Source organism: Hemiscyllium ocellatum, chromosome 20 (genome assembly GCF_020745735.1).
Source record: "Hemiscyllium ocellatum isolate sHemOce1 chromosome 20, sHemOce1.pat.X.cur, whole genome shotgun sequence".
Classification (NCBI taxonomy): Eukaryota; Metazoa; Chordata; class Chondrichthyes; order Orectolobiformes; family Hemiscylliidae; genus Hemiscyllium; species Hemiscyllium ocellatum.
The window spans coordinates 1,004,587-1,076,675 of NC_083420.1; the positions used below are offsets into that span (position 1 = coordinate 1,004,587).

Here is a 72,089-nt window from a genome sequence, read left to right on the forward strand (position 1 = left end):
TTGACTGATCTTTCAGTGGGAGCATATTTCAGAAACAGTGACCAGAACTCAAATTTTAAGTTAGCTAAGAACAGGATAAGTTAGGACCGTGTGGGAAGGTACTAAGTTGGGGGAGGGCAAATTATGTCAGTATTAGGCAGGTGCTAGGGAGTGTTAATCGAAAAGAACTGTTATCAGGCAAGTCCACATTTGACATTTGGGAATTGTTTAAAGACCTGCTGGGGAGAGTTGAAGACCAGCATGTTCCAGTAAGGAGGAAGGACAATTTTGGCAAGGTAAGGGACCCTTGGATAATGAGGAAGGTTGTGAATTTAGTCAAAAGGAAAAAAGAAGCCTATGTTATGTTTAGGAAGCTAAAATTAGACACAGCCTGTGAGGAATATAAGTAAAGCAGGAAAGTATTCAAGCAGGAAATTAGAAGAGCAAGAAGGGGCCATGAAATGACCTCAGCAGATAGGGTTAAAGATAATCCTAGAGTCTAGATTAAAGTGGTGCTGGAAAAGGGCTTTTGCCCGAAATGTCGATTTTCCTGCTCCTCGGATGCTCCTGGACCTGCTTTGTTTTTCCAGCACCACTCTAACCTCGACTCTGGTTTCCAGCATCTGCAGTCCTCACTTTTGCCTTAAAGATAACCCCAAGATATCCTATAGATAAATCAAATACAAGAGGATAAGTAGGGCGAGGGGGGGTCACTCAAGGATAAAGGAGGGAACTTGCGGTTGAAGGTAGAGGATGTGTTGAGATCCTAAATGAGTACTTTGCATCGGTATTTACCTAGGAGAAGGAGATGGAGGATAGTGAGATTAGTGTGGAGCATGCTAATATGCTAAACCATTTTGAGATCAAGAAAGACATGGTGTTGGATCTCTTGAAGAGCATTAAGATGAATAAGTCTCCAGAACCTCTGAGCAGTGTGGTGCTGGAAAAGCACAGCAGGTTAAACAGCATCTGAGGAGCAAGAGAATCGACGTTTCGGGCAAAAGTCCTTCATCAGATTTCCTGCTTATACCCGAAGCGTCGATTCTCCTGTTCCTCGGATGCTGCCTGACCTGCTGTGCTTTTCCAGCAACACACTCTGTTCTATGATGATTCTATATCTGTGGAATTTGTCGGTCACCCTTCTGATACAGTTACTGAGTGAGATGGTGAATTACTTTAAGTTGATAAATGAAATAATATAAAGTTTTACTATATCAATAAACTATTGATAGATCAATGAAAATTATCAAATGCTATGAGAAAAAGGGAATGTTTCCCATCAGCTTTGATGTGGAGGAGCTGGTGTTGGATTGTGATGGACAAGATTAAATATCACACAACACCAGGTGAGAGTCCATCAGGTTTAATTGGAAGTTCATCAGGTAGCTGGGAGCAGCGATCTGGAAGCTAGCTGGACTATACAATAAACCTGTTGGACCATAGCCTGGTGTGTGATTTTTACCTTTGCCATCTGCTTGACAAAGTTTCCTAATGGTTCTGTGACCGACAGCTGTTACTCCCTCAGCCCCGCCCCCTAACTCAGCCCCGCCCCCTAACTCAGCCCCGCCCCCTCGTTCAGCCCCGCCCCCTAACTCAGCCTCGCCTCTTTACTCAGCCCTGCCCCCTTACTCAGCCCCGCCTCCTCACTAAGCACCGCCCCCTCATTAAGCTCCGCCTTCTTACTCAGCCGCAACCCCTAAACTCAGCACCGCCCCCTCATTCAGCTCCACCTCCTTACTCAGCACCGCCCCCTCATTCACGCTCCGCCTCCTTACTCAGCTCCGCCTCCTTATTCAGACCCGCCCCCTCACTCAGCCCCTCCGCCGCTTCGCCTGCCTTCAGATCCTCTCCGACGTCGGTCCCGCCCCCTCAGTGTCTCCCCCTCCATCCAACCCCACGGACCCGCCCTGCCCTTTGTTGCTGCGTGTGACATCAGGCTGCGCGTTGACGTAGATGGGGGGCGGGGCCTTGGAACGTGTCCATGGTGAGAGGTTGTCGTGCCATAGTGGAGCCGGAGCGGGAGCGGGAGCTGGAGTGTGAGCGGCGGGGGCGGGGTGGCCGGCCCGTGATGGATGTCACGGTGGTGGCTGGATTCCTCCTGCTGTTGGCAGTGGTGGCACTGCTGGTGGTGAGTGTGTGCCACCCGGTGTATTTCCCGGTGTTAGTGCTGAGCCTGTGCCTGGCCGTGCAGGCGCTCAGGTACCCGCCGGTGCCGCCCGAGGTCGCTCAGCAGGTGCTCCGTCCCAATGGCCGCCTGTCGGTGGTCGCTCATCGGGGAGGCGGCTATGATGCCCCGGAGAACACGCTGGGGGCCATCAGGAAGGTGAGTGTCTCACTGACCGCCCGGACTCCCCACCTTCACTTCCAACTCTCCACCACAACTCTCCCTGAGAAACCCCACCCCCACCCCCATCCCCATCCCCAAACCCCCACACACCCCCCCCCACCTCCATCCCCCACCCACACACCCATCCCCCACCCACACACCCCACCCCACAGCCCACACCCCACCCTAAACCCCACACACCCCCCACCCCCACACCACACACACCACACACCCACACACCACACCCCCCCACTCCACACACCACACCCCCCCACTCCACACACCACACCCCCCCACTCCACACACCACACCCCCCACTCCACACACCACACCCCCCCACTCCACACACCACACCCCCCCACTCCACACACCACACCCCCCCACTCCACACACCACACCCCCCCACTCCACACCCCCCCCACACCACACCCCCCCCACACCACACCCCCCACACACCACACCCCCCCACCCCACACCCCCCCCACACCACACCCCCCACACACCACACCCCCCCACCCCACACCCCCCCACCCCCACACCCCCCCACCCCCACACCACACACACCCCCCACCCCCACACCACACCCCCCCCACACCACACACCCCCACTCCACACCCCACACACCCCACAGCCCACACCACGCACACCCCACCCCAAACCCCAACCCCCACACCACACACCCCCCACCCCAAACCCCAACCCCCACACCACACACCCCCCGCCCCAAACCCCCACTCCACAGTCCACACCACCCACAGCCCACACCACCCACACCCATCCCCCCCGCGCACCCATCCCTCCCCCCGCGCACCCATCCCCCCTTCCCCGCCCTCTCCCCACCACCTGCTGTAAATATTTGCTATCAATTCTGTGCCTTACAATTGTGTCCTCCACAATCACCTGATGAAGGAGCGACGCTCTGAAAGCTGGTGCGCTTCCAATTAAACCTGTTGGACTAGAACCTGGTGTTGTGATTTTTTTCACTGTCTATAATGCCACCAATTTTGGTGTTGTCTGCAAACTTACTAATCCTGCCTTCTGTATCTCATCCAAATCATTTATGTAAATGACAACCAAAAGTTGACTCAGAACCAATGCCTGTAAAACCCTCCACCCCATTCAGTCCCCTGCTGTTCAGCCAAGTATGTATCCAATTGGCAAGCTCATCTGAATGCCTAACTTTACGAAATAGTCTGCCATTTGGAACCTTGTCAAAGACTTCACTAAAGTCCAAGTAAACAACATCTACTGCTCTGTCATCATCAATCCTTTTGGTAACTTCCTCAAAAAACTCAAATCAAGTTTGTAAGATATGATTTTCCTCGCACAAAACCATGCTGACTATCCCGAACCAATTTTTGCATCTTTAAATATCTATAAATCCTGTCTTTTATAATCTCCTTCAACAATTTACTTTAACTTTACCAGCTGTACCTTTCACTCACATGGGAGCATCATGCCTCTGAACTCTTCGTAATCACTCTCTTGAAAGCCTCCCACTTGTCAGACATTTCTTTACCTGTGAACAATCTACTTAACTTATTAAAGTTCTTTTCTCATAACAATGAAAAATTCCCTTACTCCAATTAAAATTATTGAATGCCAATCCTTTTCCATAACTGTTTTGAAACTAATAGAATTATGATCGCTAGACCCAAAGTGTTATTCTCGTTTTATTTTAGCTACCTGCCCTGCCTTATTGCCCAAAAGAAGATCAAGTTTTGCTCCTTCTCTTGTTAGGAGCATTCACATCGTGAAGAAGAGAATTTCCTTGAACACGTTTGACAAATTCCTCACCATTCCTTTAATGCTTTGGTAGCCCAGTCAATGTTTGTGGAACTAAAATCCATAGCTACAATCCATTCTAAGGAAGGGTCACTCAACCTAAAACATAAACTGATTTCTCTCAGTAGATGCAGCCAGATCTGCTGAGTCTGTAATAGCAATTTCTATTTTTGTTCCCTATTATTACAACCCTATTATGCTTACATATATCTGAAAGCTCCCTAGATATTTATTTCTCAATTTCTCTCTGACTATTGAGGTGGTGTGCTTTCCTTTCTTATTTCTAATCTCAACCCATATATTTTCAGAAGTTTTTTCAAAAATTCAAATTTTTCAGAAATATTTTCTCCATTTACAGCAGTAATATTTTCTTCAATCAAAACACATTCTCCTCCTTTTTTGCCTCCCTTCCTATCTCTTCTCTAACATCTAAAACCCACAACATTGAGCTGCCAGTCCTGTCCATCCTCTGGCAAAAGTGAGGACTACAGATGCTGGAAATCAGAGTCTCGATTAGAGTGGTGCTGGAAAAGCACAACTGGTCAGGTAGCATCCCAGGAGCAGGGGAATCTTCGTTTCAGACATAAGCCATTGTCTTTTTTCTATGGTTTCAGGAATGTTGTGGGAAAGGGAGTTGAGATGATTGGAGGGGTGTTTGTGGTGCGGTAGCTTGGAGGATGATAAGTAGAGCAAAACCTAGATTATCTGCTGTGAGCCCTTCACTGTTACAAGCAGTGTTAAAATTTTGGTAGATTTGTTCAACTGGTCAGTCACACATGTGTTACTTCAGTTATTTGGTGCTAGTCTTTCCTTGGTTATGTAAACAAGAAACGGTGATGGATGGAGAGTCTTTGAATATTTTTAAAGCAGTGATTGTTTCTTATAGAATCATGCAGCATGAAAACAGACCAATCTGACTAGTCCCATTTACCAGCAGTTAGCCCATATCCCCCTTGACCCTTTCTATCTGTATACACATCCAGATCCCTTTTAAATGTTGTAATAGTACCAGCCTCTGCCACTGGCAGCTCGTTCTGTACATGCACCATCTCGTGTGTGAAAAGGTTATCTTGGCTCCTTTGTAAATCTTTCCCCTCACCTGTTTGCTAGTTTAGGACTCCCTAAACCATAGGAAAAAGACCATGGCTATTCATCCTGGCTTCGTAAGCAGGAGGTTAGGTGGCTAACAGGTTGACAGGAATGTGCATAGAAGGTTACAATCGGGTCAACTGTGATCTTATTAAATGGCAAAATAGGATTGAGAGGCTGAATGGCCTACTCCTGCTTGTTGTTTGTATGTATCTTTCAGTGCTGCTCAATATTGTTATAGAACTGAGAGAAGTCAAAGAGTAATTGACCCATTGTTCCATTTTAAAGAAATATTTAAGGATCTTGAGCCTCCGAAGTGTTTTAACTTAAAACCATTTTGATTATTCTGAATTCAAGATTTACTGCTTTCTTACTCAGGAAATTTTTTTAAAAGTTTTTGTGATTTAACCAAAACCCAACATCACAGAATTGTAATTTTCATCTGTTCCAATGTCAAAAGGCACCCAACCATTGTTCCTGAAAGGAAATGTTACACAGGCTGGCAAACAGCACCATGAAAAATTTGAAATACAAATAAAATTAATGGGTTCTTTTGATTTTTAAATTTCATGTAATCAGTATGTTTCTGGTAGAAACCTTCTGAATCTCCCAGTCTTCAGACATGCAGCGATAACCTGTGTTTGTATAGCACTTTTAATATAGTTAAAAGATCACAAGGTCCTTGTGGACAGAAAATGGCACCTAGCCAAAGGAGATGACAGTTGAACAGATCTTTTTATGTGTGCTAACTGAAAATTTGGTCAGTAATCGAGTTTTAAGGAGTGTCTTGAGAGGTACCACCTTCAGTGGCTTGTTTGGGAGAAACTTGGAAGTGCTTTGTTTACTTTATTACTAAATCTTAATTATTTTACACCTATAAGAAAATATCTACATTGGTTGTTAAGACAGCCACTGAGACTGAGGGCTATGGTATGGGTTTTCAATTGGTTCATAGCAATGAAGCTCTGGAAAATCTCAGATCAGCCTTTGCCTGTGTTGACTTAGTTGATCCTAATTGATGCAGCAGTATAATTCTATGATTACCTTATTCACTGAAGGGAAAAAATACCTGAAGAAGACAGCAAACAGTACTCAATGTGTTTGACTAGTTAGTGAATAAGGAAGAGGATTAGATTTAATTATGTAACTCAGTTAACAACAAGAATGTTAATTTCCATTTATGTTCTTAATTTACACAAACAAACCCCCCAAAGTATGTTATGGATTATGGAGTTGTAATCAAAGAAAATGTACACAGCCAGAGCAAAGGTGACAAAAAGATTGGGGTGGATTTAAATAAAATGAAAACTATTTCTACAATTCCATTTAAAATATTTTTGGGTAAAAAGTTGCTCGAATGCTTATTCTATATTTAAGTCACTGCATTATATCCTCTATTCTATCAAGAGAATGATCAAAATTATCGAGTTTTTCGTGACAACACAATCTGTTATGTAGTGTCAACATTACAATGAGGTGTTCTGTCAAGCCATAGTGCACGTATATAAGTTAATGAATACTTTGAAATGTCCTGTTTTTGCTCCTTGTCTAGGCTGCTGAAAATAATGCTACTGGCGTGGAGCTGGATCTTGAGTTTACTTCAGATGGTTTCCCTATTCTGATGCATGATCGTACTGTGGACCGCACAACTGATGGTATCGGTTCTCTTGATCACTTAACTTTCGAAGACATCCGAAAACTTAATCCGGCAGCCAAGCACAGACTGCAGTATGTAATCAGAATGTACCCCACACTGATTATCGTAGTAAAAGTGCTTTTTCAAATTTATTGCCGTAGAATCTCAAATCAACAAGAACCGCACGACATTCTTTGTGTATTATAATTTCAGAAGTGTTGCAGCCCATTATGCATTGAAAACTGTGCTGCATTTTCTGCAGCTTGATCAATGCATTGTTTGGTTTCTAATTGTATTCTTTGCAGTACCTTTGAATTATAATACTTTGGAGAACTACAGTGGAGTTATCAATGTTTATTTTTGTGGACTCATTCAGTCACAGTCTGATAAGGATGTGAATGTATTGCAATCAATCAGTATCTGCTTTTCAATGACACCATTATAGCTATAGGTCCAAAGGTGTCATCTCACTTTCCAGATAAGGGCTGAGAGAGAACACCTCAATAAGGCTTTCACTCACCTGGGCTTGACATTGTGTGCAGCATAGTTGAATGAAATTTAGACTTGCCTTAAACAGCATCTAGGATCCTTTGAGTGTTCTGGGAGCCTCCTAAGACTGATTCGAGAGCACTATGCTTACAGCTGAGTCACAACACATTTAAAATGCAATTGTCAGATAAAGCTGTCTCAATCTAATCATTGCATCAAAACATAACATTTTACATTCTTGGAGCCTGATTTTAGTGTCTCTGTTTCTTGCTTCTTCCATGATTGTCTTATGTTACATGAAAATGTATAATAATTGTATTCCTGTTTGCTACTCAGTTGTAAGACTAACTATAAAGTGCTATATAAATAGACCAAGTGATAAGTCTGAGTAACAGCAGAGATTTTATTTTTAAACCAAATAATTTAGAAAGAACAAAACAATGGATACTCTAAATCAGAAACAAAAATGGAAATTGCTGGAAAAGCTCAGCAGGCCTGGCAGTCTGTATAAGGGTCACTTGACCCAATATGTTAACTCTGATTTCTCTCCGTAAGTTTTGGTTTCTGTTTTTAAATTATTTGGTTTAAAAAATAAATCAGAAATAAAATTCTGCTACTACTCACAGACTTATCAATTGATCTATTCGTAAACCAATTTCTGTTTTTGTTTCTAATTTTAAAATACCCTTTATTCATTAATTAATTTTAACTGTTTTTCATTGTTTCTTGTTCACGCTTTCATTGTTCAGTTGTGCTGGAAATTACAATCATACAATGTTTAAAAATCATTGCAAATATTAATGCTATTTTCAAAAAAATTGAATTTTTACAATTTTTTCTCTAATTGAACTTAATTTCAATAGTTGTCTTCAGTATCTAAAATGATTTACATTTCTGTTCTATGTAGCAAAAACTTTCCAAATGAGAAAGTCCCAACCTTGGAGGAAGCTATTGTTGAAAGTCTCAAAAACAACATGACCATTTACTTTGATGTCAAAGGTCATGCAATTCAGGTACAATATTTTTTGACTCCTCACACAAACCAGGTATTGAATGAACAATGCCATTGAATATGTGAGGAGCAATGTCAGTTTGATTTAAGATGACCTTGTCCTTGTTAATGCCAATATTAAGTATATTCTGGAGCACCACAAAGTAAATAAGTCTGAACTAAAACATGTGTTTTTAAGTGGATGTTGATAAAGTAATTTATAAGACCACTGTCTTTGTGCCGAACTGTTTCAAAGAACACTTTTACCTTGAAATGTTTTGCAACAAAGGTGTGAAATGCAATTCACGCGTTCATGTGTATCATTTTTTAAATGAATTCCTCTCTTTGAGTTTCACATGACATTGGCACTTTCTAGATGTAGGTTTGCTCGCTGAGCTGGAAGGTTCATTTTCAGACATTTTGTCAACATATTCTGTATCATCTTCAGTGAGCCTCTGGATGAAGCATCGGTGGTGTAGCCCGCTTTCTATTTGTGTTTGGGTTTCCTTGGATTGGTGATGTCACTTCTCATCTCAGAAATGACTGCCAGACTACTCAGACCCCTTGGCATCATGGTAGCCCACAAACCTACCAACACACTAAAACAGCAGCTAATGAACATGAAAGACCCTATATAGACAACAAGCAAAACTAATGTCATTTACAAAATACCTTGCAAGAACTGTGACAAACAGGCAGAAAGCTAGCCACCAGGATACATGAGCATCAATTAGCCACAAAAAGACATGACCCACTCTCACTAGTATCTCACATACAGATGAGAAAGGACACCACTTCGACTGGGACGACACATCCATCCTAGGATAAGCCAAATGGAGTCATGAATGAGAATTCCTAGAAGCGTGGCATTCCAATTGGAACTCTATCAACAAACACATTGTCTTGGATCCCATCTACCACCCCCTAACAAAAAGAATAGGAAATGACATCACCACAGGAAATGACATCACCAATCCAAGAAAACCTAAACACAAATAGAATGCGGGCTATGCCACCTGTCCTTCATCCAGAGGCTCACTTCAGATGTTACCTAGTACCTGAAAATAAACCTTCCAGCTCAGTGAGCAAACCTATGTCCAAAACTTCAACCTGAGCTACAAATCTTCTCAAAAATTGACACTTCCTGTTTAAAAAAATTCACTTCACCCGAATTTTCTGAGACATTCATTCAACCTTTCTTCCACTTTCCTGTTCAAAGTCACCTCTTACATATATTTTTATTTATTCATGGGATATAAAAATCACTTGAACCACCGCAGTCTCTTTCTTTCCGCCTCCACTCAACAAGTTCTCCTCATCCCCGTACCAACTATACCACACCCTTTCATTGCATTTTCTTTGCTGTTCAATTCCATATGATTGTATTTGTGTCATTCCAATCCCAGTGAAGCAAGCGTTTTTAAGGATAATATAAGGGCTGAGTGATTGTTACTAAGGAAAGGCTCCGAGGGGAGTGTTGAAAGTTGACCTAATGGAAATCTGTAAGATTGTGAAAGAGTTGTTGGAGTAGACAGAAAGAAAATGGGTTGTTTATGGAAAAAAATCTAAAACTTGAGGTTATAAATAGAAAGTAGTCACAATTAGATCCAGTGAGAAATTCTTGAGAGATGCCATTATGCCAAGGGTATGGTACTGCATACAAAAGGAGTTGTTCAGATGATACCATAGTCATGTTTAAGATGATGAGAAGCACAAGGAAGAGAGAGAAATAGATGGAAATGCTGATCAGTTGTGATGAAGATTGTTGATATGAACATGTGTCACTGTTGTCTATTTGGATGCGTTGACAAATTGCTGTGTTTGGCTCATGTGCTGGCTTTCCTTTCCATGCGCTTTCGTTTCAAAAATTTCTATTATCGACCTCCCCCTCCATCTTTCTAGTTTATGGGTCATGTCTCAGTGAAATAATTTGTGTTAGCCTCTGTAAACAATGTTGAAGAGGTTCAGCTGCAATTCGTTATCACATATGTCAATCTTGTGACTGCTTCTCTGACATCAAATTAAGAATGACTCTTAGATTTCTGAAGCCGAGCAGCAAGTAGCTCAAAATTAAAAACAGGAAGTGCTGAAGAAATTCAGGTCTGGCACAATCACAGTTGAGAGTTGCAATATGGCACCTCCTCAAAAGTGAAGAGAATTGAAGAAAGTTATGGATTTTATACCATTGAGAAAGCTGGAAGCCATGATATGGAGGTGCTGGTGTTGGACCGAGTTGGACAAAATCAAAAGTCGCGTGACACCAGGTTACAGATCAAAGGATTTATTTGAAAACAGTAGCTTTCAGAGCACTGCTCCTCCGTCAGGTGCTAGCATGATGGAGTAAAGCTCCGAAAGCTAATATTTTCAAGTAAATCCCTTGGACTGTAGCCTGGTGTCATGTGATTTTTGAGAGAGATGGAGAGGAGCAAGTGGAACAAAGGGAATATCAGAGAATGGTTAGACGGTGAGGGAAATCCTAGAACAAAAGGTAGAGAGATGATTATGGTCATAGAGGAGGTTAGCAGCCCTTCGTGACCGATGGGTACCAGGGTGGCTGGAAGGTATCAGTATGGATAATGGTATTTTGATTTAGTAGTGTAAGTTTATGTTCACCTTTTAAAATGTGTTTGTTCTTGGTTTTGTGCCAAGCAAAGGGCTTTTTAAAAATATATTCCTTTTTTGTTTTAGTTTTGAACCCCATCGAAAATCCAGAGGGGGCCTTTATTTAAACCCCACACTGTTCCTGTCCTCAGTGTACTTGATGGGATCAGTAAGAGGAAATTTTATTTTTAGTTAAAATGAGAGAGGCACTTTTCCTATGGATTTTGAAACCTTTCTTGGGATCATTTGATGGGATGTAGCAGAGAGCTTTTTTTAAAGTTTCCTTTGCTTTTGAACAGCCAGGGAAGGTCCCAGAGAGTAGTTGGTGGGGGCGGAATCAAGAGGGGGCTTTTTTTTGTTTGTTCATTGATTTTCGGCTGTCCAGAGTGAAAGGTACTCTCTTTCAGAGTCTAGGAAATTTTCTTTCTGGTTAGATAGGAAACTTTACTCTGTATTTTACCAGTGCTGTCCCCACCCCAAGAGTGTCTCATAGGGGTGGTTTTGGGCTGGGGGAAGGGTGTGGTGTCCTCACATTTTTTGTTTCTATTCTCTCTCTTAAAAGACTAGAGGAGGCTAAAGCATGAATATAGTGTGAATGTTAATAGCAGAATAAAAGTCAGCTTGAACTGAAAGCAGAAAGATGAAAACAAGATATGGACTCTGTCTGTCATAGTGGAGAACAGATGACTTGTTCTGAAGGTATTATCCTCAATGTTGAGTCCAGAAGTTGCTTAAGCAGAAAATGAGGTGTTATTTCTCAAACTCTGTTAGGATTTTTGGAACATTGCAGCAGGCCTAGAACAGAAATGTGAGCATGAGAGAAGGATGATGTATTGAAATAGCAAGTGACTGTTGACAGAGGTGTTTACAAGATAGCCATCTGATCTGTGTTAGACCTCCTTGTGTGCAGGAGGCTGCATTGCAAACAAAGAACTTTGGAAGTTAGATGGGAAGAAGCTGTGGCAGAAAGATCTCTAGAGGCCATGTGGTCATTAACAGTTCTTGAAATAATGGCTTTATGTTTGGTTGTGGGTTCATGGTCAGAGGGAAATGGAGCGAAGTGTCAGAGTTGGCGCTCATTCTCCATGAGCTAAGAATGTAGAAGCCCTTCTTGAGCCATTCAGTGAGTGAACCAGATTATGAAAAGCTCACTTTGACCCTACTCTGGAATATTTTCAATTCTACCATTCCTACATTAGTACCTTTGCTTTTTTAATTCACTCGTGGGACATGGGTGTCACTGGTTGGGCCAGCATTTATTGCTGCCTTGAACTGTTACAGTCCATGTGCTGTAGGTAGACCCACAAAGGTGCTCAGGAGGAAATTCCAGGATTTTGAAATTTCCAAGACAGCGAGTAGGTGGAAAGATAACTTGTAGATGGTTGTGTTACCATGTATTCATGGGTTTTGAAGATGCCTAAGGATTTTTGATTAATTTCTCCAGTGCATCTTGTGGATACAACAAAATTAAAATCCTTATCCATCAGATTGTCATTTCTCAATTCTCGATTGTCTTTCCTGTCAACTTCCATTTTGAATCAGCGCTTTAATCCTGATTTGTCCAAATGGGGCACATGTAATCTCTCCTGCACAAGATCCTGGTTGCTGATTGCTATACTCATTGACCTGAGTACTCTTATTACACTTAAAATTATTGATCATCTTAAACTCTCCACTGATCTTACCTCCACCTCATGTCTGCAGCATCCTGTGGTTTTCCAGGTCTTTCTGCATTCTTCTTTCAAACCTGACCTTCTGTCGATCACTCTTTCATTTCATGATAAGCGAACTTCTGGTTACAGTAGGCCTCCTCTCGGGATCTCTGTCCCGAATGTTTGTGTCTTGGTTTCCCTTCCCTACTTAGAGTGTGATTGTGGTGAGCATTGAGAAGTTTCCATTTTTTAGTTAGATATTTAGATATTTATCAAATGACTTTTAATATGGTGACATGTGCAAAGGCAGTATATGGCCATATTAATATTATAATTGGTTTGTTCTAGATTCTCAGCAATGCTCACTGGGAAGATCACCAGTATATTGACATCAAAGATACTTGCAAACATCCAGAATGCATTTCCATCTATATCAGTGATTTGCATATTCTGATATCTTTATTCCAATGATTTTTTTTCTATCTCTTTTCAGTTACTTGTTTCTTTTTCTTTTTATGTGGATCTACAGTAAATATAATCACATCAGTTGGTTGTTGATTAATCTATGTTTATTGGACAATGCTGTGCACAAATTGGTTGCTGCAGTTGCTCACCTAACAACAGCTCTATCTTAAAAGTATTTCATTATCAAGCAGTCTTTTGGAGGATGCAGAATAGATTTATGGGAATGATACCAGGAATGTGATACTTGAATGATGTGGAAAGATTAGTGAAGCTAGGGCATATTTAAGGTTAAGGGGAGATTTAACTGAGCAAGTTATAGACTAAGGAAAAACAGTTTCCAATTTAAAGTAATTTAAAGTAAAGAACCAAAGGCAAGCTGAGGAGATGTTATTTACTACTCTAGGTTATAATCTGGAATGTACTGTGTGAAAAAAGCTCTGCATGCAGATGTGTCAAATTTCATTGAGTAATTGAATTAATATTTGAAAGTCAATAAAAATGCATGACTTTGGAAAAGGACAGCTGAGTTGGCCTGAGTTTGGATAATTCTTTCACAAAGCTGATGTGGCTCCAATTAACCAAATGGTGTCAGTTAATTTTTGGTTCTTCTGTGATTTGGAGTAGCGAAACAGGAGTAGGACAATTCGTCCCTTGAGTCTGTTTTGCTATGCAGTCTGCTGATCATTGGCTCACTCCATCCATCTGCCATGGCTTTCTATCATTTCATTTCCTTGTCTTACAAAACCTGAAATGACAGCTTAATATGAGATAATGCTGCATCTCTCTCTCTCTCTCTCTCTGTGTGTGTGAAGAAGTATTTCCAACATTTTCTAGAAATGACATTTCACTTTAGAATGACTTTGCTTTTAATTAAACTCTTATTTTCAGCTCCTCAGCTGGAAAAAATGCAGCACTGGAGACTGCAAAATAAGATAAAAGCCTGTGGTGTTAGCAAAGTACCAGCATGAATAGAAGATTGGCTGATTAGCAGGAGGCAGAAAGTAGGGATAAAGGGTTCTTCAGGAAGGCCACCGATAGCTAGTGTTTTCCACCGGTTTTGTAACTGCAACTATTCACGCTGTATGTGAATCTGGACAAAGGAATTGAGGGCATTGTTGATACGTTTGCAGATGATACAAAGATGGAGGGATAGGTAATGTTGAGGAAGGGAGGCTGCAGAAGGATTAGGACAGGCCACCAGTGTGGGCAGAGACGTAACTGGAATGCAGAGTGGTTGTGCACTTTGGTAGGAAGAATACAACTATTTTCTAAACGGGGAATGGCTTTGGAAATCTGAAGCACAAAGGGTTTTGGGAGTCCTGCTACAGGATTCCAGTATGGTTAACATGCAAGTTCACATGGCAGGAAGGCAAATGCAATGTTAGCAATCGTTTTGAAAGGGCGAGAAGATAAGCATGAGTTTGTACTGCTGAGGTTGTGTAAGGTTCTAATCAGACGGCATTGGGAACATTATGAGCCGTTTTGAGCCCCATATCTAAGGAAGGTTGTGTTGGCCTTGGAGGGGTTCCGGAAGAGGTTTACAAGAATGATCCCAAGGGTGAAGGGATTATCATATAGGGAGCAGTTGAGGACTCTGGTTCTGTATCTGATGGAAGTTAGAAGTTGGGCCGTGTATGGGGTCGAGGGGAAGGGGGAGGTCAGACTAATTGAAATGTGCACAATGCTGGTTGGAGTGGGTATGAAGAAGGTGATTCCATGGTGCTATACAAATGGTACTGCGCATAGAGGCCCATTTGGGCCATCTTGTTCACTCTGACCCAAAGGCAGCCTGGTGCCCTTTCTAATCCCGTCTTCCTGCTCACAGCCTATAACCCTGAAGCTCACAGCACTGAAGGTGCAGATCCAGGGACTTTTAAAACTAATGTCGGTCTCTGCCTCCGCCACCAAATCAGATAACGAATTCCAGATACCCACCACCCTCGGTGAAAACGCTTTTCATTATGTCCCCTCTAATCCTTTTGCCATTTAGCTTGAATCTATGGCCCTTAGTTTTTGAACAGTTTTGTCTCTCTTACAGATAGGTTCTGCCTTTCTATAATCTATTTCTACACTTCCTAATTACGTAAACCTCAATCATGTCACCCTCAGCCTTCTCTGTTCCAAGAAAAACAACCCCACCTCTCCAGTCTCTCCTCGTAGCTACAATTCTCCAACCCTGCCAAAATGTAGGTCAATCTGGAGCAGTTATCTCCTTCCTGTAATGTGGTGTCAACAACAGTACACTATACTCTTGTTGTGATCTCACCAGCGTCTTGTACAGTTTCATCATTATATCCCTACTTTTGTATTTTATGCTTCTGCCAATGAAGAGGCATTCTATATGTTTTCTTTAAAACCTTACCTACCTATATTGCTAGCTTTAGTGACCTATGTACTTGCATGCTGAGGTCTCTCCCTTTATCTACCCCCTGAGTATATTTCCATTTTTTTTGTGTATTCTCTTTTACTTTTTGACCTCCCAAATGCATTACCCCACACTCAGCTGAGTCGAATTCCATCTATCACTTGCCTGCCTACTCCACCAAGTCCATCTATATCATTATTTTTGGAATTTACAGCTATCCTCTACTTTATTCACGGTACAGACAGAAGTAGGTCCTGAGATGCTGGAGATCAGAGTCAAGATTAGAGAGGTGCTGGAAAAGCGCAGCAGGTCAGGCAGCATCCGAGAAGCAAGAAAAGTCAATATTTTGGGCAAAGCCTTTCATCAGGAATGAGGAATGATTATTCACTATACAGTTAATTATTGTGTTATCTGCAAGTTTGCCAATTGTACCCTCCATACTCGAGTCCAAGTCATTGATGTACAACCCAAATAGCAGGGGTCCCACCAATGAGCCCTGTGGAAACAGGTTTACAATCGTAAGGACAATTTGACACATTACCCTGTATCTCAGGGGCTTTTACTTTGTTGATCATTCTGCCATGTGGGACCTTGTCAAACGTCTTACTCAAATCCACGCAGATAACATCTACGGTACTATCCTCATCGATCCTCTTTATTACGTCCTCAAAATATTGAATCAATTCTGTAAGACATGACTTTCCTTTAAAAAAGAAATGCTGACTATCCCTGACTAGTCCATGCCTTTCGAAGTGACAGTTTATCCAGTCTCTTGGGATTGATTCTAACAATTTGCCCACCACCCAAGTCAGACTAACTGTCTTATAATTATTTGGCATTTCCTTCATATTGTTTTTAAACACTGTAAGCATGTTTGCATTCCTCTAGTTCTCTCGCATCTCAACGGTTCTAGTGAAGATTAGAAAATAATCCTTACAGCATCTGCTGTTTCCTCCCTAACATTCTTTAACGTTCTGCAGATCAGTTCATCTGGCCCTGTCGACTTATCCACTTTTAAGAATTTTAGCTGCTCTAACACTCCCCCTCTCATGATCATTTTGTCCAATATTTCACACTGCTCCTTTTAGGTACATATACACATATTGAGATATCCGTATCAACGCTTTCTTTTGTGAATAGAGATTAAAAAATTAATTTAAAATTCTTCCCATATCCTCTGCACCTTCATGCAAATTCCCTTCATCTTTGTTTTTCCTTAACTGTCCTTTTGCTGTTTATATATTGGTAAAACATCATTGGGTTTTCCTTTATCTTGCTTGCTAATTTTTTTCCACCCCCTCTCTTTGATTTTCTTGTGTTTTTTTTTAAACTTGATTCCTGTACTTTCTGTACTCCCTCAGGCTATCTGCAGTGTTGACATTTTGTGACTATTAAACTTGCTTTTTCTATTTAATCTTCCCCTGTATTTTTCTAGTCATCCTTTGGAAATTTGGCAGTACCATTTTTATATTTGGAGGGGGCATGTGTGTTTTATGCTCTAAAGGTCTAACATTTTCGTGTCTCCCACTGGTTTAATACTGAATTATCCTTCAGCTGTTCTGTCCAGTTCACCTCAGCCAAATCACTTCTTAGTTTTGTAAAACTTGTCTTTCCCCAGTTTAAAACTGATTTATATCTGTCCTTTACCACAGTAATAATAAATCTAACCAAATTATGGTCACTGATCCTGACATGGTCACCCACTTAACTATCTTCCTTTCCCAAAACTAAATCCAGAGTTATGTGTCCTCTCTTTGAGCAGGATGTGGAGGCACCGGTGTTGGACTGGGGTAGAAAAAGTCAGCAGTCTCATGACATCAAGTTATAGCCCAATAGTTTTATTTGAAATCACAAGCTTTCAGAGCACTGCTCCTTTGTCAGGTAAATTGGAGAGAAGCACACAAACATCGAATCTCTGCCTATAAATTCCATGCCTTTGTTTTTCTCTACTTCACCTGCTGAAGGAACAGTGCTCTGAAAGTCTATGATTTCAAATAAACCTGTTGGACTATAACTTGGTGTTGTGTAACTTTTGACTTTCTTTTTTGGCACGTCATCTACTGTTTTGAAAAAAAATTCCTGGACACACTATGTGGATTTTTCACCCTCCATGCCCCTTAGTGTTTGAAATCCAGTAGATATTGAAATATTAAGTCACCTACTATTATTTCCCTCTCGTTCCTATAGGCAGAAATTTGTCTACATGTGTTTTTCTATCTCTTTCTCACTATTTTGGGGGTCTATACTATACTTACAGTATTGTGACTGCTTTTATTTCCTAAACTTAACCCATCAAGCCTCATTTCCTAACCCACCTAGGAGACTGTGAGTTTTGCAGATGCTGGAGATCAGAGTTGTGTGTATTGCTGGAAAGGCACAGCAGGTCAGGCAGCATCCGAGGAGCAGGAAAATCGAGCCCTTCATCAGGACAGGTCACCTCCGATGAAGGGCTCCGGCGCAAAACCTCGATTTTCCTGCTCCTCGGATGCTGCCTGACCTGCTGTGCTTTTCCAGCAACACTCTTAACTGTTAATCCATCTACGGGTAAAAAATGAGGTCTGCAGATGCTGGAGATCACAGTTGAAAATGCGTTGCTGGTTAAAGCACAGCAGGTCAGGCAGCATCCAAGGAATAGGAAATTCGACGTTTCGGGCATAAGCCCTTCATCAGGAATGAGGAGAGGGTGGCAGGCAGGTTAAGATAAAAGGTAGGGAGGAGGGACTTGGGGGAGGGGCGATGGAGATGTGATAGGTGGAAGGAGGTCAAGGTGAGGGTGATAGGCCGGAGTGGGGTGGGGGCGGAGAGGTTAGGAAGAATCCTGAGCTGGGGTAGGGCTGATTGCAGGGACTGTAGGTAGCAACGCATGGCTGCAAGAGTGGAGCGGAGGATCCGGAGGGAGGTTTGATGCTGGAGGCTTCGGATTTGTTGTAGGTACAGGTTGTCCTGGTTGGGTCCAAATTTTGTTGATTGGAGTGTAGTTCGGAGTCCGTGTGGGATCAGTCGGTTCCGTAGGCAGGTGCTGAGGAAGGAGATGTGGCTGTGGTAACGAGTCTGTTTGAGAACGTGGCTGAAGAGTTTCTGTGCAGAGGAGATGACCTGGGGGGTGCAGTGAGAGAGACTCACTGAAATCCTTGTAGAGGGAGGAAGAGAGCTTCTTCAAGGAAGGCATCCTTGCAAGAGGATTCGCAGAAGGTTAAAATCTTCGGGTAAAAAATGAGGTCTGCAGATGCTGGAGATCACAGTTGAAAATGTGTTGCTGGTTAAAGCACAGCAGGTCAGGCAGCTTCCGGCACCTTTCCCTGCAACCGCAGGAAATGTAAAACTTGCGCCCACACCTCCTCCCTCACATCCCTCCAAGGCCCCAAGGGATCCTTCCATATCCGCCACAAGTTCACCTGTACCTCCACACACATCATCTATTGCATCTGCTGCACCCGATGTGGCCTCCTCTACATTGGGGAGACGGGCCGCTTACTTGCGGAACGCTTCAGAGAACACCTCAGAGACGCCCAGACCAACCAACCCAACCACCCCATGGCTCAACACTTTAACTCTCCCTCCCACTCCACCGAGGACATGCAGGTCCTTGGACTCCTCCATTGCCAGACCATAACAACATGACGGTTGGAGGAAGAACACCTCATCTTCCGCTTGGGAACCCTCCAACCACAAGGGATGAACTCGGATTTCTCCAGTTTCCTCATTTCCCCTCCCCCCACCTTGTCTCAGTCGGTTCCCTCAACTCAGCACCGCCCTCCTAACCTGCAATCTTCTTCCTAACCTCTCCGCCCCCACCCCACTCCGGCCTATCACCCTCACCTTGACCTCCTTCCACCTATCACATCTCCATCGCCCCTCCTCCCTACCTTTTATCTTAACCTGCCTGCCACCCTCTCCTCATTCCTGATGAAGGGCTTATGCCCGAAACGTCGAATTTCCTATTCCTTGGATGCTGCCTGACCTGCTGTGCTTTAGCCAGCAACACATTTTCAACTGTTAATCCATCTAGTATATCATCCTTTCTCACAACAGTAGTTGATTCTTTAACCAATACTGCAATACCCCCCTTTTTCTTTGTCACCCACTCTATCCTGCTTGAAAATTCAATGTCCAGGGATATGTTCTGTGTTCTATAAAGAGCTGCCAGTTGTTCCCCTCTTTTAGCCTAGTTTCCATTATAGCAATGATATTGTGCGTCTAAGCGTCTGTCTGTGCACTTAATTCATCTGTCTTGTTTGTAATTACCCTTGCATTGAGATATAGGCTGCTCAACCCTGTCAATTTCCTTTAGACACTTTTTAATTGTCATTTCTTTTGGCTGTCAAAGTTGCTGACTACATCACTAACTAATGTTCTACCTCCTATTTTCTGATCTGAATCTGACCCAGCTAAGCATGCACTTGGGTTCCCAACCCCAGCCATCCAATAAAGCCTCACCAATGGAAGTACCCGTGAGGGTATTTGACCCAGATCTGCCCATGAGGCTTGTACAGGCCCCTCCTTCCCAGAAATGGGTGGCACAGTGGTTAGCACTGCTGCCTCACAGCGCCAGAGGCCTGGGTTCAATTCCCGCCTCAGGTGACTGACTGTGTGGAGTTTGCACATTCTCCCCGTGTCTGCGTGGGTTTCCTCCGGGTGCTCCGGTTTCCTCCCACAGTCCAAAGATGTGCAGGTTAGGTGAATTGGCTATGATAAATTGCCTGTAGTGTTAGGTAGGGGGTAAATGTAGGAGTATGGGTGGGTTGTGCTTCGGCGGGTCGATGTGGACTTGTTGGGCCGAAGGGCCTGTTTCCACACTGTAATGTAATCTAATCTAATCAAATGGTCCCAGTGCCTCCGGAACCTAAACCATTCTCTGCTACATCATTTCTGATCTATCATTCATCTAATCTTTCCTTTTATTTCTGTTCTCATTAACATGTGACAGTGAGAGAAATCCTGACATTACTGTATTTGAGGTCCTGCATTTTAATCTCCTATATTTGCTTTCAGGTCCTCACCACTTTGTTTACCTATGCTGTTGGTATCTTATGTATGCCAGGACCACTTTGTAGAATGTCCTGAAACTGCTGTACATCTCTCTGCCTCTATGACTATGACTGTATGCTCCATGACATCCCTGACCTGATACCACGGAGGCGACATACTATTGTGGATTATACTATTGTGGATTCATGTCTGTGTCTACAAAAGTACTTGACTGTACCCCTTAGTATTGAATCCCTTATCACTTTGACATGCTGCTCATTTCTCCCCCTCCTGTTTCTGTGCAGCAGAACCACCATGGTGCCATGACCTAACTGACGCTGCTTTGCCCTGAGAGATCATCCCTCCCACAAAAGTATCAAAAGTGGTATCTGTTTGATAGGCGAATGACCACAGGTGACTCCGGCACTTGCTGAGCTGTTGTCATCTGATGGTTGCCCATTCCGTTTCTGTACCTTGCTGAACATGTTATCCATGACATTCTCAGCATTGCAGTAAGTCCACTTGCAACTCCAGCTCCAAAAAACAATAAGTCAGTAGCTGCAGTTCGACACACTTGTTGCACACTGGAGGCATCTCATATTTCCCACATTGTCCAAGAAGAGGACACACCACATGGCTGAGGTCTCCTGTCATGATGTCTCTATAAATTAAGCTAGTTACTCCCTTTTTAAGAAAATGTGATTAAGCTAGCGACTTTCCTTCGTTTTAAGCACTTATAATTGAAGATCCACTTGTAGGAGAGCCTCAGCATCCGAGTGAAGGGATGACCTTTTAAAATTGAGATGAGGGGGAATTTTCAGCCAGAGGGTGGTGAATGTGTGGAGCTCATGAAATAGAGGCTGTAAAGGATAAATTATTGAGTGTATTTAAGACAGACATGGGTTCTTGACTAGTAAGGGGATCAAGGCTTACAGGAAAAAGACCGGCAAATGGGGTTGAGAAACATCAGCCATTGTCAACTGGGGGAGCAGACTCAAGTGGATCAAATGGCCTAATTATTCTCCAGTATTCTATGGGTCTTTTGGGAAAGGTTATTCTCTCTCTCCATTATGTTCCTTTGAAAATTCTGATCATCGGTTAATTTTTCATATTGCTGGAATTGCAAGTATAGTTGATGTGATCTCTTCTCATAAACTAACACTGGGAGCCTTGGTAATGTTTTGGTGAATCTGCACCCAAACTGCCCATGGTATTCCCAGTGTGGTCTAAACCGGGCTTGGAAATAGTTATGATGTTTACCACTGTTTGCACTCTAACATTTTAAAACTATGAAACAGCTTTTTCTGTGGTTTTATTTGTATTTGATTGTGATCTGTCTACATAAGCCCCTGCATCTCTTTCAATTCTCACCATTTGTAACTTTTCTTCATGGAATTAACTGTGACTATGAAGTTCTAAGGAATGTTCTGAGATGCAAAAAATGTGAAAAGTGCTGTATTAATGAAAGTTCAATTGTTTTTTTTCTCAGTTCATCCTTACAACCAAACTTTCTGACACCCATCCTAATCTCTCCCTCTAGGGTTCGACATTCAACCCCTTACCTATTCTTATAGCTCTCATCTCCAAAGCACCTTGGAACATTTTCTGTGTTAAAGGCGATATAAGGATTTGGCTTAAGCACTGAAGACGGGGGAAGAAAGCTTCAAATGGATACAGGAAGTTCTGTTTTTCAGATGTTCTGAATATTTTGTTCTGTCATCAGTCCTGATCAAATGTCCTTCAGTTGCAGCTTGTGGACATTCACGGTCAGGCACAAAAATAGTGGAATGATCTCACAGACATTAATAACATATATAGGTGGCTAAATTTTTTTTGATTCACTTGTGGGATGTGGGGATTGCTAGCTGGGCCAATATTTATTGGCTGTCCCTAGTTGCCTTTGAGAATGTGTGGTGGTGAGCTGTGTTTTGAACTGCCGCAGTCCATATGCAGTAAGTAGACCCACAGTGCTGTAAGGGAAGAAATTCCAGGATTTCTGACCCAGCAACAGTGAAGTTATGCTGATATACTTCCAAGTCAGGATGTTGAGTGGCTTGGAGGGGAGCTTGCAGGTCATGGTTTATCCAATGTATCTACTGCCGCTGTCCTCTTGGATGGTGGTAATCATAGGGATTGCAAGATGCTTTGGGTGGTAGAGGGAATGGATGTTTTTCGATGTGGTGCCAATCAAGTGGGCTGCTTTGTCCTGGATGGTGTCTGCCTTTGAGATGGGTGCAGCTCCACCAAACCAGGCAAGTGGGGAGTATTCCATCACACTCCTGACTTATACCTTGTAGGTGGTGGACAGGCTTTAAGGAGTCAGGTGAGTTATTTGCAGGATTCCTAGCCTTAACCTGCTCTTGTAGGCACTACATTTATGTAGTTGATTCAGTTCAGTTTCTAGTCAATGATAATCCCCCAGGATGTTGGAAATGGAGCTTTCAGTGATGCCAACACCACTGAATGTTAAGGGTTGATGGTGCGATTATCTCTTACTGGAGATGGTCGTTGTGTAGTGCAAATGTTACTTGTCACTTCTCAGCCTAAACCTGGGTATTGTCCAGGTCTTGCTGCATTTGAACATGGACTGCTTCAGTATCTGAGGAGTTGTGAATGGTTCTCTACATCCCCACTTCTGAATTTACGATGGAGGAAAGGTCATTGATGAAACATCTGAGAATGGTTGGGCCTAGAATACTACCCTGTCGGACTCCTGCAGAGATGTCTGGAGCTGAGATGACTGACCTCCAGCAACCAAGACCATCTTCCAATGTGTCAGGTATGACTGCAACCAGTGGAGAGTTTCTCCCCTGATTCCCATTGATTATAGTGTTGCAAGGGTTCCTTGGTGCTATTCTCGGTCACATGCTGCCTTGATGCCCAGACATTAATTACACCATTTATCACTAGTGCTGTCTTACTTATGTATAAGCTTTGGGTAAAAAATATATCTGGCATGCATTTTAGATTTTAACCTGTTTGTTTTTCAGGCCTCTGCAGCTCTGAAAAAGATGTACCAGGAATATCCTGAACTGTACACCAAAAGCATTGTGTGTTCCTTTGATCCACTAGTCATTTTCAAGGTATTAAAAGCTTAAACTACATCAAGGGTGCGTGGTTTTTGTTCTGTAATTCTGTTTGGAGGTTGTATAGTATTAAGGAAAATTTTATGTAATATATTTGAACAGAATTGCTTTGTTTTAGATTTTATATCTGAGATAAAACAAAATGTTTAATTTCATATTCATTTCATTCTTGTACCACTGAAGATGAAACAAGTTGACAAGAATGTAGCAACTGCTCTCACACATCGACCTTGGAGGCTAAGTTTCTACGGGAACGGTAAACCAAAATTTCACGACTATCGACAATACTGGTACATGTTGCTGGATATCATTTTGGACTGGTCCCTTCATGCTTTTTTATGGAAATTCTTTGGTATTTCTGCATTTTTAATGCAGAAAAATTTCATATCAATGTAAGTATTACAAGCCTTACTCTGGTTCTTAAAAATTCTTTGGTTCATTGAGTATGAGTGCCATTCATTATCTCCAGAGATTCTGAAATCAAGTTCAGTTATAATGGAATTAAAGTCTCTTTAATAATGCTGTGCAACCCACTGAGCAAAAAGTTGGGTGAAGGTTTTAACTTGATTCTTAAAACATCAAACCAGTCTTAATTCAGAAAATATAAATGTTAAACTGGTTATTTGGTTTAAGGAGTGGCTAAGTAGGTGATAGAAAATTTGAAGAGGTGGATAAGAAGTCTCTTCTGAAGTTGGGAAGAAGGGTCATTGGAGCAGAGTGAGAGGAGCTTTACTTTGGCTGTGCTACTTATGTTGTGAAAACCTGATCCTGGCACTAAGGGCCAGAAAGAGAGTCTGGGGATGATGTTTGGACAGGAAGCCGAGATATGTTGGTTTGCCAGAGGTAACTCGTGTTCCTGCTGGCCTGAAATCATTCCAGTAAAGGCACTTAACCTTGGGGATCTGTTTCATCTTTCTTCCCTTTACCTATCGGATTCTCAAGGCAGACTTTGAGTTTAGAAGTAATATTGGTGTAAAACTGATAGCAGCCTACTTAAGGAAGGGCTTGCCTCTGGAGAACAGGGTCATTGCCTTACTAACTTGTTTTTCAAATTGGAAGTGGGTAACCGTCCCCAACCTTCTAATGGAGAGGGGTAAATTTTGCTTCCCTATACCTGATTTCTTATTGTCTCGATGAAAACATTTAGTCTGTTGCATTGAGATACATAAGTACCTTCAAAAAGAGGGAAGCAAATGTTGTTTTGAGTATTCTGCATGAAAGTTCTCTCCTGTGATGCTGTTGCTGTGATGTTCATTTTTTAACTGTTCGATGATAGGGAATATCTGCAGCAAATACTTTACTTTTGTATTTTAAGATTATAGTCCATGTATACACAGTGATCTCAGCTGTCTCTTTCCCCACCGCCGCTCCCTTCTGTGAACTAAGTCTTGCCTATCACTCAGACTCCCAGACAGCACAGGCTAAAGCCATTCTACCAATCATATCTGCTCTGATCAGCTAATATCTGACTGCACTAATCCCATATTCCAGCTCTTCATCTATAGCTCAGGAGGCTATGGCAATGCAAGTGAATTCTAAATAACTAGTTAAATCCTCAATATTTCCTGACTCAACCACCATTTCAGGAAGTGAATTCTAGATTCCCACCACCTCCTTTTGGGTGGGAACATTATTCTTCATTCCACTCTCCGCCTTCTACCACCTAGCTTAAATCTATGCCTTCTGGTTAATGACCCTTCCCCTCATTGGAAAGAGTGCCTTCCTGCTCAGCCAAGCTGTGCCCCTCATAATCGTACACACCTCCATCAGGTCCACCTCAACCGTTGATTCTCTAAAGAAAACACTCCCAGCTACCCACTGTTTCCTTGTAGTTCAGACCCTCCAGTCCAGGCAGCAGCAGGCTGTGGAATTTCATCTGTCACCTTAAAGGGAGATGGCTTAGTAAGAATGTCACTGAGTCAGCATTCCAGAGCTAATGGTTTAAATCCCATCATGGATGATGGTGACGTTTAATTTAATTTTCCAAAAACTGGAATTATAAAACTGGCCTAATGCTGATCTTGTAACCACTGCTGATTCAGGTTCTCTAATGACCTTTGGGGAGTGAAATCTGTCTTACTCAATCTGGCCTACCTGTGACTGCAGACTAACAGCAATGTGTTTGACTCTGAACTGCCCTCAGGTTAATTAGAGATCAGCAATAAATGGTGACCAATTTCTACAAATGAATGGAAATGTCAAGGCCATTTGGCCCACTGTTGTGGCTTTGGACTGTGTGAAAAACACTAATTCAGACACTTGAGTGATCTGCTTCTTGCACTTTAGTGCAAACACCTATCCTTGATAGTGGTCTCAGTGAAGAAGCCATGATGTGGAGGTGCCAGTGTTGGACTGAGGTGGACAAAGTTAAAAATCACACACCACGTTATAGTCCAACAGGTTTGTTTGCAAGTACTAGCTTCTAGAGCGCTGCTCTTTCATCAGGTAACTAGTGGGGCAGGATCATTTGACACAGAATTTATAGCAAAAGATCCCACTAGTAACCTGATGTAGGAGCAGCGCTCTGAAAGCTAGTACTTCCAAATAAACCTGTTGGACTATAACCTGGTGTTGTGATTTTTAACTCTGTAAAGAAGGCTAGCAGCTTGGACGCTATCCATTTGAGTTTTGGCTTTAGGTGACAAGAATCCCTGCTGCAAATGTGTTGCTGGTCAAAGCACAGCAGGCCAGGCAGCATCTCAGGAATAGAGAATTCTCAAGAATCCCTGTACCATTAACGGGTCAATCTGTCCAGAACAAGGAAACATTGATCAGTTACCAGCAGTGTTGTCAATTATTGTACTTGCGTATTGGATTACTAAAGATGTTGCACAGTCAATTCTGTTTCAATGTAACAACGTGACAACTTCAAGTTAATCTGAGTCCAAGGACACCGTGTTTACTTTGCTCTGGATGGTCGTTTAACAATTGGAAAGTGTAGGTTTGTGCACTTAGCAGAATATCCTTATGGGTACTTTAGCAGTGCATCTCATCTAAAATGAAGAATAACATTTCATCTTGCTCATGAATGCTGGTTATACCAGCATGATTTCACCTTTGAATCTGCAGAACTTTAGTATCTTCTGTTTCTCTGTGCAACTAAATTCTGACTAGAGAGACTAAAGACTCTACAGCCTGATCTTCCAGGTAAAGCTGTTTTATTAGCTTCATAATGGAAATTCCCTGCATAGTAGTGGATATATCTATTCAGGACTAGCTTGCAGTCTGATAGCTAGCTGAATGTATGAGATGCGCAGGCTTTTCTGGTTTAGTAGTTCTTGGTAGGAAAAATTAATCAGACACTTGGTAGAGCAAATGTGATCCACATTGGTGATGTTTCCATCATTGAAGAGAAAAAAAAGGAAAAAAAAAGATTTCCTGGCATTCAAAGCTTTTGAAGATGTTGGTGCATCCAATATGGAAAATTGACATAACTGTCCCTTATATCTTTCAATCAAAACTCCAAGCTTTTGTCCTGACCCATGTGAAGATGTCATTCGTTGTAGTTTTCTGAATGGATAGGCCTAACATTTGACATTTCATGAGGTAGAGTTTTGTGCAGGTTAGATCTGGGTGGTGCACTTCAATTAGCTTTTGCTTGTTCACATTGGATATAATGGATCCTTAACATTGGTTTGGACATTTTTATTTTGGGCAGGACCGAAGGGAAAGTGTAGCCTGAAAATCCTTATCCAGTCCCATGGCTGCCATCTATTTGGTCAGTTACTCAGTACTCGATTAGATGATTTACTTTTCATAGCTGAAAAATGAGATGATGTAAGATAGTGAGGGGAGTAAGTGATCCAAGGAGTAATAGGAGATTTTGGAAGGGAAACCTGGAATGTGATCTTGTACTTTGGATTCAACTGTGGATTCAACTGCTTTGGATTTCAGTCTTCGTTGTCAGTATCTGGTTCATTGTCATCTACAAAGAAGTTGTTTGCTGCCACTAATGTCACCTGCTGTTTGTTATTGTCTTGTGCCTGTTTACTGTGTGAGAATGAGAGTATACTGAAGAAAAGGGACTTCATCTCCTGATGTATTAAGTAAGCAGTTGAGGAAGTTGCTGGCTGTCCGTGATGTAATGTTGATTGTGTAGGTTAATCTTCAGTTTACACTATTTCACCAATGTCATATTTCTGATTTACTGTCCCATCTTCAATGGCCTGAGGCTCATAGCAGATGAGATCTCCTGTGTTGTCTATGCCTTCTCTGGTCAGTTGTTCTTGTCAGGCGTGATTTACAGTTTCTCCTGAAAGCTGATTACATAAATGACAACATTTGAGGGTTTGGTCTCATGTAGCATTGGACATCCAGTATAACAGATCTGGTGGTGTCACTCTATTAAAGTGAGGGGAATGTCGATTAAAGCTCATTCTAAGTTATTCTAATTAGACTAAATGCAACACACAATGGAAGAAACAAAGCCAAATAACCCCACAACTCGTGGAATGCTGCAGAGGATTTAAACAATGACTTGTCAGAGTCTTAATAATATTGCCCAAGAAAGAGAAGTAATTGTGCTCTAATTGAGCTCATCAGGTCATTGAACACTTTCCATGCATTGCTTTGTAGTTACAGGGATGAGACAATGGATTTCGTTGCTCATTGGATGCTGCCTGAACTGCTGTGCTCTTCCAGCACCACTGATCCAGAAAATGGTAACACACAGTGCCAATGCCACTTACTTACCTATATCTCTACATTTTCTTTGTGCAGCTTTCTGACGTTTTTCTCTCATGGGCACACAAGTTTTCTTCTTTTCTCTGCATTTTATCCAGGAATGTTTCAAGTTTGGCCTCCTGTTTTCTATCCACTTGGTATTGTTTGCTTCCTTCTTTGGATCTTTCTGCCTGCTGTTCCATAAACAGCCATAAAATCTCTTGAGACATTTAAGAGATGTATAGACTTGTCAAACATCTACCACTTGCTTACAATTTCAACAACTTTCTGTTCACGGTTAAATCAAATGTTGATTTTTAAAGGCTTCATATGAAGCTTTCTTCACCTGTCTTGGATGAATTGCCGTGTTACACAGAAACAGCACCTGAGGTTTTGAATTGCATGCTGGAAGGATCAGACCTGTGGACTCAACTAGCCACATAAACTTTGGACTGTTGGACTCTGAAATGTGCTTGGAACCAACTAGTAACACCTCCTCTTAAATTTGTTTCTTCAAATTCTCCTGACCTCTGTGGTTATTCTTGACTTCTGAAAGCTAATTATTTTTAAGTGCCTTGGCTTATTAAAATATTATTTCATAGATTGTGATGTCAGTCACCTCTCACCAAGCTGAAATTTCATCTCAAATTATCACATAATTTCTTTGCATATTATGGTAAATTTGGTTTTAAAATTAACGTTTTTAAAAGATTCTTGAATCTCTGTTCATTCAGGTCAGCTAGGGACAATGGGTAGTCAACAGTGAGACTTTGAGATCAGTATTAAAATATTTATTTTTTAAGATTAGGTCAGCTTTAGCTTTAGCTTTAATGGAATACCAGTTCATATTAACCAGTTCATGTATCTGGCCCTGTGGCAGCAAGATGTTATACTTAGGCCTAATCTGCAAAAAACAGACTCATGTGCATTATCGAGTGTTGAGAAGAATTGTAGCTCAGGTTAAGGTTCTGGATGTAGGTTTGCTCGCTGAGCTGGAAGATTCATTTTCAGATGTTTTGTCACCATACTAGGTAACATCATCAGTGAGCCTCCGGATGAAGCACTGATGATATGGCCTGCTTTTTATTTGTGTTTTGGTTTACTTGGGGGGGGTGGTGTCATTTCCTGTTCTTTTTCTTAGGGGGTGGTAAATGGGATCCAAGTCAATGTGTTTCTTGATAGAGTTCCGATTGGAGTGCCACGCTTCTAGGAATTCTCGCACGTGTCTCTGTTTGGCTCATCCTAGGATGAATGTGTTGTCCCAGTTGAAGTGATGTCCTTCTTCATCTGTATGTAAAGATATAGTGAGAGTGGGTCATGTCTTTTCGTGGGTAGTTGATGTTCATGTATCCTGGTGGTTAGTTTTCTGCCTGTTTATCCAATGTAGTGCTTGTTACAGTTCTTGTTACAGTTCTTGCAAAGTATTGTGTAAATGATGTTAGTTTTGCTTGTTGTCTGTATCGGGTCTTTCAAGTTCATTAGCTGCTGTTTTAGTGTGTTGGTGCGTCTTTGGGCTAGCTACCATGATGCCAAGAGGTCTGAGTAGTCTGGCAGTCATTTCCAAGATGTCTTTGATGTAGGGGAGAGTGGCGAGGGTTTCTGGACATGTTTTGTCTGCGTATTGGGGTTTGTTGCTGAGAAATTGGCAGACTGTGCTTGTTGGGTACCCGTTCTTTTTGAATACACTGTATAGGTGATTTTCCTCTGCTCTTCAAAGTTCCTCTGTGCTGAACTGTGTGGTGGTTTGTTGAAATAATGTTCTAATGCAGCTTCATGTTTTGAACTTTGCTTATGAATTATCAAAACAAAGTTAAAATTAGCATTTTTAATCTTTTCAGTTAATTTAATGAATTAATATTCATGTGATAGCTGAGAAAAGAGGGATTTGCTCAAAAAATCACCAGAATGATCTCAAACCCAAGGGTTAAATGTAAAGATGAGTTGCATGATAAGAGCTAGCATTTCTTCAATAGATTACCTGGAAATCAAGAAATTCATTAGAGGGAAGTCCAGGGCAAAGGAACAAATGCTGTGGTATTCGGTGATGCTGTCAGCAAACGCCTTGTCCATCCTGAAAAACAGGCTGCTGACCTAGGAGTCTATTGGAATTTTTTGAGATTAATCAATTATTTTCATTGAGAGTATTCATGTGGGTAAATTGAGTTAGATTAACAATGATTTTCTCGTACTGCAGAACAAATTTGCATGAGTCTGATGTCTATCTTTGTTGAACTGTATGCAAACAGATTTGAAACCTTTTGTTGACTTAAATATATACTTTGTCAAAAGTTCCTTGATCATTCCGTGTATATCATTTTGAGGCCAACTTAGTAAATTATGTGAGAGGCATTAATCAATTCAGATACTTCCACACTTTCTCTTTCATAGTTTCATAGTTGCAGAGCAGTTTGACACTTGTTTTATGATTTGGTTGTGTTTAACCACTGGTCAAATTTCTTTGCCAAAGGAAATGAACGCCCTGCCCCATTCTACCCACTCACTCCCCATACACAGTATTTCACATATTGTCTGTGCACTTGTGTGGTAGTGACATTAAAAATATGGTGTAGAATGCATCTGATATCTTGCCAGAACTGCAAGATATACTTGTTCGTTTTAGCACTTTTAAGGTAATAAAACTTCCCAAAATGCTTCCAAAAAAATGTGGCTGCAAGTACATTGGAACTAGGAGCAAGTATGGTCAGAGTCTTACAACACAGAGACAGGTCCTTTGGTCCAAACTGACCAAAATGTCCATCCACACTAACCCCATTTGGTCCATAACCTCCTAAACCTTTACTATCCACGTATTTGTCCAAATGCCTTTTAAATGTTGTTAATGTACCCGTCTCAACCACTTCCGCTTGCAGCTCATTCCATATGCGTACCACTCTCTGTGTAAAAACGTTGCCCCTCAGGTTCCCTTTTATTCTTTCCCCTGGAACCTGAAACTGATGCCCTATAGTCCTTGTTTCCCCAACCCTGGGAAAAAGACTGATTGTATTCACTCTATGTATGCCTTTGATCTCATATATCTCTCTCAGCCCCCCCCCCCCACTCCCCTCAGTCTCCTAAGATCAAAAGGAAGAAAAAATCCTCGCCTGTCCAACCTCTCCCTGTAACTCAGACCCTTGAATCTAGACAACATCCTTGTACGTTTTTTTCTGTACTCTTTCCAGTTTAATAATATCCTTCCAAAACAAGGTGACCCAAGTGGAACACAATACTCCAAGTGCGGCCTCACCAACGTCCTGTACAACTGTAATGTTACTTCCCATCTTCTATATTCTGTGCGCTGACTGATGAAGGCCAGTATGCCAAAAGCAGCCTTCACTGCCCTGTCTACCTGTGACTTCACTTTCAGAGAATTGTGAACTTGACCTTCAAGATCCCTCTGTCTCTCTACACCCCTTGAGGTCCTACTATTCACCATGAAACTCTGATCTTGATTTGATTTTCCAAAATACAACACCTCACACGTATATTAAACTCCATTTGCCAGTTTTTGGCCCACTTCCCCAGCTGATCAAGGTCCGGCTACAATTTCTGATAACCTTCCTCACTGTCTTCAAGAACGCTTATTTTAGTGTCCACAACAAGCTTATTAATCATGTCTTGTACATTCTCATCCAAATCATTGATATATATAACAAACCGCAATGGGCCCAGCACTAACTCCTGAGGCACTCCACTAGATAGTCAGAGATGTACAGCATGGAAACAGACCCTTTGGTCCAACCCGTCCATGCTGACCAGATATCCCAACCCAATCTAGTCCCACCTACCAGCACCCGGCCCATATCCCTCCAAACCCTTCCTATTCATACACCCATCCAAATGCCTCTTAAATGTTGCAATTGTACCAGCCTCCACCACATCCTCTGGCAGCTCATTCCATACACGTATCATCCTCTGCGTGAAAAAGTTGCCCCTTAGGTCTCTTTTATATAGAACGTAGAAAAATACAGCGCAGTACAGGCCCTTCGTCCCTCGATGTTGTGCCGATCCAAGCCTACCTAACCTACACTAACCCACTTTCCTCCATGTGTCTATCCAATGCCCGTTTAAATGCCCATAAAGAGGGAGAGTCCACCACTGTTACTGGCAGGGCATTCCATGAACTCACGACTCACTGAGTAAAGAATCTACCCCTAACATCTGTCCTATACCTACCACCCCTTACTTTAAAGCTATGCCCCTCGTAATAGCTGACTCCATACGTGGAAAAAGGTTCTCATGGTCAACCCTATCTAAACCTCTAATCATCTTGTACACCTCCATCAAGTCACCCTTAAACTTTCTTTTCTCCATTGAAAACAGCCCAAAGTGCCTCAGCCTTTCCTCATACGATCTTCCTACCATACCAGGCAACATCCTGGTAAACCTCCTCTGCACCCGTTCCAGTGCCTCCACATTCTTCCTATGGTATGGCGACCAAAACTGCACACAATACTCCAGATGCGGCCGCACCGGAGTCTTATACAACTGCAACATGACCTCAGGACTCCAAAACTCAATTCCTCTACCAATAAAAGTCAGTACGCCATATGCCGCCTTCACAGCACTATTTACCTGGGTAACTTTCAGAGATCTGTGTACATGGACACCAGGATCCCTCTGCTCATCCACACTACCAAGTATCCGACCATTAGCCCAGTACTCCATCTTCTTGTTATTCATACCAAAGTGAATCACTTCACACTTAGCTACATTGACCTCCATTTGCCACCTTTCTGCCCAGCTCTGCAGCTTATCTATATCCCGCTGTAACCTGCCACATCCTTCCTCAGTGTCAACAATTCCACCGACTTTCGTATCATCCGCAAACTTGCTCACCCAACCTTTTAGCCCCTTCTCCAGGTCATTTATAAAAATGACAAACAGCAATGGTCACAAAACAGATCCTTGCGGAACACCGCTAGTAACTGCACTCCAAGATAAACCTTTACCATGAACTACTACCCTCTGTCTTCTTCCAGCCAGCCAATTCCTAATCCAAACCTCCAACTCCCCCTCAATGCCATACCTCCGTATTTTTTGCAGTAGCCTACCATGGGGAACCTTATCAAACGCCTTACTAAAATCCATATACACCACATCTACTGCTTTACCCTCGTCTACCTCCTTAGTCACCTTCCCAAAGAATTCAATAAGGTTTGTGAGGCACGACCTGCCCTTCACAAAACCGTGCTGACTATCCTTGATCACATTATTCCTTTCCAGATGTTCATAAATCCTATCCCTTACAATTCTCTAAGACTTTGCCCACAACAGAGGTAAGACTCACCGGCCTATAGTTACTAGGGTTATCCCTACTCCCCTTCTTGAACAAGGGAACCACATTTGCTATCCTCCAGTCTTCTGGCACTATTCCTGTAGACAACGAGGACATAAAAATCAAGGCCAATGGCTCTGCAACCTCCTCCCTTGCTTCCCAGAGAATCCTAGGATAAATGCCATCAGGCCCAGGGCACTTATCTATTTTCGCCCTTTCCAGAATTTCCAACACGTCTTCCCTACATACCTCAAAGCCATCCATTCTAATTAATTGTGACTCAATATTCACATCGGCAACAATGTCCTGTTCCTGAGTGAATACTGACGAAAAGTATTCATTCAGTGTCTCCCCAATCTCTTCAGCCTCCACACGCAACTTGCCACTACTATCCTTGACGGGACCTATTCCTACCCTAGTCATCCTTTTATTCCTGTCATACCTATAGAAAGCCTTTGGGTTTTCCCTAATCCTACCATGTCCCCTCCTTGCTGCTCTTAGCTCTCTCTTTAGATCCTTCCTGGCTACCTATAACACTCAATCGCCCCAATTGAACCTTCACACCTCATCTTTACATAGGCCGCCCTCTTCCCTTTAACAAGGGATTCCAATTCCTTATTAAACCACGGTTCCCTCACACGACTCCTTGCTCCCTGCCTGACCAATACATACTTATCAAGGACACTCAATAGTTGCTCCTTGAACAAGCTCCACATATCAATTGTGTCCTTCCCTTAAAGCCTACTTTTCCAAGCCACGCATCCTAAGTCATGCCTCACCACTTCATAATTTCCCTGCCCCCAGCTATATCTTTCCCCTCTCACCCTAACTACGCCCTTTAGTCCTGGACTCCCCAACCCCAGGGAAAAGACTTTGTCTATTTATTCTATCCATGCTCCTCATAATTTTGAAAACCTCTATAAGGTCATCCCTCAGCCTCAGACGCTCCAGGAAAAACAGCCCCAGCCTGTTCAGCCTCTCTCTATAGCTCAAATCCTCCAACCCTGGCAACATCCTTGTAAATCTTTTCTGAACCCTTTCAGGTTTCACAACATCTTTCTGATAGGAAGGAGACCAGAATTGCATGCGATATTCCAAAAGTGGCCTGACCAATGTCCTGTACAGCCGCAACATGACCTCCCAACTCCTGTACTCAATACTCCAACGAATAAAGGAAAGCATACCAAATGCCGCCTTCACTATCCTATCTACCTGCGACTCCACTTTCAAGGAGCTATGAACCTGCATGCCAAGGTCTCTTTGTTCAGCAACACTCCCTAGGACCTTACCATTAAATGTATAAATTCTGCTAAGATTTGCTTTCCCAAAATGCAGCACCTCGCATTTATCTGAATTAAACTACATCTGCTACTTCTCAGTCCATTGGCCCATCTGGTCCAGATCCTGTTGTAATCTGAGGTGTAACCCTCTTCGCTGTCCACTACACCTCCAATTTTGGTGTCATCTGCAAACTTACTAACTGTACCTCTTATGCTCGCATCCACATCATTTATGTAAATGACAGAAAGTAGAGGGTCCAGCACCGATCCTTGTGGCACTCCACTGGTCACAGGCCTCCAGTCTGAAAAACAACCCTCCACCACCACCCTCTGTCTTCTACCTTTGAACCAGTTCTGTATCCAAATGGCTAGTTCTCCCTGTATTCCATGAGATCTAACCTTGCTAATCAGTCTCCCATGGGAAACCTTGTCGAATGCCTTCCTGAAGTCCATGTAGATCACATCTACTGCTCTGCCCTCATCAATCCTCTTTGTTACTTCAAAAACCTCAATCAAGTTTGTGAGACTTGATTTCCCATGCGCAAAGCCATGTTGACAATCCCGAATCAGTACTTGCCTTTCCAAAAACATGTACATCCTGTCCCTCAGGATTCCCTCCAACAACTTGCCCACCACCGAGGTCAGGCTCACCGGTCTATAGTTCCCTAGCTTGTCTTTACCACCCTTCTTAAACAGTGGCACCACGTTTGCCAACCTCCAGTCTTCCGGCACCTCATCTGTGACTATCGATGATACAAATATCTAAGCAAGAGGCCCAGCAATCACTACTTTAGCTTCCCACAGAGTTCTTAGGTACACCTAATCAGGTCCTGGGGATTTATCCACTTTTAACCATATCAAGACATCCAGCACTTCGTCCTCTGTAATCTGGACATTTTGCAAGATGTCACCATCTATTTCCCTACTAGGAGAAAGTGAGGACTGCAGATGCTGGAGTACCAGAGTTGAAAAATGTGGTGCTGGAAAAACACAGCAGGCCAGGCAGCATCCGAGGAGCAGGAGAATCGACATTTCAGGCATAAGCCCTTCTTCAGGATTCCTGTTGGGAGGGGAGTCTATAATACAATCCCAATAAGGTGATCATCCCTTTCTTATTTCTCAATTCCACTCAAATAACCTCCTTGGATGTATTTCCGGGAATATTCCCCCCTCAGCACAGCTGTAATAATATCCCTTATCAAAAATGCTACTCCCCCTCCTCTCTCGCTTCCCTTTCTATCCTTCCTGTAGCATTTGTACCCTGGAACATTAAGCTGCCAGTCCTGCCCATCCCTGAGCCATGTCTCTGTAATTGCTATGATATCCCAGTCCCATGTTCCTAACCATGCCCGGAGTTCATCTGCCTTCCCTGTTAGGCCTCTTGCATTGAAATAAATGCAGTTTAATTTATTAGTCCTACCTTGTCCCTGCCTGCCCTGACTGTTTGACTCACTTCTGTTCTCAGCTGTACCAGTCTCAGATTGATCTCTTCCCTCACTATCTCCCTGGGCTCCCCCCCCCCCCCCCCCCCCCCCCCCCCCAAAAATACTCACTACTGCAGCCTTTTTCTTGGACAGACTTAAAACAACAATTAACTTATCTGATTCCCGGCCTCCAGTTCAACAAACATCCTTTCACTATTACCCGCTGCTTCCTACCATCAAGTTAATTGTGTCTCCAATTTGCCAGCTTGCCCTGGATTCCATGCGGTCTTACCTTCCACAGTGGCCTACCACGTGGAACCTTATCAAAGGCCTTACTGAAATCCATATAGACTACATCAACCGCCCTGCCCTTGTTAATCTTCCTGGTCACTTTATCAAAGAACTGTAACAAAGTTGTGAGGCATGATCTTTCTCTCACAAAGCAATGCTGACTAATCAAACTCTGTATTTCCTAATGCATGTATATCTTGAGCCTCAGAATCTCCTCAAGTCACTTACCTCCCATAGAGGTTAAGCTTACTGGTCTATAAATCCTGGACTTTTCTTTGCAGCCCATCTTCAATAGTGGCACAACATTCACTCCCCTCCAGTCTTGTCTTGTTTGAGCCAGTTCTGCCATTCGATATGATCATGGCTGGTAATGGTCTCAGAATCATTCTCTTGTCCATACTCCATCATACATGATTGTCTTGTCTATCAAAAATCTAGCAAACTCATCCTGGAATAAATTTAATGATGGAGCATTTTTTTTTAGGGAAGAGAGTTCCATACACTACCCTCAGAAAAATTCTCTATCTATGCCTTTAAAGGGAGAACTCTTAGTTTTAAACTCAGTTCCAGCCAACAAGAGTAGAGAACTGGAGAGAAGGGTCTTTTGGCACAGTGGTAGTGTCTCTACATCTGGACCAGGAGACCTCGGTTCAAGCCTTGAGGCACATGATAACATCTCTGAATAGATTGGTTATGAAATATCTAGAACTGTGGAGGAGGAGGAAGACCCTGGAAAAATGTTTAGGGAAAGTGAAATAAATACATTTTGCTGTTTTTAAAAAGTGGTATCAATTTGAATAACTCTCCAATTTTGATTTCTGTAGGGACTACATTCGGTTCTGGGCTGAAAGAGGGGTTGAAGTGGTTGCCTGGACTGTAAATTATTCAGATGAGAAGCGATACTATGAAAAGATTCTCCATTGTATTTACATTACTGACAGCCTTATTGAAAAATGTTCACCTGCTTCCTAATTTATCTCCTGAGATATCTGTATAAACTCACATATGTAGTGCTACTGAACTAAATGTATGAATGGTGTCCTGTATTAAACAAGGTGTACCAATCTCTTTGAATTTTTTTTGTATTTTGATATTCAGGAAGGAAAATAGGTTTTGATTTGGTAAACTCCATTAACAATGTAAATAATTATAATTAAAAGAGCAGCATAATGTTAGCATCAAATATGTGCAGCAAAATGCTAAAGTGATGTACCTGTCAAGATTTGCTAGGGAATACAGTGTTCCTTCCTAGTTTCTGAAGATACTGTCTTGTTTATTTATGGATGAAAACATGTTCAGATGCTGCAAATGTTAAGTATATGTAAAATAAATGCACAAAAGTTGAAGTCATTCTTTGTTTTCACTCTGCTCATCATTGGCTTACATTTGACTTCCCAGACTCCAGGATTATTCTCTACATTATGATGCTGCTGCTGTACTCTGCCACTCACATACTGTAAGGTAATACTTACACTATGTGTCCCTGCACACCAGCTTCTACTTTCTCAGCTTTATTTTGACCTGGATCCTCTGCAAACATCCTGCTTCTCCTTGAGTGAATTCTGGTTCTTTTACCCTACATAGCAACCTTTTCGTTCCAGTGTCTAATCTGCTTCTGAGTACATAACGCTGGTTCAAAGAATCATTTCACTTTGTGCTGATCTGGACTAAATCTGTTGCTACTGTTCTTTCCCGTTATGGTTTCACTTTTGCTGCCACTTTTCCCATGCTCTTCATTATCGTTCGCTGCATTTATCTCTCTGTCAATCTACTTGATTCCTTGGTATGCACTACAAAGGCAACTCTCACCTTCTCTGCACTCTGGATCAACCTTTGTAACTCATTGTTAACTTACTCTGTCAGAAGTCACACAACACTAGGGATATAGTCCAACAGGTTTATTTAAAATCACAAGCCCTTGGGATGTAGCCCCATCATCTGATGAAGGAGCTACATGCTGAAAGTTTGTGATTTCAACTAAACCTATTGGACTATATATACCTGGTGTTGTGTGACTTCTGACTTTGTCCATCCCAGCCCAACACTGGCACCTCCATCTTAATTTACTACAATTGATCTATTCTCTCTTTAGCTCCAAAGTCTTTTACAAATGCACTTTCAAGCACTTAGATTACTTACTTACAGTGTGGAAACAGGCCCTTCGGCCCAACAAGTCCACACCAACCCGCCGAAGTGCAATCCACCCATACCCCTACATTTACACCTTACCTAACACTATGGGCAATTTAGCATGGCCAATTCACCTGACCCGCACATCTTTGTGACTGTGGGGGGAAACCGGAGCACCCGGAGGAAACTCCACACAGTCAGTCGCCTGAGTCGGGAATTGAACCCGGGTCTCAGGTGCTGTGAGGCAGCAATGCTAACCGCTGTGCCACCGTGCCGCCCACAATCAATGGCCGTCCATTTCTGACATATCTGTGGCCATTGATCTACTCAATTACTTGATGCACTCAATGTTTGATGAGCTTGTCAGCAGTAAAACCTTCACTTTGCAACCATTCTCTTGTAAAAATTTCCCTATCCATTACCTCTTCAAATCCAAAGGACAGAGTTGATCTTATACTTGCTGTACAACTCTACCATTTGTTGCCAGATTTAGCTGGACCACACCAATATCTGTCAGGTCCTTTGGTACCAAAGCTGCTGTTTGCACCATATTTTTCTGTAAAGTAAAGATAATTCAGTTATTTTCTGTGTCATTAACTGCCTCCTTAAACCATGCCTGACTTTTCATTTCCTCCTTCCCTCGTCTGTACCATCAAGTGCAAGGCAGTCATGGATTTATTTTTGTCACTAAGATTCACTTTCTCTGTCAGCTTTACTGCATTACTCCCTTTCTCCAAAACCAGGAAACTAAGGTTCCCCTTTGTTCCAGTCCTGAACCTACTCTTTGACTTGTTTCTGTTCTATTTCTGCTCAAACTAGTTCAGAGCTCTGTATGAAATCTGCATCCTGCCCTCTCAACCATACTTGTCTTTAGCTGATAGCCATCCCGTTTTCCAAGCTACTTAATATGTTCCTGTATCAAACACTGACCTCTTTCTTTAAAAAAAATGCCAACATCAATCCACCGTTAAACCCTTGCTGCTACCCTTCCCCATCCTGTATGGACTATTTGCAGGCTTTGACACAACTGCCTACACCATCCTCCTGTAATGACTGACTTCTGTTTAATGAACGGTCCTGCCTTTCTCTGCCCTTTCCTAGCCAGGTTACGTCCCATTGCCAGAATTCTAGTTTTCATCATAAGCTGCCCCAAGTGACTGTTTCCGATTTGATGCTGGGGTGGGCATGCACTGCTGACACCAGCTCCACCTTGCCACCACCTCTCAGTCCATCCATTGCCTTTGTGTTCTCACCTCCGTTAACCAACATCCAGCTTCGATCACCAGAAGGCATACATTTTAGATTTTCTTCTTGAAGCTTCCACATCTGTCTTAAGACCCTGTTTCCACCTTCTTTAATCCTCTGTTTATTTTGTGCCAAATTTTGTCTGACTAGAGTTCTGAAGCACCTTCTGATGTTTTACTATGTTAAAGGTACTGAATAAACACAATCGACTTTTATAAAGTGATTCATAAGACATAATACAGAACTGAGTAATAATGAAACCACTCTAAAGTCCTGAAGTATGTTTGAGGCCAACTGTTAAAAGAATGATGCTCCAATAACTTTTTTGAAAGTTGATGGGAAATTACAAAACACATCTATTGTGTGCATGAATCAAGAAACTGCTGTTAATCTTAATTCAATTATTTTCTTAGTTGCCCATTTCCTACAAACCTATGCACTCAGTAAAAGAGTGTTGATGATTTCTGCCACTTCAGAGCAGTCTTTGTATCCAGAGGTATTAGCATCATTTATCTCAACATTAGCAAAACCAAATCAGAAGGAAGAGTTGGAATTGGAATCTGATGTGAAAAGACATGATCAATTTTAATCTAGCAGACTTGCAAGTTGTGGGAATTCAAAATAACTGTGACTATCAAACTTTGCTTAAATTGTATGGACCGTCGTAATTGTGCTATCATTGTTTTAAATGTTATTTCATCTGCAGTTAGTGAGTTCTCTATGCGAAGTTTGAGGGAATCCCTGTTTCAAGTCCTGTTATGTCAGTTATAGTCTCTACTTGATTATTTTGTCACTATCTATTTCACCAAGTAAAAGTGGCTTAGTGAAAATTGTTAATTTGTAAGACCAGGAGTAGCCGCCTTGCACAGGAAGCTGCAGGTTTCCCACCTACAAGTTGACCTTTGGTGCTGCTTAGTGTCTGAACATCATCTCCTGGAAACTGCTTTCACCTGTTTCTGTGGGCAACTAATTGTTGAGTTGAGTTATAATACCCTAACCTCCATCTTAAGCCACCAAAGGGATCTTGCATTATCTGCCCAAAACCTGCTTAGCTACTAAAATCAATTGCTTCCTTGGTCATGTGCTGTTCCCCAGTTTTATGTTTCAAACCGATACAAGTGTGTTTCGCATTACTTTAAATAGCTTAACTATAAAACCACATTTCTCAAAGCTATTCTTCTATATTCTGACCAAAAAGGAAAAAAGTGAATATGTGCAGTTGTTGTAATGGAGTCATAAGCTTTGAAAATGGTATATATAGCATTATTAATTGTACACAAGTTTATTCATATGCCCTTTCATTTGTATGTCAGAACAGTTTTGATGTAGGTTTGCTCACTGAGTTGGAAGATTCATTTTCAGACATTTTGTCACCATACTAGGTAACATCATCAGTGGGCCTCCGGATGAAGCATTGCTGATTATTCATGCTTTCAATTTATATCTTTGGGTTGGTAATGTCATTTTCTATGGAGATGTCATCTTTTCTTGGGGGTGGTGAATTGGATCCAAGTCAATGTGTTTTTTGATAGTTACCCAGAAGGTGGTGGCACCTGGAATACATTGCCAGCAGAGGTAGTAGAGGCTAGCATGCTAGATTCATTTAAGATGTGTCTGGACTGATGCATGAGTAGGTGGGGAGCAGAGGGATACAGATGCTTAGGAATTGGGCGACCGGTTTAGACAGTAGATTTGGATCGGCTCAGGCTTGGAGGGCCGAAGGGCCTGTTCTTGGGCTGTAAACTTTCTTTTTTCCAGTTGGAATGCCATGCTTCTAGGAATTCTTGTGCATGTCCCTGTTTGACTTGTCCTGGGATGGATGTGTTGTCCCAGTCGAAGTGGTGTTCTTCCTCATCTGTATGTAAAGATACTAGTGAGAGAAGGTCATGTCTTCTTGTGGCTAGTTGATGTTCATGTAGTTGGACTACATTGGACAGCACTTTCTTGTGTTGTTAAGATCTCAGGGTTTAGTTTTAAACTAAAATTATTTTTGAAAAAAGCACAAAACATGTTTTCTTTGCTGAAAAAATGCGTGTTGGTTTCTGAGCAATCTAGCTCTCTGATTACTTCTGTACATTATGTAATTGTACAAAGTAATACCTTATGAAGTGTATTATTGGGGGTATTTAATCTATTATTTTATGGACTATGTAATAAAAATGTTCACTAATTGTTTCTGCACTTTCAATAAATGGAAAGTTTATGCTGACTTTATTGAATGTGGTTTGTTTTTTAAGAAAAAAAATTTATATATGCCTTGCAATTAACTCAAAAGGGGTTATATAATGCATTAAAATTTCAGGAAGGCAAATATAGACTGACTTCTATGAACCTTAAAAAATTGAGATATTCATTAGTGATTAAACTGTATTGTTGCCTGAGCTGACACACTAAAAATCAGAAACCACCACCACCACACACCATCCTTCGCCCCAGTAGGTATTGTTCTCTCCCATAGTCTTGCCTGGAACTCCATATTACAAATAGATTTCTGGCACTGCTCCAGGGTTGAAACAGCTTTTATAAGTTCACCTCTGTGCAGTGCAAAAATGTAAATTAGCATTCTTATCTTACTTGTATGCAGTCTTTATGGTAAACCACACCATCCACTTTTGAAGTCTGCACTGAAGTTGATATGGTGGGTGTGTCCTCATCTGTTTCCAATCTTGTAGTAAAAAATGAGGTCTGCAGATGCTGGAGATCACAGCTGCAAATGTGTTGCTGGTCAAAGCACAGCAGGTTAGGCAGCATCTCAGGAATAGAGAATTCGACGTTTCGAGCATAAGCCCTTCATCAGGAATAAGAGAGAGAGCCAAGCAGGCTGAGATAAAAGGTAGGGAGGAGGGACTAGGGGGAGGGGCAATGGAGGTGGGATAGGTGGAAGGAGGTCAAGGTGAGGGTGATAGGCCGGAGTGGGGTGGGGGCGGAGAGGTCAGGAAGAGGATTGCAGGTTAGGAGGGCGGTGCTGAGTTGAGGGAACCGACAGACAAGGTGGGGGGAGGGGAAATGAGGAAGCTGGAGAAATCTGAATTCATACCTTGTGGTTGGAGGGTTCCCAGGCGGAAGATGAGGCGCTCCTCCTCCAGCCGTCGTGTAGTTGTGCTCTGCCGGTGGAGGAGTCCAAGGACCTGCATGTCCTCGGTGGAGTGGGAGGGGGAGTTAAAGTGTTGAGCCACGGGGTGATTGGGTTGGTTGGTTCGGGCGGCCCAGAGGTGTTACACCTCCTCCCACCCTGCCCCCTGTATACACCTCCTCCCACCCTGCCCCCTGTAAAAACGCCATCCCATATTCCCAATTCCTTCGTCTCCGCCGCATCTGCTCCCAGGAGGACCAATTCCAACACCGCACAGCCCAGATGGCCTCCTTCTTCAAGGACCGCAGATTCCCCCCAGACGTGATCGACGATGCCCTCCACCGCATCTCCTCCACTTCCCGCTCCTCCGCCCTTGAGCCCCGCTCCTCCAACCGCCACCAAGACAGAACCCCACTGGTTCTCACCTACCACCCCACCAACCTGCGCATACAACGTATTATCCGCCGCCATTTCCGCCACCTCCAAACGGACCCCACCACCAAGGATATATTTCCCTCCCCTCCCCTATCAGCGTTCCGCAAGGACCACTCCCTTCGTGACTCCCTTGTCAGATCCACACCCCCCACCAACCCAACCTCCACCCCCGGCACCTTCCCCTGCAACCGCAGGAAATGTAAAACTTGCGCCCACACCTCCACACTCACTTCCCTCCAAGGCCCCAAGGGATCCTTCCATATCCGCCACAAGTTCACCTGTACCTCCACACACATCATCTATTGCATCCGCTGCACCCGATGTGGCCTCCTCTATATTGGTGAGACAGGACGCTTACTTGCGGAACGCTTCAGAGAACACCTCTGGGCCGCCCGAACCAACCAACCCAATCACCCCGTGGCTCAACACTTTAACTCCCCCTCCCACTCCACCGAGGACATGCAGGTCCTTGGACTCCTCCACCGGCAGAGCACAACTACACGACGGCTGGAGGAGGAGCGCCTCATCTTCCGCCTGGGAACCCTCCAACCACAAGGTATGAATTCAGATTTCTCCAGCTTCCTCATTTCCCCTCCCCCCACCTTGTCTCAGTCGGTTCCCTCAACTCAGCACCGCCCTCCTAACCTGCAATCCTCTTCCTGACCTCTCCGCCCCCACCCCACTCCGGCCTATCACCCTCACCTTGACCTCCTTCCACCTATCCCACCTCCATTGCCCCTCCCCCTAGTCCCTCCTCCCTACCTTTTATCTCAGCCTGCTTGGCTCTCTCTCTTATTCCTGATGAAGGGCTTATGCTCGAAACGTCGAATTCTCTATTCCTGAGATGCTGCCTAACCTGCTGTGCTTTGACCAGCAACACATTTGCAGCTGTTTCCAATCTTGTATCTATTATAGTTTCCCTTCCCCCTCCTGCACTGTTAAATCTGGTTTCAGCGAGGATCTATCTGCATGGAGCTGCTTGACATTGTTGGCGTTCCCTCAGTTTGAAGAAATTGTTGACTTGCACGGTAGTTTCTTCCATGTGCGTTCATGTGACCAATCAGGCTGATTTTCAATCTGCAGATCATGGAGTAGTCTGTCCACAGTGTGGTGGCATCTGCCTCATCACTACGGACACAAACATGATGCATATCTGTGGTCACCGTATTGAACAATAGGTAACAAGCATCTTCAAGTCATTGTTGTACTTCAAGGAATATTTCTATGCATCTTTGTAATGTTTCCTTTGTTGCCATCTGGAAATCTGACCATTTGAGAGTTGAGAAGATAGGACCTGGACATAATGTCCGATTCATTCTAACTGGTCTTGTAGAAGCCTCATTTATGATTGCTCTTTGAGATAAAGCCACTGTTTAGTAAAATGTGAATTATATGGATAGCCGCTTGGTTGCTGTTGGACTGGAATCTGAAAGTGCCTGTTCAGATCTTCCACTCATGATAGCTGCAGTTATATCATGAAGTTGCAGGATTATAATTACATTTCTTGGATAAGCAAATTCGAGAACACCCCACAGAACCTTGTGATTTACTGAGTCAAATGTTTTGGTCAGGTCAATAAATGCAACGTAGCATTCTTGGTTTGGTTGCATTTCCCTTAGTTTTGATTGACAGCAAAGACCATGTCAAATGTTCCTCCTAAACACTGAAAGCCATAGGAAGCAGACGATTCAGGAGAATTAGATTAGAAAACAGGCCCTTTGGCCCAACAAGTCCATACCGATAGTCTGGAGAGCAACCCACCCTCTTACATTTACTCCTTCACCTAACAGTACAGGCAATTTAGCTTGGCCAATTCACCATTTTGGACTGTGGGAGGAAACCGGAGCAAACCCACGCAGGCATGGAGAGAATATGCAAACTCCACACAGACAGTTGTCTGAGGTAGGAATCGAACCCGGGTCTTTGACACTGTGAGGCAGCAGTGCTAACCACTGTGCCGCTGTGCCGCCCAGCTGAGAATGTAGACTCAGGACCGCCCAGCCCAGGCAGCTTTTGCATTCCATGCAACAGCCAATAAAGGCAAGTATCCCATTTGCAGCCGTAACTACATAATCAATCTGCCGTACTTTTAGTGATCTGTGGATATGCATACCAAGGTCACTCTGATCTTCAGTACCTTCCAGGGCCCAGCAATCTATCGTGTTTTCCCTTGGCTTCCCCAAGTCCACGACTGCACACCTTTTCTGTGTTGAATTCCATTTGCCACTGCTCCGTTTACCTGTCTGGTCCATTGATAACCTTCTGCAGTTTACACCGTTTCTCACTTTACCACACTAACAATTTTCATGTCATCCACGAATTACTTATTCATACTAACTAAATTTAGATCCACATTCTGATTCTAATGTAACCAGGGCAGCCAGTAGAACATAGAACATTACAGCGCAGTACAGGCCCTTCGGCCTTTGATGTTGTGCTGACCTGTGAAACCAATCTGAAGCCCATCTAACCTACAGTACTCCATGATCATCCATATGTTTATCTCGTGACCATTTAAATGCCCTTAAAGTTGGCGAGTCTACTACTTTTGCAGGCAAGGTATTCCTGTCTTACTACTGAGTAAAGAACCTTACCTCTGACAGCTGTCCTGTATCTATCACCCATCAGTTTAAAGCTATGTCCCCTCATGCTAGCCATCACCATCTGAGGAAAAAGGCTCTCACTGTCCACCCTATATAATTCTCTGATTATCTTGTATATCTCTATTAAGTCACCTCTCAACACCTTGTCTCTATCGAAAGCAGCCTCAAGTCTCTAAGTCTTATAAGACTTTCCCTCAATACCAGGCAACATCTTGATAAAGCTCCTCTGCACCCTTCCCAGTGCTTCCACATCATTCCTATAATGCAGTGAGCAGAACTGTACGCAATACTCCCAAGTGTGGTCGCACCAGCTGCAGCATAACCTCATGGCTCTGAAACTCAATCCCTCTACCAATAAAACCGAACACAGCGTAGGCCAATCAACCCTATCAACCTGGCTAGGAACTTTCAGGGATTTATGTATATGGACATAGACACAAGAATATTGCCATTGGCCCAGTACACTCTATTCCTATTATTCCTTCCAAAGTGAATTACCTCAAACTTTCCTGCATTAAACTCCATTTGACATCTCTCATCCTGGCTCTGCAGCTTATCTATGTCCCTCTGTAACTGCCAACATCCTTCCACACTGTCCACAACTCCCCTGACCTTAGTAAATTTGCAGATGACACTAATTCATCTTTCTATACCCTCATCTAGGTTATTTATAAAAATGACAAACAACAGTGGCCCCAAAACAGATCCTAATGGTACACCACTAGTAACTGAACTTCAGGGTGAACATTTCCCATCAACTGCCACCTGTCGTCTTTCAGTTAGCTAATTTCTGATCCAAACCACTAAATCATTCTCAATCCCATGCCTCCGTATTTTGTTCAATAGCCTGCCATGGAGAATCTATTCAAACGCTTTACTGAAATCTATCTACACCGCATCAACTGTTTACCCTTATCCACCTGTTTGTTCACCTTCTCAAAGAATTCAATAAGGTTTGTGAGGCACGACCTACCCTTCACCAAACCATGTTGACTATCCATAATCAAATTTATTTCTTTCTAGATTATTATAAATCCTATCTCTTATGATCCCTTCCAACACTTTACCCATAACCAAAGTAAGGCTCACTGGTCTATAATTTCCAGAGTTGTCTCCACTCCCCTTCTTGAACAAGGGAACAACATTTGCTATCCTCCAGACTTCTGGCACTAATCCTGTAGACAACGACGACACAAAGATCAAAGCCAAAGGCTCTGCAGTCTCTTCCCTGGCTTCCCAGAGAATCCTAAGATAAATCCCATCGAACCTAGAATTGCTAACACCACCTTCTTATGAACCTCAATCCTGTCTAGTCTAACAGTCTGTATCTCAGTATTCTCAACAATATTGTCTTTTTCCAGTTTAAATACTGATGACAAATATTCATTTAGCACCTCTTCGGATTCCATGCAAAAATTCCCACTACTGTCCTTGACTGGCCCTAATCTTACTCTAGTCATTCTTTTATTCCTGACATACATATAGAAAGCTTTAGGGTTATCCTTGATCCTTCCTGCCAAAGAAGTCTCATGTCCTCTCCTGGCTCCTCTTAGCTCACTCTTTAGGTTCTTCCTGGCTAACTTGTAACTCTCAAGTGCCCAAACTGAACCTTCACGCCTCCTCTTTACATAAGCCTCCTTCTTCTTCGTCTTGACGAGAAATGCAACTTCTTTCGTAAGCCATGGTTCCCTCACTCGACCACGTCCTCCCTGCCCGACAGGGACACACTTATCAAGGACACGCAGTAGCTGTTTCTTGAATAAACTCCACATTTCTATTATGCCCATTCCTTCCCCATCCTATGCATCCTAAATCTTGCCTAATCGCATCATAATTGCCTTTCTCCCAGCTATAGCTCTTGCCCTGCGATATATGCCTAGCCCTTTCTGTCGCTAAAGTAAACGTAACTGAATTGTGGCCACTGTCACCAAAGTGCTCATCTACCTCCAAAGCTAATACCAGGCTGGGTTCAAATCCAATGTGGCCTTGCCCCTTGTTGACCTACCTGCATACTGTGTCAGGAAACCCTCCTGCAACACATTGTACAAAAACTGACCAATCTAAAGTACTTGAACTATAATGTTTACAGTCAACATTTGGAAAGTTAAAGACCCCATAACAACTACCCAATTACTTTTGCTCCTATCTAAAATCACCTTTGCAATCCTTTCTTCTACATCTCTGGAACTTTTCAGAGGCCGATAGAAAATTTCCAATAGGGTGACCTCTCCTTTCCTGTTTCTAACCTCAGCCCATACTACCTCAGCAGACGAGTCCTCATCAAACATCCTTTTTGCCACCTTAATATTGCTCTTGACTAACAATGCCACACCTCCCCCCTCTTGTACCACCTTCCCTGATCTTACTGAAAAACCTGCAACAACCATTCCTGTCCCTGTTCTACCCATGTCTCCGAAATGGCCACAACATCAAAGTCCCAGGTACCAACCCATGCTGCAAGTTCACCCACCTTATTCTGGATGCTCCTGGTGTTGAAGTAGACATACTTTAAACCACCTTCCTGTGTGCCAGTACACTCTCATGACATTGAAACCTTATTCATGATCTCACTACTCTCAACCTCCTGTATACTGGAGCTACAATTCAGGTTCCCATCCCCCGACTGAATTAGTTTAAACCCTCTCAAACAGCATTTGCAATTCCTCAGCCCCCCCCCCCACCCCTCCCCAGGATATTGGTACCCGTTTGGTTCCAGTGCAGACCATCCCATTTGTAGAGGTCCCACCTACCCCAGAATAAACCCCAATTATCTAGGAATCCAAAACCCTTCCTCCTGCATCATCCCTGTAGCCACTTGTTCAACTCCTCTCTCTCTCTCTATTCCTCGCCTCACTAGCATGTGGCACGGGTAACAAACCAGAGATAACAACACTTCCACCCTAGCTCCGTGAATTTCTGCCTTACGTCCCCATCCCTTTTTCCACCTATCTCTGGTGCCTATGTAGACCACGACTTGGGGCTGCTCCCCCTCCCCCTTAAGGATTCCAAAAACATGATCCGAGGCATCATGGACCCTGGCACATGGGAGGCAACACACCAACCATGAGTCTCTCTCATTCCCACGGAATCTCCTATCTGCCCCCCTAACTATAGAGTCCCCAAAGACTAACGCTCTGCTCCCCTTCCCCCTTCCCTTCTGAGCAACAAGGACAGACACTGTGCCAGAGACCTATGCCCCATGGCTTACCCCTGGTAAGTAGTCCCCCACCAACAGTGTCCAAAACAGAATACCCGTTGTTGAAGGGAACGGCCACAGGCAATCCTTGAACTGCCTGCCTGTTCCATTTCCGTCCTCTGACTGTAACCTATCTACCTTTTTTCCTGTACCTGAGGTGTGACAACCTCTCTGTAACTCCTCTCAGTTACCCCCTCAGCCTCCTGAATGATCCACATTTCATCTGGCTGCAGTTCCCTAACATGGTTTCTGAGGAGCTGAAGTTGGGTGCACTTTTCACAGATGAAGTCAGTCGGGATACTAGTGGTGACCCTTACCTCCCACATTCTACAGGAGGAGCACTCATCTGCCCTAACATCCATTCCCACGGTTCTGAAATCCCAAACAGACTAAGTAAAAAAAAAGTAACCTCACCAAATCGGACCTTTGTTTTGGTTAGAAGAGGATGATGGGTGGGAGACACTACCTAAGTAGTATTTCGGGTAAAGCAACTGCCCAAATATATTACCTCACTTACTCAGCAATTCCGTGTCTGCTCCTGCTCAGCTTGTGCTCCACCTATTCATGAGGTAAGTCCAATAAATCCATGTCTTGATTGCAATGTGCTTTACTTCAATGGTTCTGTGTGTTGCTTTTCTTGTTGGTTATAGGGGAAATGGAGGTGTTTATTTTCCGGTCCCTGTTTCTTTGTAGCTTTCTTCTGACTGTTAACAGTTAGTGTGTCATGTGTTTGTTAATTTGTAAAGTGTTGAATAAAAAAAGTCTATGTCTTTGCAAGTGCAGATGTAGTTTGTCCCTCAGAATTCTTACTCATATCTTTCCCAGCCATTGAGTGTAGTCTGACTGGTCTGACATTTTCTGGCTCCATTCCTGATGAAGGGCTTTTGTCCAAAACGTCGATTCTCCTGCTCCTCGGATGCTCCTGACCTGCTGCGCTTTTCCCGCACCACACTGATCTAGACACTGACATTTTATGACCTATTTATGCTTTACAAATGAAACAGTCTTAGCAGTCCTCCAATCTTCTGGCAATTCGCCTCTAGTCAGAGAGGATTTGAAAATTACTACCTGGGCCCCTGCTATCTCTTTCCTTGCCTCCCTCAGTACAGACCTTAACCAGGTTTACAGACATAAGATTGCTAAACCAGATAGTACCCCCTCTCTATGCTAATTTCTTCTAATATTTCAGACTCCTCCACCCTGATCCTCCTTTTCCATTGTGAAGACTTGAACAAAGTATTCAGTGAGGACTGTGCCCACATTTTCCAGGTCCATATGCAAAATGCCTTAATGACTACTGCCTAGTGGGTCTGACCTCCATTATCATGTAGTGCCTCGCGAGGCTGGTCATGGCCCACATCAACTCCAGTCTCCCAGCCTGCCCCAATCCCCTACCAATTTGCCTCCCGACGTAACAGATCCACAGCAGATACCATTTCCCTATCCCTGCGCTCATCCGTGGAACATTTGGACAACAAGGACATCTACGTCCAACTCCTGCTCATTGACTATAGCTCCGCCTTCAACACCATAATACCCTCCAGACTGATTTCAAAACTCCAAGACCTAGGTCTTGGCTCTGCAATCAGTGAAGACAGGAAACATCATCTCCTCCACAATCACCTTCAACACTGGAGCCCCCCACTGAACTCCCTGTACAACCACAATTTTGTTGGCAAATTCCAAACAAGTGTCATCTACAAGTTTGCTGATGACACCACCACGGTAGAATGGATATCTAACAACAATGAGTCAGAATACAGAAAGGAGATAGAGGGCTTGGTGACATGATGCAGTGAGAATAACGTCTCTCTCAATGTCGGCAAAATAAAAGAACTGATCATTGACTTCAGAAAGAAAGAAGGAGGACATGCCCCCATTTACATCAACGGAGCTACGGTTGGGAGGGTTGAAAGTGTCAAGTTCCTAGGACTGACAATAACCAGCATCCTTTCCTGGACTTCCCACATAGATACAACAGTCAAGATGACACAACAATATTTTTTCCTTAGGCAACTTAGGAGATTTGGCCAGTCCAACTTTTACAATGCATCATTCAGAGTGTAATGTCAGGGTGCATAATGGCCTGTTATGGCAACTGCTGTGCCCAGGACCATAAGAAACTACAGAAGGTGGTATGCACAGCCCAGACCATCACAGAAGCCAGCCTCCCATCCATGGACGCCATTTACACGGCTCACTGCCATGGAAAGGCTGCCAACATCATCAAAGACCTCGCCCACTCTGGTAATGCTCTCCTACAACCTCTTCCATCAGGCAGAAGATTGAGAAGTTTGAACACGCACCAACAGGTTCAGGAACAGCTTCATTCCTGCCATTATTAGACTGATGAGTGGACTGTCTAGTCTCAAATAACACTGACCTTGTTTTGCCCCCCTCCTGTGAGTGTAACCTTGCATACCTCACTGTCTCAGCACCCTGTGATCTATATGACCTTGCTTACTATGACCTGCCTGTACTGCTTGCAAACAAAGCTCTTCACGGTACTTAGGTATACGTGACTACAATTAATCAAATCAAACATTACTCCTATGGTTGCTAATTAGCTCTGTGCTTTCCCTAGTTATTGTCATGCTCTTCTTATAATTTAAAAAGCCCTTTAAATTTTCCTTTATTTTACCTGCCAAGACTTTCTCCTGCATTGATTCCTCAGTATCTGCTACAAAATGTTTTTTCTTAATCCTAACCTTACTGTCCTTTGATATCTGGGGTTCTCTGGTCATTTTCTCATCATTTGTCTTTACTGGAACACACTTGCCCTGTAGTTTCGATATTTCCTCCTTCAAGGCCTCTCACTGCTCTGACAGTTTTATTTACAGGTATCTGTTTTCAGTCCCTTTAGGCCAAATTGTATCTTTGTAAAGTTAGCTTTTTCACAGGTTAAAACATTTATAACCAGTTCATCCTCAACATTCTCCCAAACTATCCTAAACGTAGCTGAGTTCTCATCACTATCTCAAATGCTACCCTAGTGATACACCTTCATTCTGCCCAGATTGAATGGTCCAGCACTGACCCATCCTTACTTGGTCCTTCTCTGTGCTGAAAATGTGTTACTGGAAAAGCGCAGCAGGTCAGGCAGCATCCAAGGAATAGGAAATTCAACGTTTCAGGCATAAGCCCTTCATCAGGGCTTATGCCAGAAACGTCGAATTTCCTGCTCCTTGGATGCTGCCTGACCTGCTGTGCTTTTCCAGCAACACATTTTCAGCTCTGATCTCCAGCATCTGCAGACCTCACTTTCTCCTCCTTCTAAGTGCTGGCCAAAAACGTTCTCCTGGATATAAGTTAAAAAGTTTCCTCCCTCCCTGCATTGCACACAGAAGTATCCTAGTTTATGGATAGTTCACATCCATGCTATTAGTGCCTTATTATTCCTGCACTTCTCTGAAATTTGTTTACACATTTGATATCTACCTCCCCCTGACTGACTGGGAGCGTTTACCTGTACATCCTCATTTGATAATCCTTCTGAGACATCATTCTTCCTCAATGTCATAACTGATACCTTGAGCAATATCGCAAAAGCTCTCCTCCTTTTAATCTCCCTCTGTATTTTGTCTGAATACTATATAATCAGGAAGACTGAGCTGCCAATCCTGCTCATCTTTCAGTCAAGTATTGGTCATAGCTATGAAATCATGCTATCACAGGCCTATCTGTGATTTTGGGTGATCGGTCTTGTTTTTCAGGTTTTTTGCATTAGAACATAGAGTCATAGAGATGTACAGCATGGAAACAGACCCTTTGGTCCAACCCGTCCATGCTGACCAGATATCCCAACCCAATCTAGTCCCACCTGCCAGCACCCGTCCCATATCCCTCCAAACCCTTCCTATTCATATACCCATCCAAATGCCTCTTAAATGTTGCAATTGTACCAGCCTCCACCACATCCTCTGGCACCTCATTCCATACACGTACCACCCTCTGTGTGAAAAAGTTGCCCCTTAAGTCTCTTTTATATCTTTCCCTTCTCACCCTAAACCTACGCCCTTTAGTTCTGGACTCCCCCCACCCCAGGGAAAAGACTTTGTATATTTATCCTATTGATGCCCCTCATGATTTTATAAACCTCTATAAGACTACCCCTCAGCCTCCAGGGAAAACAGCCCCAGCCTGTTCAGCCTCTCCCTATCGCTCAAACCCTCCAATCCTGGCAACATCCTTGTAAATCTTTTCTGAACATTTACAGGTTTCACAACATCTTTCCGATAGGATGGAGACCAGAATTGCATGTAATATTGCAACAGTGACCTAACTAATGTTCTGTTCAGCCGCAACATGACCTCCCAACTCTTGTACTCAATACTTTGACCAATAAAGGAAAGCGTACCAAATGCCTTCTTCACTATCCAATCTACCTGTGACTCTACTTTCAAGGAGCTATGAACCTGCACTCCAAGGTCTCTTTGTTCAGCAACACTCCCTAAGACCTTACCATTAAGTGTATAAGTCCTGCTTTGATTTACTTTCCCAAAATACAGCATCTCGCATTTATCTGAATTAAACTCCATCTGCTATTTCTCATCCCATTGGCCTATCTGATCAAGATCCTGTCGTAATCTGAGGTAACCTTCGCTGTCCACTACACCTTCAATTTAGGTGTCATCTGCAAACTTACTAACTATATCTCTTATGCTCATATCCAAATCATTTACATAAATGATGAAAAGTAGTGGACCCAGCACTGATCCTTGGGGTACTCCACTGGTCACAGGCCTCCAGTCTGAAAAACAACCCTCCACCATCACTCTCTGTCTTCTACCTCTATGAACGCATTCCATTTAGCCGTGCTAGATGCACTTCTTTCTTATCTAGTCTGTATTTCCCCAGCATTCCAGACTCACTCACATTTTAGTCTCTTAACTCCATTTCAGCTTCTCTCACTCTGAACTACTTGTCAGGATTTGGCTCCCTGCCGATCTAGTTTAAATCCAACCCAACAGCATTAGCAAACCTCCCTGTGAGAAGGCTGGTGCTGTTCTGTTCATATATATTATCGAAAAAAGAAATCCTGTTCAGGGATGTTTTGTCACACCCTTGGAGCAGGTGGGATTTGAGCCCATTTCTCCTGACACTACCACTACCCTACAAGAGCCCTCTATTCTGATGTAACCTGTCTGGCTTGGACAGGTCCCACCTTCCCCAGTGCCTCTGGAATCTAAAGCTATCCCTCCTGCATCAAGTCTCCAATGTCAGAATTTTCTTTACAATGGGCAACAGGAAAATAGCTCAATTTCTTCAGCTCTCTTCTTGAAATTATTTAGAATTGTTGCATTCCTGAAATCAGCAAGGGTGTGGTGGGAGTTATTTTCCTTACAAAAAGCAGGGTGAGTGTGTGGAGACCTGATGTGAATCAAAACCCCAGCGGCGTTGAAGACCTTCTGGATTTTCAAGGGATTTGAGACGTCTGCTATACATTGTCTACATTTCCGTTGGTTAGAGAAGGATGGATAATACTCTTGTTCTGGACACTTTGAGCTTGATGCCAGGTTTGAGGTCTTTGCCAGCCAAAACTCTTACTATTGTTGAAAATTTTTTTGTGTGCAATAACATTTCATATTTCATTGTGTAAAATCCCTTTGCATTTCTTGAGCCAAAGTGAATAGATTAACAGTAAGGAAAGCAAAACAGACAAATATTTGTTAATGAGGTGAGGTGGAGTGTCCCAGTCCCGGTGAGTCACACCGACTGGTTCGCTACCAGTCATGACCTGGAACTGGATGATCAGACACCACCTACTAACAAGAGAATGATGCTACGAGGTTTCTGGCACGTGAGCTTGCGTTGGAACTGCAGGCAGGTTGAGGTGGAATTTGAACACTTGAAGGGCAGCACAAATGGAAAGAATTAGTGATGAATATGGCCTTGGGAAAAACAGCTGCTGTGTGCTACTGTCTGGAGCACAATGTGAACTAATTGTTGAGACAAAAGAAGTTTGGAACGGCTAATAGGCAGCTTTCTTTGTGCCTCTAAATTCTCTCAAATATGAAAACCCAAATCTACTGAGGTACAGCAAATCCACACAGAACCTTATTTGTGCTTTTCTAAATGTTAGCCAACGTAAAAGGCACTACAGAGTCAGGTTTGTAGTGAGTCAGATATCTGGAATTTTATTAACAACTGATATGACTGTTCTAACATCTCAGATCCTACATCTTACAAGTACCGTTTAGATTATAGGCTGACTTAGATTATTTAATGTAAACTTGACTAACTGGTTGACTGACTGGCAAACTGCTGACCTCTTGCTTAACTGCTGACTAAATATACAGAGAGTAAAATGGAAGCCTCTTATGGTGTAATTGAACTGGTTTAAAGATTTATTGTCTTTCTGAGATTGATGTAAAAATACAACATTCACCTTTTTGCCTTTAAAGAATAGGAAACCTACTCTGATAACGATGTACTAGAATGTATATCAATATGTTATGTTTATGCTGTTTGGATAATGTCACTATGATATTACCAGATCACGGGACTGCTCTCTCACTAGAAAACGATAACTGGTGGTGGTTTATTCTGCAAGTCAGCACACCTCATGTGAGACTGGAGGAAGGTTAAGAAAGGGTCATAGAATCTCTACAGTATGGAAGCAGGCCATCTGGCCCATCAGGTCTACACCAACCCACTGAAGAGCACCCCACCCAGACCCATCCCCACAGCTAATCCACTTAACCTATACATCTTTGGACTGCAGTAGGGAACCTACACAGACATGAGGAGAATACGCAAACTCCACACAGGCAGCCACCCAAGGTAGGGATCAAACCTGGGTCCCTGGTGCAGTGAGGCAGCAATACCAACCAATGAGGCACTGTGCTACCTTCAGCTGGTGCAGGAATTGAACTCTTCATTGTTGACATTACTTTGCATTGTAAACCAACTGTCCAGCCAACTGAGCTAAACCAGCTGCCAGCTACCTTACAGCTCAGATAATACTTTGATGAGCAAATAGCACAACCAAATCTACTCGTTACACAATTATCATGACTTGACTGTGTAATTTCACTCTCTAGTATGCTATCTGCTATTGTGGTTAGATGGATACAAGGTTTATGGATGTTTAGTTGCTGATGGTGTGACATGTTGAGAATTAGAATCATCACCTTATATCAATGTGTTGTCTGTTTCATCATAGGATTTGACAATGGTGTACAACCCTGCCTGGACACACGGTTGAGTATCCCTTCCATGAACCTTTGTTTTTGTACAAAGATCTCAAACTCTTAGGCTTTGTCCTGTTTCAAGTCTGCACATTCATTGATCATGCTCTGATACCATTTTCTCCCTTGTTTCCAACAATGTCTTGCATGTGAGGTTGGGTGGTTAGAGTGTGAGATGGAAGAACTAACTGGATCTGACTTCTTAACGTGAGAATAACCAATAAGGGAGAGTGACTACTTTGAGGAGTCGCATGTAGGCTTAATGTGGCTATCTCAAAATATTAGGAAGTAGCTTTGGATTTAACGATCATGGACTTCACTGGATGAACAGTGTATCACACAAGGCATTAGATTGAAGTTAGAGGGATGAGGAAGTAATGTGTTGAGTCCCTCACTTCCTGAACATGTCTTGGAATGTTGCACTGGTGTTCTGTAGACCGATATCAGATACATTTTGTTGAGGAACACCAAAGGTACTGGGATTTGGAGGTGTAAGGGGTACTGTACCTTGAAGAGAGTTGAAGGACTTAACAAGCACACAGAGTACTGGAGACTTTACAATGTAACATTTGGCCTAGCAGCTAGCAATACCTTGGTTGCCTGAGTCAAAAAACAAGTTTAAATTTGGCCAGTCAGTTTAAGTTATGCCCCAAGATACTAACCTCCAATCAAGTTTGAATTTAGTATTTTGACAATATTAAAACCAATGCTTTGGGGTATAAGACCAGGAAAAATTGAACAGTTGGAGGAGAACTGCCAAGCCTCCAACATTTGCAGATTGTCCAGAGAATAGCTCTCTTAAAGGTACCTTTATCTTCCTGCTCCTTGGATGCTGCCTGACCTGCTGTGCCTTTCCAGCAACACATTTTCAGTTCTTTATCTATCAATGACCTGTGGAACAGAAATCCCTAAGAAGAAGAAAAGAAGACAGAGAGAAGATTCAACAGCTGGCTGGTTTTGAAATTTGAAGTTTTTGGTAAATCTTAATCGGGAGTTTTATCGGACTAGTATTGTAGAAGGGAGAGTAGAAGTTAGGTTAGAGAAAGGAGTTGTAAGTAGTTGCAAGTTTTTTGTTAGACTAAAAGAATAAAGTTGTTAAATTTTTTTGTACTTGAAAAAATGACTTTTGGAAATTTGTTCTTTGTTGAATTTTAAGAGATTACAGCATGGATTAAATCATCTTTGCTATCCTTTCCTCTATATCTCTGGAACTATTCAGAGGTCTATAGAAAACTCCCAACAGGGTGACCTCTCCTTTCCTGTTTCTAACCTCAGTTGATGAGTCCCCTAACATCCTTTCTGCAACTGCAATACTGTCCTTGACACACCTCCCCCTTTTTTACCATCTTCTCTGTTTTTACTGAAACATCTAAATCCTGGACCCTTCCACAACCATTCCTGTCCCTGCTCTATCCATGTCTCCGAAATGGCCCCAGCATCGAAATCCCAGGTACCAATCCATGCTGCAAGTTCACCCACCTTATTCTGGATGCTCCTGGCGTTGAAGTAGACATACTTCAAACCAACTTCTTGCTTGCCGGTGCCATCTTGTGTCCCTGAAACTTGATTTCGGACCTCCCTAATCTCAACCTTTTCTATACCCGAACTACAATCTCGATTCCCATCCCCCCCCCCCCCCGCTGGGTTAGTTTAAACCCACCCCAATAGCCTTAGCAAATTCCGCCCCCCCAGGATATTGGTACCCCTCTGGTTCAGATGAAGACCATCCTGCTTGTAGAGGTCCCACCTACCCCAGAAAGAGCCCCAATTATCCAAGAATCCAAAACCCTCCCTCCTGCATCATCTACATAAATTGTGAATAATTGTGGTCCCAACACTGATCCCTGAGGCACACCACTAGTTACTGATTGCCAACCAGAATAGCACTTATTTATCCTCACTCTTTGCTTCCTGTTAGTCAACCAATCCTCTATCCACACTAATATTCTACCCTTAATACCTTGCATCTTTATCTTATGCAACAACCTTTTGTGTGGCACCTTGTCAAAAGCCTTTTGGAAATCCAGGTACATCACATCCACTGGGTCCCCATTATCCACCGTGTTTGTAATGTCTTTATAGAATTCCAAAAGATTAGTTAAGCCTGACCTGCTCTTTATGAACCCATGCTGCGTCTGCCCAATGGGACAATTTCTATCTAGATGCCTTGCTATTTATTCCTTGATAATAGACTTAATCATCTTCCCTGCTACAGAGGTTAAGCTAATTGGTCTATAGTTTTGGAGGGGTATTTTTCCGAGTGATTAGATTACTTACAGTGTGGAAACAGGCCCTTCGGCCCAACAAGTCCACACCGACCCGCTGAAGCGCAACCCACCCATACCCCTACATTTACCCCTTACCTAACACTACGGGCAATTTAGCATGGCCAATTCACCTGACCCGCACATCTTTGGACTGTGGGAGGAAACCGGAGCACCCGGAGGAAACCCACGCAGACACGGGGAGAACGTGCAAACTCCACACAGTCAGTTGCCTGAGGCGGGAATTGAACCCAGGTCCCTGGCGCTGTGAGGCAGCAGTGCTAACCACTGTACCACCGTGCCGCCCTAATGTTCCACAGGGACCAGTGTTGGGCCCTCTGTTGTGTGTGATACATGCATAAATGAAAAAGTAGATGGTCTGATTACTAAGTTTGCAGAAGACATGGGATTTGGTGGCGTTATGGATAGTGAGGAAGGTTACATTAGAATATAGATCAATGGAAAGTTGGGCAGAGAAACGGCAGATTGAGTTTAACCCGGACAAGTGTGAGGTGATGTATTTTGGGAGGTCAAATGCAAGAGGAATGTTTACAGTAAATGGATGGACCCTTAGGAGCATGGATATACAGAGGGATCTTGGGGTGCAAATCCATAGCTCCCTGAAAGTGGCAATACAAGTGGATAAGGTGTGTAACGACACGGGGTAAACCCCTCTGCTAATTTAAATCAGCTACCCAGAAAAGGTTCACCTCACACCATAACCTGTTCAAAGCCGAGAGGCAAAGAATTATCCCAGAGGTCACTATTTAAAGTAAAAATGAGCAATTTTATTCTTTAAGTCCAACAGAAAATATTAAAACCAATAACTATTTATAACTCCTTTCTGTTAAACCTGTCTTTTACCTCCCTCGCTACAGTACTGGTCTGATAAATTCCCTCTTAAATTTATGGCAAAATCAATTTTAAACTCAGGTATAGTCTTCAGATGTCGAACTTTCTCTGTAGGTTTCTCTAGGTCGACTTTGATGCTCTGCTGCACAAATTTCTTACACACAGGTACCTTTCAGAGAGTTATTTTGCTCACAGTCTGTTGCTTCTTGGCAGCTCTTTACGGTTCTTCCCGTAGCTGTTCAAAATGTCTGGTTTTATACCCCAAAACATCAGATCATTTCATTGATTTGATGTCCTCCCAAACAGCATTTGACCTCCCAAAATACATCACCTCACACTTGTCCGGGTAAAACTCAATCTGCTGTTTCTCTGCCCAACTTTCCATTGATCTATATTCTAATGTATACTTTGATAACCTTCCTCACTATCCATAACTTCTGCCAAAATTCAATTGGATTTTGGTCTCTGGGGCATCATTTAAACTGATTTGCTAAATTTGAAATTTTTTTGTTCTATGGCAACACTACTCCAGCAATTTGTTTTGACCAGATGTTACATTGTTACCTTGTTCAGGACTCTGTGCTTTCCGTCAGTCCGAGCTACCTTCCTCTCTCTCCTGAAGGTACAGTACACACCTTCATAACAGGTGGTAAAAACGGCATATGGCATGGTTGGTGCATTCAGTATAAAAGTTGGCAAGTCATGTTACAGCTGTATAAAACTTTAGGTAGGCCATATTTTGGAGTGTTTTGTGCAATTCTAGTCACCACACTAGGAAGGATGTGAAGGTTTGGAGAGGGTGAAGCAGAGGTTTACCAGGTTTTCCGATGATGTCACCAAATGCAAAATGTTCACTCTGCTCTTTCTCCACAGTTGCTGCCAGACCCGCTGAGTTGTATCAGCAATTTCATGGAATGCCCTGTCAGTAGCAGTGGTGGACTCTCCCCCTTTTTTGGGCATTTAAATGGGCATTGGATAGGCATATGGAGGATAGTGGGTTAGTGTAGGTTAGGTGGGCTTGGGTCAGCGCAACATAGAGGGCCAAAGGGCCTGTACTGCGCTGTATTTTTCTATGTTCTATGTTCTGTTTTTATTAACTAGAACGTTGCCTGGATTGGACTGTATTAACTAGAAGGATTGAACAAATTTGGATTGTATTCACCAGAGTGTTGGAGGCTGAGGGGCGATCTGATAGAAGCAAATAAAATTAATGAGAGGTGTAGTTTTGGTGGATATTTACAGCGTTTTTTCCAGGAAATCTCAAACACTAAGGGTGTAGTTTTAAGACAAGAAGGGAATCGTTTCTAGGACATGTCCAAAGAAATACAGAAGGTGGTCGGTGCCCAGAATGCACTGTCAGAAGTGGTAGAAGGAGAGGGATTTAGTCCAATACATGAATAGACAGAGAATGGAGGGATATGGCCCTTATGTAGGCAGATGGGATTAGTTTAGAATGACATCATGGTTGGCACAGACAGGGTGGGCTGAAGGGCTGCTCCTGTTCCTGTTCCTGTGCTGTACTGTTCTATATAACTAGGTAAATATAACTATTTAACTAACTAACTCCCTGCAGAGCTGTCTCTCAATGTGAAAGTCTGTGTTTGGGATTAAGAGAATATATTTGAATTTGAAATAGTAGCTTAATTGTTACCTAATATGTTTTATATTTCGAACAAGGAAGTTATTTTTGAGTGAAGTCCTGGAGTTTGATGGCTGTTTCTTTTATTCTAGATCATAATATACAATAAAACCAAACTGACCATTTTGGTGATTAAATGTAACATTTATACTTTCGCCTTGACTCATGAAAATTGATTATGAGTGCTCTGACTCCATCACTGTCATCACAGATAATAACCACCAATCCCCTTCATTATTTCATTTATTCTGTCATTTGTGAAATATATTCAACACCGGGGAGGTAGTGATGCTGTAGTGGTGATGTCGCTGCTCTCAGAATCCAGGAGTTCAGGGCAATGTTCTGGGGAATGGATGCCAGATGGTGAAATCTGAATTCAACAATAACTTGGAGTTAAAATTCCAGCCTTACCCAGTCTAGCACACACGTGACTCCAGATTTCCTGAAGAAGGGCTTATGCCCGAAACATCGATTCTCCTGCTCCTTGGATGCTGCCTGTCCTGCTGCGCTTTTCCAGCAACACATTTTTCAGCTCCAGACCCACAGCAATGTGATTAAATGTTAACTGCCCTCTGGGCAATTAGGGATAGGCAATAAATGCTGATTTAGGTAGTGACACCCATGACTAATGAACAAAAAGAAAAAATTCTGAAGTACTTTTCACAAAACAATTAGCAGTGGTGAGTTTCTGTATGTCAATAAATCCACTGACAGCTTTCAACTATATTCCCCTCAAATGAAGTATCAACAAAAACTGCTTGGTTTAAATTTATGGTGCAGCTGTTATCTATGACTGTGTTGATCAGTATTATAAGAAACATTTCATATTTTCTTCCTTTTGAAGGCTTCCTTTTAATCCTAATTATTGTATGTTTAATGATTTATATGAAACAAAAACTCATACGCAAAAGATTCCTGCCCTACAGGTATATTTATTTTTGTCAACATTATAAAGTGCAACACATCACTAATAAACATGACTAAAATGTCATTATTTTCATAAAGTCAAATAGCTAACCTTAAAAAATATTGTAGCTGTAAGAAACAAGGAGTTAGTGTTTCAATGATTTAGTTTATTGAGCTTCCTTGTCTGGGACCAGCTTACATTGAGTTCAAACTGAGGAATAAAAGCCTCAGACTGCAGCCTGCGTGAGTTCTATACAAGGAATTTGAACAGTCCAACCCAGCTGATAGTCAGCACAAAAAGAAATTTGGCACTAATTCATAATCATTCAGAAATACTAGAAGTCTGACACAATAAATGGCTGTATCACTCTAAGGCGAGATTCAAGCATCATTGGAGGAATAGAGTTGAAATTGACGTTGCTCCCATTCCTGAGCTCAGGATACTTGATACTGACATTAGAACTTGTACATTCTGTGGTGTTTATCTCAGGTTTACTGCCACAATTTCAGTAGGATGTAGGTAAAAGACCTGGAGAAAGAGGATTAGTTTCCTATTTCAGCTACTTGTCTGAGGTTTTGTGTCTTTTTCCTTAAATTATAGCAGGAAACTCAGAGAAGGGCCACAGAATTTCAGGGTCTGCTGTCCGAAATGTGGATATCACAACAAGGCTCAAAAATTGCCAAAATATTAAAATGGTTAATGTACAAGGTTTCTGTAATTAAAATTTTTAAAAAGGCATAGGTAGAAGTACTAGTTTTTACAATTTAATTTTAAACTGTTCTTTGGTTGTCAAGTTGAGGCACTTTTTTTAAGCTTTGAACCAACTTTTTATGTTACCTCAGAATTATTTACCAATAAAATGTACATCAGAATATTATTCCAAGCAATTTAATTATAAATTACTCTTAAAAACCTTACTTTCTTGCATTGTACCTTTACAGAATTGGACTATAATTTTCATTATTGGTGATGCATTGTTGAGTAAGAGAACAACCATATTAACATGGATAACCACTTATGATATATGCTTAATTATTGTCAGAACCTAAACATGACTCTAAAACAGTGAAGGAACTCAGTAACCTTCGAAAGTTTTACAATGATCAGATAGATTTACAAAAGAATTTGACTTCTGCTTCACTCCTGATGTTCCACAAATTAATGATACGTGTGATTTTCTGGTAAGTCATGTTTACCTTGGAGCTCCAGCTTAGGGCACAGGGCTAGAGAAAGTTTAGTCCATTGCTTCTAAAAAAGTTATTCATTTGTGTCATCTTCTGACTGATGCTTGGCTGCCAAAGCTAGAGCGAAGGCACTGACAGAATCTTCTCTTGAACTTAGAGAATAGTTCTGTTGATCTGTAGGAAAGAAAAATATTTCTATCAGCGTGTGTGACAAATGCTTTCATCGAAGTCATCAATACATAACCATTATAGAACATAGAACAATACAGCGCAGAACAGGCCCTTTGGCCCTCGATGTTGCGCCGACCTGTGAACTATTCTCAGCTCATCCGTCTACACTATCCCAAAATCATCCATGTGCTTATCCAAGGATTGTTTAAATCTCCCTAATGTGGCTGAGTTGTCTACATTGGCAGGTAGGGCATTCCACGCCTTTACCACTCTCTGAGTAAAGAACCTGCCTCTGACATCTGTCTTAAATCTATCACCCCTCAATTTGCAGTTATGCCCCCTTGTACAGGCTGACATCATCATCCTAGGAAAAAGACTCTCACTGTCTACCCTATCTAATCCTCTGATCATCTTGCATGTCTCTAACAAATCCCCCCTAGCCTTCTTCTTTCCAATGAGAACAGACCCAAGTCTCTCAGCCTTTCCTCATAAGACCTTCACTCCAGACCAGGCGACATCCTGGTAAATATCCTCTGCACCTTTTCCAAAGCTTCCACATCCTTCCCAAAATATGGTGATCAGAACCGTACACAATATTCCAAGTGTGGTTGCACTGTTATAATGCTTGGTCTTGTTCACTTTTCCCAGAATGTATAAGCAAGAGTAGTCCAGCTGTGGAACCTATCCACCTCCGTCAACCTATCACAGTCTCAGCTCCCTTCCCCACAGCCCCAGCCCCCCTCCCGCTTATCTCTCCACTCCTGGCCCACAAGCCTCATTTCTGATGAACGGCTCTTATAAGAAACGCTGATTCTCCTGCTCCTCAGATGCTGCCTGACCTGCTGTGTTTTTCCAGCACTACACTCTTGACTCTGATCTCCAGCATCTGCAGCCATCACTTTCTCCTAATTTTCCTTTCTTCTCTACTGCTAAATATCTAACCTTTACAAATGAAACCAATGTGCACAAACAATGCTGAAAATGTAGCCGATTTGAAAACCAAAAGTAACAGGGGCATGGGAACCTGGACTGTAGCTTTAGGGTGCAGGACCTGGAGTGTAGCTTTAGGTGCAGGACCTGGAGTGTAGCTTTAGGTGCAGGACCTGGACTGTAGGGAGGTTAGGAACATGGCGTCAATCTCAAAGGAGGGTGGATGTAAACAGGAAGGTGGCTTGAAGTGTGTATACTTCAATGCGAGATGTATACGAAATAAGGTAGGTGAACTTGCAGCGTGGGTTGGTACCTGGGACTTCGATGTTGTGGCTATTACGGAGACATGGGTAGAACAGGGACAGGGTTTAAATGTTTTAGTAGGGTCAGAGGTGGGGGTAAAAGAGGGGGAGGTGTGGCATTGCTTGTCAAGGATAGTATTACAACAGTGGAAAGGACGATGGATGAAGACTCGCCATCTGAGGTAGTTTGGGCTGAGGTTAGAAATAGGAAAGGTGAGGTCACCCTGTTAGGAGTTTTCTACAGGCCTCCTAATAGACCTAGAGATGTAGAAGAAAGGATTGTGAGGATGATTCAGGAGAAGAGTGAAAGTAATAGGGTGGTTGTTATGGGGACTTTAACTTTCCAAATATTGACTGGGAAAGCTATAGCTCGAGTTCGTTAGATGGGTCGGTGTTTGTCCAATGTGTGCAGGAGGGTTTCCTGACACAATATGTAGACATACCAACAAGAGGTGAGGCTATACTGGATTTGGTTCTAGGTAATGAAACAGGCCAGGTGTTAGAATTGGAGGTAGGTGAGCACTTTGGGGACAGTGACCACAACTCGGTGGCTTTTACTCTAGTGATGGAGAGGGATAAGTGTGCACTGCAGGGCAGGAGTTATAGCTGGGGGCAGGGAAATTATGATGCGGTGAGGCATGACTTAGGATGAGTGGCTTGGAAAAGTAGGCTTCAAGGGAAGGGTGCAATCGATATGTGGAGCTTGTTCAAGGAGCAACTATTGAGTGTCCTTGATAAGTATGTACTGGTCAGGCAGGAGGAAAGGGTCATGTGAGGGAGCCGTGGATTAATAAGGAATTGGAATCCCTTGTTAAAGGCGAGAGGGCAGCCTATGTAAAGATGAGGCGTGAAGGTTCAGTTGGAAGTTATAAGGTAGCCAGGAAGGATCTAAAGAGAGAGCTAAGAGCAGCAAGGAGGGGACATGAAAAGTCCTTGGTTGGTAGGATTAGGGAAAACCCAAAGGCTTTCTATAGGTATGTCAGGAATAAAAGAATGACTAGGGTAGGAATAAGTCCCGTCAAGGACAGTAGTGAGAAGTTGTGCGTGGAGGCTGAAGAGATTGGAGAGACACTGAATGAATACTTTTCGTCAGTATTCATTCAGGAACAGGACATTGTTGCCGATGTGAATATTGAGTCACAATTAATTAGAATGGATGGCTTTGAGTTATGTAGGGAAGAGGTGTTGGAAATTCTGGAAAGGGTGAAAATAGATAAGTCCCCTGGGCCTGATGGCATTTATCCTAGGGATTCTCTGGGAAGCAATGGAGGAGATTGCAGAGCCATTGGCCTTGATTTTTATGTCCTCATTGTCTACAGGACTAGTGCCAGAAAACTGGAGGATAGCAAATGTGGTTCTCTTGTTCAAGAAGGGGAGTAGGGATAACTCTAGTAACTATAGGCCGGTGAGTCTTACCTCTGTTGTGGGCAAAGTCTTAGAGAGAATTGTAAGGGATAGGATTTATGAACATCTGGATAGGAATAATGTGGTCAAGGATAGTCAGCATGGTTTTGTGAAGGCAGGTCGTGCCTCACAAACCTTATTGAATTCTTTGAGAAGGTGACTAAGGAGGTAGACGAGGGTAAAGCGGTAGATATGGTGTATATGGATTTTAGTAAGGCGTTTGATAAGGTTCCCCATGGTAGGCTACTGCAAAAACTACAGAGGTATGGCATTGGGGGTGCATTGGAGGTTTGGATTAGGAATTGGCTGGCTGGAAGAAGACAGAGGGTAGTAGTTGATGGTAAAGGTTCATCTTGGAGTGCAGTTACTTGCGGTGTTCCGCAAGGATCTGTTTTGGGACCATTGCTGTTTGTCATTTTTATAAATGACCTGGAGAAGGGGCTAGAAGGTTGGGTGAGCAAGTTTGCGGATGATACGAAAGTCGGTGGAGCTGTTGACAGCGAAGAAGGATGTGGCAGGTTACAGTGGGATATAGATAAGTTGCAGAACTGGGCAGAAAGGTGGCAAATGGAGTTCAATGTAGCTAAGTGTGAAGTGATTCACTTTGGTAAGAGTAACAAGAAGATGGAGTACTGGGCTAATGGTCGGATACTTGGTAGTGTGGATGAGCAGAGGGATTTTGGTGTCCATGTACACAGATCTCTGAAAGTTGCCACCCAGGTAAATAGTGCTGTGAAGAAGGTATATGGTGTACTGGCTTTTATTGGTAGAGGAATTGAGTTCCGGAGTCCTGAGGTCATGTTGCAGTTGTACAAGACTCTGGTGCGGCCGCATCTGGAGTATTGTGCGCAGTTTTGGTCGCCATACTATAGGAAGGATGTGGAGGCACTGGAACGGGTGTAGAGGAGGTTTACCAGGATGTTGCCTGGTATGGTAGGAAGAACTTATGAGGAAAGGCTGAGGCACTTTGGGCTGTTTTCATTGGAGAAAAGAAGGTTTAGGGGTGACTTGATAGAGGTGTACAAGATGTTTCGGGGTTTAGATAGGGATGAGAACCTTTTTCCACGTATGGAGTCAGCTATTACGAGGGGGCATAGCTTTAAATTAAGAGGTGGTAGGTATAGGACAGATGTTAGGGGTAGATTCTTTACTCAGCGAGTCGTGAGTTCATGGAATGCCCTGCCAGTAGAAGTGGCGAACTCTCCCTCTTTTTGGGCATTTAAACGGGCATTGGATAGGCATATGGAGGATAGTGGGCTAGTGTAGGTTAGGTGGGCTTGGATCGGCGCAACATCGAGGGCCAAAGGGCCTGTACTGCACTGTATTTTTCTATGTTCTATGTTCTAGATAAAACTGAGTCCTGAACTAGGGTCACTGGACCCACAGATGCTGCCAAACCTGCTGAGTTTCTCCAGTTACTTCTGTTTTTGTTTGAGAGAGAAGTGAGTGTTCAGTCTTATGGTTAATATACAAGTTATTGCAACACGCAGCATTTCACACGTTTCTAGGAATAACTATGCACGCACACACAATGGATCCCTTAACTGAAGTATGGAAATATTGGTATATTTTTGTTAATAAATCTCAATGCTAACTCCGGTTGCTGATACTCTGCATCCAGGAAACAGCCCTGGATCTCCAGTTTCAGACAGAGTTTCCTTTTAGTCGATTTCACATGAAGCTGCTAGAAAGTGTCTGAGCAGAATTGCCAAGTTCATTCTCAATATCTTAGTCAACCTACTGAGGTGTGTCATGACACACTTCTGAATTAGATGGAACCCTTGCCTTCTAACGCTGAGGTAGGGATAGTACCAATGTGCCACAAGATCCTTCATTATATTCTGCAGAAGCACAGTCACTCTGACATCTTGCAGATATTGACAATTGCAACTGAGCCCAGGTAGAACTTGAACCTATAATTTTCTGATCCAAAGTCAGGTGCATTATCCATTATGCCACTGGCCCACGCACAATTTGATGACAATCAGCTCATTAATTTCTCTTAACTATTCAGTTGACTCATTATGCACTGAATCAGCTGGGTTAACAGCTGGGTTAACAGCCGGGTTAACAGCCGGGTTAACAGCTGGGTTATCAGCTTTGCATTGACAACATGAAAGGAATACAATATTCCGAGTGCAGCACTTACTGGACAAGCATCTTCTGAATCATTAGCGTTCCTCAGGATAATGTTGGTTTTACATTTTTTAGGCAGATAATCTTTTCATTGTAAAATAAAGAAATGAGTCATTTCTATTGTTTCAGAATGTCATAGGCCAGTTTTAGATTAGATTCCCTACAGTGTGGAAAGAGGCCCTTCAGCCCAACCAGTCCAAACTGACCCTCTAAAGAGTAACCCACCCAGACCCATTTCCCTCTCACTAATGCACCTAGCACTACGGGTAATTTAGCATGGCCAATTCACCTAACCTGAGTGTGGGAGGAAACCCACGCAGACACAGGGAGAATGTGTAAACTCCACACAGTTGCCCAAGGCTGGAATCAAACCTGGGACCCGGGTGCTGTGAGGCAGCAGCGCTAACCACTGAGCCACGTTCATAATCTTACAAATCTTTTTTGTTGGTTCTAGAGACAAGAATTCAGTGAAGTTGAATCTCTGGGCCAGTTTAAACCTGATCTGCTGCATGAGAGAGAAAAAAAAACAAAAGGTAGAACATTGAGTTTACACCCTACTAGTAGTGGGAGCAGTTTTAACTTATGCCCCACACTTTGGAAACTGATGGGATTGGACGGGATGTTGGTTTTACACACGCCTGATTTTATATTCTATGGAAGTAATGTTGGGTGGGATACGGCCAGACCTGCCAAATATTTTCAGCACTTTTAATTTAAGGACTCCAGCATACACAGTATTTTGCTTTTGCATGTTATGAATGGCTCAAATTGTGAATAAATGTTAAATATTACTAACATGTACTTTGGTTACTGATAATATTCTTATCTTGTATTTTCTTCACACTCAGAGCTTACAGATAATTGAGAGAGATTAAAGATAATACATTGTCTTTAATTTGCATTCATGAAAAATTCAATTTTCATTGTGAACATTTCAGTTCATTATTGGCAAATGGAGAGTTTGAGGTTTCTATTAATGTAATTTTAATTTTCTACGTCACAATTTCTGTAAATATTTAGCAAATGAGTGTAATTTACTTTGACACATAAAAGGTAAAGTGTTAACATTCTGCAACAAAGTGTAAAGAGCTAAACAATGGCTCAATCAGAGTAATGATGGGAACATGACATAGTGACGTAAACTACTCTGTCAGTATCTAATCGTTCAGTACAGACTGTACAGTCAGCAGACCATGCCTGAGGGAGGTGTACATCATGTAATTAACAAATTTAGTTCATGCGGAAAGTTTCTGGTCTTTCTCAAGTTTAAATATAGACTAAGAGTCAAATTCTGACATAGACAAGGAACTTTCAAGTAATTTGAATCACTTTTTTAAAGGGTAGGGGTGCTACCTGGGAAAATCAATTGAGAACAGTTAGCTAATTGATGTTTGCTACTGTAGCAAAGGGCTTGTGTCCCTAACCCTGGACCGAGACCCAGGTTCAAGTTCCACCTCCTTCAGAGGTCTGTAATAACATCTCTGAACAGAAAAACAAGTTAATAAAATAAATTAGCTACTGTAGCAAGTGGTTCTTGTGGCACAGCAGTAGTGGCCTTACCTCTGGTTTAGGAGACCTGGATTAAATTCCAGAAATGTATAATAATATCACTGAACAGGTTGATTAAAAATTTCTTAACTACTGTAGCCGGGCGGGGGGCTCTTGTGTTGCAGTGGTAGGGTCCCTACCTCTCAGTCAGTAGGCTCAGGTATAAGACCCATCTGCTCCAGAGGTGTGTCACAACATCTCTGAACAAGTTGATTATTAAAAAGAACCACTGTAGCAGGAAGGCTGTCTAATTAGTGCCTCTTTCAAATCACACTACCAGGAAGGAGTATGGACCAGTTAGGAGGCTATGTCTCAGTGAGATGTTAACTGACTTTAGTAGTGATTTTGGTTCATGTGGGAATTCAGTCCGTGGGTGAGAAAAAGATATTTTTAGTAAGTTTACTAGTCAGGCTTATCAGTACTTGTGTGTTAGTAATAGTTGTAGCATTTATTTGTATTGGATCTGAGGAGAGGGAACTGAATGTGTGTGTGTGCAAAAATAATTAAAGGTAGCCGGACAGATTGAGAGAGAAGTTAGTAAAGCATACTGTGTCCAGAACTGTTACAAACACATGGGTGAAACTGGGAATGTTCCTCTTGGAGCTAAAGAAGAACTGCCTAAAGTGTTCAACACGATGAGGGGTCTGGAAAGAATAACTAGGAAGAAAATGTTTCACTATGTGAAAGGATCAAGAGCAAGAGAGCAGACATTTAAAGCAATTAATAAAAGAAGCAAGTGACGTAAGGGAAAACCTTTTCAGACAGTGGCTGGTCAGAGTCTGAAGTGGCTCTGTCCTGCCTGAGGGTGGGATGGAGGCAGGTTCAGTTGAAGCTTTCAAGAGAAAATTAGGTGATTATTTGAAAAGGAAATGTACAGGGTTTCAGGAGAATGGCATTAGGTCAGAAGCAGCATGGTTATGATGGGCTGTGTGGCCTATTTCTGCACCACAACAACCTGCCATTCTAAATTCAGAATGCATTCCATTTTCTTTGTTTATCTGCTCCAATATCTTCAGAAGAATTAACAATTACTATTGGGTCACCAGTTTGCCCATTAATTGCTAATTAATACAGTACAGTATATTTATAAATTATATATATGGTGTCTGTATAAACTGTAAGGAAACAGCTAATAAACTTGGTGCTGTGTATTAAGCAATGGTTTAAAAGAAACAGGTCTGCCAATTACAAATTGCAGTTAAAATTATTATTTCTCCATACTATTCACCATACTAAAATTATTATTTCACCATGTTTTGTCACCATACTAGGTAACATCACCGGATGAAGAGGCCCACTGAAGATGTTACCTAGTATGGTGACGAAACATCTGAAAATGAACCTTCCAGCTCAGCGAGCAAACCTACAACCAGAACCTCAACCTGAGCTACAAATCTTCTCAAAATTTGTGTATTTTTTTGTTCATATAAAATCAGGAAGTTTGAATTTCTCCAAGACTTCAGTCCTGGGTGCCATTGAATAAAATGGAAGTGTAGAATTTTTAAAAAATGTTCTTGATCTTTAATTTTCTCTAAATATGTATAACAAAGGTAATTGTTTTGCAGTGTATGCTTCAGTGCTCAACTTCAACTGCAGTTCTCAAAAGATTAAGCTCCTTTTCCTCAGCTGATACTGTCCATTTCCCAAAGTCAAAAGCAGGATTGATTATTGTGATATTTATCCAGGTGAATATGATACATAAAATCAGCAGGATGTCACAGATTTAATTAGTCACAGAGTCATAGAGGTGTGCAGCTTAGAAACAGACCCTTCAGTCCAACCTATCCATGCTAACCAGATATCCCAACTTAAGCTACTCCCATTTGTCAGCACCCGGCCCATATCCCTCTAAACCCTTCCTATTCATATAGCCATCCAGATGCCTTTTAAATGTTGCAATTGTACCAGTCTCCACCACTTCCTCTGGCAGCTCATTCCATACAAGTACCACCCTCTGTGTGGAAAAGTTGTCCTTTAGGTCTCTTTTATATATTTCCCCTCTCACTGTAAATCTATGCCCTCTAGTTCTGGACTCCCCCACCCCAGGGAAAAATTCCTTTGCCTCCGTCACATCTGCTCCCAGAAGGACCAATTCTACCACCGAACAACCCAGATGGTCTCCTTCTTCAAAGACCACAAATTTCCCCTCTTACATGGTCGACGATGCTCTCCACCACAGCTCCTCCACTTCCCGCACCTCTGCCCTTGAACTCCGCCCCTCCAATCGCCACCAGGACAGAACCCCACTGGTCCTCACCTACCACCCCACCAATCTCCGTATACAGCGTATCATCCGTCGTCATTTCCGCCATCTCCAAACAGACCCCACCACCAAGGATGTATTTCCCTCCACACCCCAATCAGCGTTCCGGAAATACCACTCTCTCTGCGACTCCCTCGTCGGGTCCACACCCCCCACCAACCCAACCTCCACTCCCGGCACCTTCCCCTGCAACCGCAAGAAATGCAAAACTTGCGCCCACACCTCCCACCTCACTTCCCTCCAAGGCACCAAG

At 42.7% G+C, this 72,089-nt stretch overlaps 1 protein-coding gene across 2 annotated transcripts; it reads left to right on the forward strand.

The window, feature by feature from the left end:
- Window positions 1-205: 205 nt before the first annotated feature.
- gde1 (glycerophosphodiester phosphodiesterase 1) lies at window positions 206-38,250 on the forward strand. Of its 2 annotated transcripts, none has more exons than XM_060840091.1 (6): window positions 206-275; window positions 6,732-6,907; window positions 8,212-8,317; window positions 23,337-23,429; window positions 23,616-23,824; window positions 37,189-38,250. In XM_060840091.1, exons 2-6 carry the CDS (start codon window positions 6,801-6,803, stop codon window positions 37,334-37,336), a joined length of 663 nt encoding a protein of 220 aa, XP_060696074.1. In that variant the 5' UTR covers window positions 206-275; window positions 6,732-6,800; the 3' UTR covers window positions 37,337-38,250. The 2 variants fall into 2 exon arrangements, with proteins under 2 accessions (XP_060696074.1, XP_060696073.1); XM_060840090.1 differs by lacking the exon at window positions 206-275 and adding an exon at window positions 1,955-2,302.
- The last annotated feature ends 33,839 nt before the right edge of the window (window positions 38,251-72,089 follow it).

Excerpts from the sequence above, each read along its gene's own strand:
- gde1 (XM_060840090.1), top strand. The coding sequence starts at position 1,961 with ATGGTGAGAGGTTGTCGTGCCATAGTGGAGCCGGAGCGGGAGCGGGAG. Across the intron at positions 2,303-6,731 it reads CGCTGGGGGCCATCAGGAAG|GCTGCTGAAAATAATGCTAC; the intron begins GTGAGTGTCTCA and ends CTCCTTGTCTAG. Across the intron at positions 23,430-23,615 it reads ATCCACTAGTCATTTTCAAG|ATGAAACAAGTTGACAAGAA; the intron begins GTATTAAAAGCT and ends GTACCACTGAAG.